The sequence below is a fragment of the Aristolochia californica genome, unplaced genomic scaffold (assembly GCF_029961685.1).
Source record: "Aristolochia californica isolate CCGP_79_NKW_82.1479 unplaced genomic scaffold, dmAriCali1.0.hap1 SCAF_7, whole genome shotgun sequence".
NCBI classification, from domain to species: domain Eukaryota; kingdom Viridiplantae; phylum Streptophyta; class Magnoliopsida; order Piperales; family Aristolochiaceae; genus Aristolochia; species Aristolochia californica.
Window position 1 is genome coordinate 29,428,089 of NW_027182268.1, and position 72,089 is coordinate 29,500,177.

A 72,089-nucleotide genomic window follows, 5' to 3' on the forward strand; every position below is an offset into this window, starting at 1 on the left:
AAATTGACAAGTGCTGAGATGGTGGAACGACAGGCTAAGAATCTGTGTTACAACTGTGATGAACCATATTGGGCTGGGCATCAGTGCAAAAGATTGTTTTTGATCGATAAGGTTGAAGATGAGGATATCGAGGTGACAAAGGATATGATAGAGGAAGAACCACCGGTCATCTCCCTGCATGCCATTATTGGGCAGCAATCGGCCACAACTATGCAGCATGGGAGCAGCTCAACAACTTCCACCAGGTCTACCCAGCTTCCGAGCTTGAGGCGAAGCTCGATCTCCAAGGGGGGGCAGATGTTATGGACTCAATAACACTGAATCATCTACTTTACTTCTATTATTTATGTTGCTGTTAATTTTGAATTTTATTAATTTGGAATAAGACTTAAAGGTAGGGGTAGAATAGGGTTTTATAACCCTAACCTATGTTGATGTTACTTACCCTATTTAAAGGGTAAGGATGGAGAAATAAAGGAAGTTCGGAATTAGCATAAATTAGGGTAATTTAGGTTCTTGCTAGGCTCCCTATTCTAGGGTTCTTGGTGTGAACTCTCTTGGTGGTTTGCTGCATCCATTGGGGAGTCTTTGAGGAGATCTTGGAAGGAAAAGGAAGAGGAATTACCTTTCTCTTCCGAGCGGCAAGAGAAGACCTTCTCTTTTACAGAAATTCTAGAAAGGGAGAAGGGTTGGCGTGAGCTAACCAGGAAGGAGGACGAATTCTGATTGCTGGATTGGTGTTGATGTCAAGAGGTAATTCTTAATCTTGTTCCAAGTATTGAAGATTAGAATTCTGTTTCTTTTTACGTAAGGTACCAGTATTGCATGGTAGAGGAAACCCTACTTTGATGTGAGTCATAAGAAAGGGGGTTCCACGTTGGGCATCAAGGAGCTCCATTGATTCTCTGGTTTCATCCATAATTAAGAAAAGTGTAGAATTTAGGATCTCATGAAAGAAACTTTAGATCAACGGAGAAGAAGAAGAGAAAAGGAGAAGAGAAGAAGAAGAACATGGAAGAAGAGAGTTTGGATTAAGGGAGAAGAGGGTTGCGTCAAAAATAAAAATGAGGGCTGGACGAATTTGTGGAAAGAGAGGAGAGTGCTTCAATGTTCTACCTCTTAGCTAATGCCTTTATTTATAGTTTTACAATACCCTTAGGGCTACAACTTGATAAAACAAAAGACATAAAAGGAACACATATTTACACTTCTATGCCATCTTTATGGAAAGTACCATATTTTACACATATGCCACTCCTTTGACGTGTGGGCTTCTTGTCTTGAGCTCATGGGCTTGAGCCCATCTTCTAACACTCCCCCTCAAGCTGGAGGAGAAAATACATCATAAACACCCAGCTTGCCACATATAAACGATAGGATTTTAGATGTAACGGGTTTAGTGAAAATATCAGCTACTTGCTCTTGAGATGACACATGTTTGAGAGAGATTATTCCTGCTTGAAACTTCTCCCGTATAAAATGACAATCCACCTCAATATGTTTAGTTCTTTCATGAAAAACTGGATTTGAAGTGATATGAATGGCTGCTTGATTATCACAATGCAGATTCATGGACCCCTTTTTATAAAAACCTAGTTCGGTAAGAAAGGTCCCAATTCATAAAAGTTCACTAACGGTATGGGCCATAGCTCTGTATTCTGCTTTGGCGCTAGATCTTGCAACCACATTTTGCTTCTTACTTTTTCATGTAACCAAGTTTTCCCCAACCAGAGTACAATATCCTGATGTAGATTTCTATCATTAGGAGATCCAGCCCAATCTGCATCTGAGAAGTCTTCTATGTTGAAGTGCCCATGTTTTTTATATGACAATCCTCTTCCTGGAGCTCCTTTTAGATAACGTAATATTCTCTCTATAGCCTGCCAGTGGGTAATTTGTAGTTTGTGCATGAATTGACTCACCACACGAACACCATTTGATATGTCTGGCCTAGTTACCGTGAGATAAATCAGTTTTCCCACAAGTTTTTGATATTTGCCAATATCAAGATCTTCTTCATTTGTGGCACATAATTTTACATTTGTATCCATAGGTGTGTCAACTGGTCTACAACCCTTCATTCCTATTTCTTCAAGGAGATCCAAGACATATTTCCTTTGAGACAATATTATCCCATGTTTGGATTGAAGAACTTCTATACCCAAAAATATTTAAGCATACCAAGGTCTTTAGTCTTGAATTCCTGACATATCATCTATTTCACCTCTTGTATGCTCAAAGCATCATCACCGGTTAAGATAATATCATGCACGTATACGGCCAATAATATTTTCCCTTCGATCGTATCTTTATAATATACGGAATGATCAACTGAGCACCGATGAAAACCAAACCGTAAGAGTATTTGACTAAATTTATCAAACCAAGCCCGAGGGGACTGCTTCAGCCCATATAAAGACTTTTTTGACCGGCATACTGACTCCCCCTCAACCACATAACCAGGTGGTTGAACCATATAAATTTCCTCACTGATATCACCATTTAAAAAAGCATTTTTAACATCCAACTGATAGATGGGCCATGAGGAGTTAGCAGCAATAGATAAGATGATGTGTACCGAATTCAATTTTGCAACAGGAGAGGTCTCCTCATAATCTATCCCATAGCACTGCGTATAGCCCTTAGCAACCAGTCGAGCTTTAAGATGAGCAATCGATTCATCCGGATTATGTTTCACCAAAAAAACCCATCAACAACCAACTGGTCTTTTACCTTTCGGGAGTGATGTTCAGTACCAGGTTTGGTTTTCATATAAGGTGTGCATTTCTTCATCCATAGTCGCCTTCCATCCTGGATGTCTCAGGGCCTCCTAATACGACTGCGGAACGGAAGTAGAAGAAAGGGACGCAAGAAACTGAAAAACACTCGGAAGACAAGCGATGGTGAGACATAAAATTTGAGATAGGATGCATAGTACTAGAGCGACATTCTTTTCTTAAAGCAATAGGCCGAGTATCAAATTCAGGCCCATACATAGGAGGAGAAGGACTTACCTCGGGTGGATCCGACAACTCCACAGATGAAGGTACGGCTGGTGCATCAGGGGATGGATCCACTTCAAGATTGAATGACACAAGTGGACAAGGAGTAGTAGAAGGACAAGTCCATCCTGGAGGAGCATCATGGGAGGAGTAGAAGGGAGTGTCCTCAAAGAAAGTCAACTACAGAGGGTAAATGGTTGTTGGCATTTCATCAAACATATAATGGGCATCCAACAACATAACACAAACCCATGAGCAACCTAAAGTAGGAGAAGATACAACAACATGTGCTGGAATTCTACCTTAAATGAGATGGATCCAAATTACATAAAGGTAATTGAATTTCACCCATCAATCTTAATAAGATGCAAACAGCAAATGATCTTGATCACTCTTGTAATTGATTTACAAGGAGCCAAGATTATAACATCAATTTAGTCATAGAAATAAATCTTTACAACATATAAAGATTTATCTTGACTTGATGTGACTCAAAATTCAAGAAGTAAAAAACAGTAAAAAGGAGTATGTAAATAAGAAAAGGAAACAAAAAAAAAAACGTAAATAAGAAGACGATGAACTTATCTCTTTATGACTGAACTCCTTTTACAACTTCTTGAACAGATTTCATAATAATTCCATGAAGAGATCCTGAACTCCTTGCTCTGATACCATGTAGAATTTAGGATCTCATGAAAGGAACTTTAAATCAACAAGAAAGAAGAAGAAGAAGAAGAGAAAAGGAGAAGACAAGAAGAAGAACGTGGAAGAAGAGAGTTTGGATTAAGGGAGAAGAGGGTTGTGTCAAAAATAAAAATGAGGGCTGGACGAATTTGTGGAAAGAGAGGAGAGTGCTTCAATGCTCTACCTCTTAGCCAATGTCTTTATTTATAGTTTTACAATACCCTTAGGGATACAACTTGATAAAACAAAAGACATAAAAGGAACACGTATTTACACTTCTATGCCATCTTTATGGAAAGTACCATATTTTATACATATGCCACTCCTTTGACGTGTGGGCTTCTTGTCTTGAGCTCATGGGCTTGAGCCCATCTTCCAACAAAAAGGAAACTCCTTTTCAAGGGAAACAAATTCAGCAAAGAGAACAGGTTGTTCTTGGATCATTACAGTGAGTCAAACCCTCTTAACGTGCTGGATTCATCTATACCTCATCGAGCTACTAGATCCATGGCTAGGGACCATAACATCCTTCCACCTCTTCCTTGTCTTCCTCTATAATTTCTGCCTCGGCCTCGCCCACGGTCGGATGATGTTCCCTTAAGTCCAGAGTACACAACGAATGTTACTTTAGTAGTAGAGGCAGAAGCATCTGGAATACAGAGTAATGTGGCACATACATCATCAAAGGTGGGAACATAAAAGGTGCTAAGAAGTTGACTCTTAGCAACATTGAGATATGATTTAATATTTGCAAGGCAAATGGCAGTGACTAATGCTTCTTTCTACTTATCTTGGATAGAGACATCCGTGGTGGTAGGCTGAGCTAATTTACACTCTTGAAGAGGCCTCTAAAGCGGGCCAAATATTCATTGATATTTTCTCCTTGTTTAGTGTTCAACATTCTTTGGAGGATATCATATGGCTTATGTAAGTTGTTGGGGCTAGAATACAGCTTAGCACATATCTCCCAAATTTGTTTGGCAGTATCAAGATGAATAACATTATTGGAGACATGTTCTTCCAAGCTGTTGATTAGCCAACTAATCACCAAAGTATCATTTTTTAGCCACTTGTTATAAAAAATATCCTCTTCATCAACAGATGGTCCATGGTTGGTGAGGTGACCAAGTAGGTCATTTGTTATAAGAAACCTTCTAACCGTTGTGGACCAGCTCTTGAAATTTGATACCCCTCACAAGGGTATAGTAGTAATTCTGAGTATATCTCTTTTGTTACTCATGTTTTCTTCAGCCATAATAGGAAAATCAATTTAAATAATTCTCCAATAAATAATAAAAAAACAAGTAGAATTCTTCAATCAACTCGATTAATGGAGAGGCTTAGCATAGAACCTAAGTAATCATATTTCTGAAATTCAATAAATAAATAACCACTCATAATAGGCTCAATATCAATCTTCTTTGTCAAGGAATATTTTTCCCACATAATTATAACTTTTTATGTATCAATCTCATCATAAACTGGTCTCGGTAAAAAAAAATCCAAACGGATAAAACTGCCTTGGTAACTTCTTCTAATCCGAGATGCATATATCTTCACAAACTCATAAGATGAAGATTTCCATAAACTCATCTCTAAATCATCTTCTAAACTTGAAAACTAGAAGCATGAATTAATAATAAGAACAATAAGGAAACTTATCTCAAGAGCTTCAATCTTCCTTTACAAAGAGCCTTCTTTGAGTAACTTTGATCATGCCTTCTTAGAGCATTCTTTTTTATGTCGGGATCCTAAATTTGATGTTTTGATACCATGTTGAATTAAAGATCCCTTTATTGACATCTCGAGCAAGGTGAGAGAGGGAAAAAAGAAAAAAGGAAAAAGAAAGCTCTCGGGTAGAGAAAAGAGAAGAAGAAAAAGGGAAGAAAGACTTTAAGCAAAAAGAGAAACTCTACATGAGAGAGAAATGGAGAACTAATTCACTTCAATGATTTAATTCCGAGTACAAGGTCCTCTATTTATAGGAGAGGAAAGTGGTAGAGTCCTTGTACAATTATACTTCATTCTCCTAATTACATTCCAACTCTAACTCTTAAAGATAAGCCTATCATGATAACACAACTCAACATAATAAGAAGTATAACATAACTCAAACTCTAACTCTTCTATAAGAACGTGACCATAGGCTGAAGATGACAGCTCGTGGTTTATCTTTGTGGGTCCCACTTGATCTTCTAGCTCATGTGATAAGGATACCAGCTCGTGGTATCTTTGTGGGTCCCTCTTGATCTTCAAATCTTCCAACTCATGCCAGCTTGTGTGATAACTCCTCTTGGCTTCTCATGTCCTCGTGGTGGGTCCCACCATCTTGTGCAACCATGGTGTGTCTCACATTATAACAAATCTATAAATTGAGCTTCAGGGGGAGGGTTATGACACAAGTCTATAACCCTTTCTCCCTCCTATTTTTTTCCCAATGAGTCCCTCTCTATTTTTCTCCATGAGCTAAATCCATGGAGTCCTGAAAATCAACAAGTAAACATAAGGCCACTTCTCAACTAAACTATGTATGAGCTGTCCACTTCTCAACTAAACTATGTATGAGTTGTATACTCAGAACCTTTGGATGCAAAATATTCATATTGAAAGATCCAAAGAAAAAATTAGGAAAATTTGACTCTAGAGTGGATATAAGAATATTCTTGGATTATTCCCCTCATAAAAAAAGCCTATAGACTTTATAACAAAATAACTATGAGAATAGAGGAGTCGGTTCATGTTGAGTTTGACAAATCCGATTCACCAAATCCAACTCCAACTCTAATTTTCTATGATGAAGAGGGAAAGTCCTTCAATTCATCTCCGGGATCTCAACCACAAGACCAAAATCTTGAAGAGAACCCAATTGACCTGAATAACCAAGAAGAGCCACCTATGGAGCCAAAGAACTATAAGTTCATGGCTGATCATCCTCTAGAACAAGTTGTTGGTGACCCTCACGACAGGATTGAAACTAGAAGAGCAATTCATGAAAGTATGGCAATAGTGCCTTCATTTCTCAAATAGTCCAAATGCTTTGCCGAGGATGAAAAAGATGACTTTTTCATTATGGCAATGTAAAAAGAATTGAATAAATTTGAAAGAAACAAAGTTTTAACTCTAGTACCTAGACCCAAAAATCAAGAAGTCATTGGATGAAATGGGTTTTTAGGAACGAAGCAAATGAAAAAAAGAAGTGAGAAACAATGCTAGGTTAGTTACAAAAGGATTTAACCAAGAAGAAGGTATAGATTTTGAAGAAACTTATGCACCTATGGCAAGCCTAGAGGCAATTTGAGTCCTCCTAACCTAGGCTTGTCACATGAAATTCAAGTTTTACCAAATGGATGTAAATAGTGCTTTCTTAAATGGGTACATCTAAGAAGAGGTGTATGTTGAACAACCCGAAGGATTTGAAGAAGTGAGTAAGCTTGACCATGTATAAAAATTTCATAAGGCTTTACATGGGTTAAATAAAGCTCCAAGAGCGTGGTATGAAATATTGAGCGAATTCTTAGAAAAGAATGGCTACAAGAGAGAAAGCGTAGATAAGACTTTATTTACTAAGAACCATGATCAAGACTTGATTATCGTTAAAATTTATGAGGATGGTATCATATTTGGTTCTAAAAATCCCTCTCAATATAAAGAATTTTCTAGTGTAATGAAGAATGAGGGAGAAATGAGTTTAATGGGTGAACTCACATTCTTCCTTGGGCTTCAAGTAACTCAAACCAAAAATGGCATATTCATAAATCAGTTCAAATACACTGAAAGACTGCTTAAGAGATTCAACATCGAAAATCCTAAGACAATTAGAAAACCCATGAGTTCCTCCTTGAAATTTGACTTATACAACAAAGGTAGGGCCATAGATAAAAAACTCTATAGAAACATGATTGAATCCCTACTTTACCTTTCAGCAAGTATAATGTTATTGTTTGGCCTATTTTCTAGATATCAATCCGACCACAGAGAAACTCACTTAGTGGCAGTAAAAAGAATTTTCCCTTATTTATTTTGGACACCCAACTTAGGTCTTTGGTAATCAAACTCTTCAACCATTGATCTAGTCAGTTACTCGGATGATGATTTTTCTGGTTGCAAAATTGATAGAAAGAGTACAAGTGGTAGTTGACAATTACTTGAAAATATACTTGTCTCTTGGTTTTCCAAGAAAAACATTCAATAGCACTATCCACTACAGAAACTAAATACATAGCATTTGGAAGTTGTTGTGCTCAACTTCCCTAGCTGAAGCAACAACTAGATGACTACGACTTAGAGAAAAATAAATTCTAGTCTATTGCGACAACATGAGCGCCATAACTCTTAGTAAGAACCCAATTCACAACTCTTAATCAAAACACATAGAAATAAGACATCATTTCATTAGAGAGTTGGTTCAAAAAGGTTATTAAAATTGAGATTGTCCCTACCAAAATTCAATTAGTGGACATTTTTACAAAGCCATTAGGGTTTGACCAATTGAAACATAATGATCAATCATTCATGACGTAAATAGAGAAGATGAAGAGTCAAATTCCAATTTTTAACCTACCTCTTCATCCCAAATCATTTTAAAACCCATTCCAATGATTTTCCAGAGCTCTACTGACCCCAAATCTCTATTTCATCTTCTTTTTTGTGATTTTTTATCATCCGAACATAGAAAATTGGTTAGGACAAAGGTCATTGGCAAGAACAAGACTCCGAGGAAGGAGAATGATGCTTGCAAGAAAATGCCTAATTGGAGGGAATAATTCCGTATTAGATCTCAAAGAGAAAGATATTTCTCAACTTTTTACCCTAAGAGCATCAATGAACCTACAAAAGTAGATATTCCCTTTTGTGAAAGGGAAATTGAAGGCTTTGCAGAGCTCTTCCAGCCTTATAAAGTCTTATCGGAGAGAGAGGAGCCAATATATCCCCTTCTAGTGAAGGTGTTTTACACTACTTTATAAATTGAGGAGCTTCAGCCTCATTGTCTCGAGATTTCTTCCTATGTGAAGAAAACACCCATCTCCATTCAGACCCCCACTTTGAATGATTTTCTCAGCTCCACCATCATGGGCATGACAAGATCTGTAAAAGAAAAATGGCCAACGGATCTCCATGAGGACATCCCTTAGAATATACAAGATGCTATCTTCATTGTCTTTGGATAGACAATTGGGAGCTCCTATGAGGTGAGGATACGTGACCTCACCATGCCACAATGAGTCATCATGGAGATAGTGACTCACATTCTGAATCCAAGGAAGGGAACCTTCTCACGGCTCACAATAATTGATATTTTCTGGTTGATGGCAACCTTCCAAAAGGTCCCTTTGAATTATGGGTACTTCATGGAAAATAGGATGGCCGATATTACTGTTAACTCAAGGGTGGACAGTCTATCATTCGTAGAATAAATCACCGCCATCCTCATTCACAATGGTGTAGACCTATCAGATGAGGTATTCATGGACATGTCAAAGAAAATGTCTATCAAAGAAATCAAAGTTGGAAATTTTGGGTTCATAAAATGGCGAGGACAATTGATACAAAAAGAAAAGATATTGTGGGAGTCTGTCTAGAACCTAACCACTTTAGGAGATGAGCTTACCCAAGAGCTTTTGGTTCATCATCCATAGATCGACTCTCTATTGTAGATGATGTTCAGATTGCTCAAGTAGTAGTCATATCCTCATTGGACTAGTAGAAGTCACACCAACAGAAGATCAAGTACCACCTCGAGACTATCCTCAGCCAACTCCTGCCTCCAGATTGGTTAACCTTGTGCTGATATCCAGAAACTGCTGGGAAAGGCAGCAAGGAGGTGCCAATTCCGGTTCTGCTGGGAGAGACAGCAGCAAGGCGCCCGATCCTGTGCTGATTTCCAGAAACTGCTGGGAAAGGCAGCAAGGAGGTGCCAATTCCGGTGCTGCTGGGAGAGACAGCAGCAAGGCGCCCGATCCTGTGCTGATTTCCAGAAACTTCTGGGAAAGGCAGCAAGGAGGTACCAGTTCCGGAGCTGCTGGGAGAGACAGCAGCAAGGCGCCCGATCCTGTGCTGATTTCCAGAAACTGTTGGGAAAGGCAGCAAGGAGGTGCCAGTTCCGGTGCTGCTGGGAGAGACAGCAGCAAGGCGCCCGATCCAGTGCTGTTTTCCAGAAATTGCTGGGATAGGCAGCAGGGAGGCGCCAGATACGGTGCTGCTAGGAGAGACAGCAGCAAGGCGCCAGATCCGGTGCTGATTTCCAGAAACTCTGGGAAAGGCAGCAAGGAGGTGCTAGTTCCTGTGCTGCTGGGAGAGATTGCAGCAAAGCACCAGATCCGGTGCTGATTTCTAGAAACTGCTGGGAAGGGCAGCAAGGAGGTGCTAGTTCCTGTACTGCTGGGAGAGACAGCGGAAAGTGGCCATATCCAGTGCTGCATTCCAGAAACTTCTGGCGGAAGCAGCAAGCCAACTATGAGTGGGTGGCATATGGTGATAGCGCGCAGATGAGGACGTCTGCATTATGGCGGTGGGAGTATGAGACGAGAACATTCTGGCTCGACGACGGATACTTCCATGCTAGCAAGCTCACCCAAAGCAAGCTCGGTGGCAAGTTTTCTTTGCCAAGTTTAACTTTGAGATGAGGTACAAGTTGGGGAAAGCCTATGGTGTTGGAGATACCTTAAGCAGAAAAACGAATTCTGCTATGCCTTTTGATGGAGAAAAGGGCACAAGGGTATTGGCGCATATACAACGCACATCACCAGATTGCACTGCTGGAACACGATCAGAAACGGAAATTGGGCGTGCAGTAGAGGTAGAAGTGCATGTGGCACTATGCGAACAGCAGTCAGTAACCTCAACGGGTGATGCGGCAAGTGGCAGACCCTTCACGCGCATCACGAGCGATGCGGTAGCGACTGCGCGAGACGGATATACACGCAGCACATGCGTCAGCACTTGTTTCACACGCACCACGTGCGGTGTGGTAGCAGCAGAACCTGATGTGGCGCACGACGCACACATAGGCACAGGAGACATGCGCTTTGTGCAAGGCGTGCCTGCGCACATGCAGGACCATTTTGTCGCAGAAACGGAAAATGCGACTTGGCGATTACGAGTCTTAGCAGCAATTACACATGTTAGTACTTCGTTGCTAGACCGGATTCGTAATAGACTTCACCAAGACGCCCAGACCTTCAAAATTGTGCAAGCTGCAACCATGGGTGAGAGGAGAAGACTATGGCTTGACGACGGATTGTTCAAGACCAAAGGTAGTCGACTTTATGTGCCTAAGTACGATTACCAACGGCATGACCGCTTGAGGGAATGCCATGATTCATTGTGGGGAGGACAACCAGGCCAAAGATGGACGTTGGCCTTGCTCTCTGGCCAGTATTATTGGCTGGACATGGAGAGCGATGTGGAGGAGTTTGTGTACACATGTTTTATCTATCAACAAGATAGGATGAAACAAAGAAAGCCCGGAGGCTTGTTACAGCCTTTGCCCATTCCAAAACGGCCGTGGGAGTCTCCTTCAATGGACTTCCTTTCTGGTTTGCGCAAGAAAGAAGGGCTTGAGTCTATCATGGTAGTGGTGGACCAGGTTACGAAGCACGAAACATTCGTAACAGTGCCAAGTGATTGTACAACAAAAGAGGTTGCTCGAGCTTTCATGGCACAAGTGGTGAAGCACTGGGGTGTGCCCACAACGATCATTGGTGATCGTAACCCCAGATTCACAAGAAAATTCTGGACCGAGTTAACTAAACTATTGGAAAATATTGAAAATTTTTCCACTAGTTTACATCCTCATACTGACGGCCAAACGGAGCTTATAAAGACCGAGAGGAGCGCAAAAGGGGCAAGCCCCAGAGGACGCAATACTTGGCAAAGCGACGGGGTCAACCGGAAAGTTAGGCAACATGGCAAGACACTGCCGAGTTGTAGCAATCCGAGAAGGAGGTGGCCCACTATCGCCAGGGGATGCAGACGAGGGCGTCTGCCTTATGGCGGTGGGAGTATGAGATGGGGGGAAGAAGCCATGGTGTAGCCAAACACCAAGGCCAAAGACTGTGCAAGTCCAGTGCACAGCAATAGCAGCGGCGGCCAAGGCCAAGTGCAAAGGCACGACCCAGAGGGGCGCACGCATATGGCCGGCCCGAAACCAGCTGCAATGGAAAAAGACACACTTGAGCTTGCCAAATGGATGGCCAAGCAACAAGGTGCACAACAATCCCAACAGCCAGCTCAGACACAAGGTAGCACACCAGCAGACACTTCTGGCGGGGCGAAATGGGGATGGGCGCAACCAAGAATCCTGGCGGGGTGAAATGGGGTTGCTGGCGCACAACCAGGACTCCAGGCAGGGCGAAATGGGGTTTCCTCAGGACGCCAGGTGCAGGCACGCGCGCGGCAGGACTCCAGGCACAGGCGCCAGGTGCCAGGCAACCGCACGCGCAGGACTCCAGGCGCAGGCGGCCGCGGGCAAAATGGGCTTTCCGCCAGGCGCCAGGTGCCCCGCGCGAAATGGGGTTTCCTGAGGTGCCAGGCGCCAGGCGCCCGCGGGCGAAATGGGGTTTCTGCCAGGTGCCAGGCGCCCCGCGCAAAATGGGGTTTCCTGGCGACCAGGTCGCCAGGCGCCCTGGTCTGGCGGGCGCCAGCCTGACCAGGGCGCCCTTTGACGCCAGAAACCGAATTTTTGGGATCTGACGGGTTTTTGAGCGTTTTTAGAGATTTCAAAAGGCCTAGGGAGAGACTATAAATAGAGAGGCCTCTCCCATGGTAAAGGGGTCGAAAAATCCTTAGCCTTCTTTACTCTTTTGGTGTATAGAGAGAGTTTTTAGCCTTGGCCTTCAAGAGTGTTTGGCCACCCTTTGTAATCTTGTATTCTCAATACAAAGTAGGCTTTTCTCTTCTATACCTTGGTGTTTTCGTTGTCCCATTTGGCTTGTAACTTCTTGTGTGAAGTATTGGTTGGAAGATCCGAAGCTCAAGGAGGCTGACTAGTTCTTGGGAAGAGCTAGGCCGCACGGGGTAGATATTTCGCTTGGCTAGACGGACCTAGCCCAAATCTAACCACGTGACAACTGGTATCAGAGCAGCATTCCATCCATGACGTCCACAAGTGGAGAAGTAGTAGCAAGAGGTCTGGAAACACTCTCTGAAAATGATTTACGTTTGGGTGATTTCAAGTCCAGGCTTGTTAGCTTGAAAAATCAACTTTCAAGACTGGAGGAGTTCGTACGTGACATTGCGCATGGCCTACACCCTGTCCCTAACTTTTCCCAAAAGTTTTTGGACAACGTAGATAGTGCCATGGCAGTGATGCGAACTAAAATACAGAGAGTGGACGGAGATGTCAAGACTATCGCAAAAGGAGTGGGGGCAAGACTCACCCTATGCAAGAGAGCCCTTGCGAATGGAGAAGGTTCGCAAGGAGGTGCCAAGACCGGTTCTGCTGGGCGAGACAGCAGAGAGGCGCCAGATCTGGTGCTGCTTTCCAGGAACTCCTGGGAAAGGCAGTAGGGAGGCGCCAGTTCCGGTACTGCTGGGAGAGACAACAGAAAGGCGCCCGATCCTGTGCTGATTTCCAGAAACTGCTGGGAAAGGCTACAAGGAGGTGCCAATTCCGGTGCGCCGGTGCCAATTTTATCGGTTTGGAAATTCTATTTGCCTAGACCGGTCCATACTCAGATTATTGAAATTATTTTTTGTGGGATAAGATTTCCCTGGTAATAGAAGATTGCCATTGAGCCTCTTATGAGTGGTTTTCTGAAGAAAAAAAATTATTTAGCATTGATGCTATATTTACATATACCAAGTTGATTGAAGAAGACTTGGTGATATTATTTGAAGTTTTTTTTTAAGAAGAGCCTATCATGGCTGATGAGAATATGAATATCAAAGGTGATATACGGAAAATCACCACTATACCCTTATGTGGGGTATCAAATTTTATGAGTTGTGTTAAGTACCTAGTCAATACATCTTAAAAGACCGGCCTGTTATGAGACGAAGGCATAGATACTTAACCCCAGGACCATAATAGTACACCCCCGCTCTCCCGAGCCGACGACCACGGCAGCAATAACACAGCGACGAGTGCCGGGTCAGGATCCCATAATATCTTACGGCTGTCGCATCAGGGGAGTGCGGTTGCCCTTGCACGCGGGAAGTTGAACTCAGGACGTAGCGCCTGCCTTGATAAATGTTAAGCACCTAGCCAATACATCCCAAAAGACCGGCCTGTTAGGAATGTAAGGCATAGGTACTTAACCCTAGGACCATAACAAGTTGGTCCACCTCAGTTAGGAGGCTTCTCATAACCAAAGACCTACTTGGTCACCTCACTACCCGAGGACCACCTATTGATGAAGATGAAATTTTTATATGAAATGGTTGAAGAATGATACTTTGGTAATTGGTTGGTTGATAAATAGCATGGAAGAACATGTCTCTAGTAAAACTTATTCATCTAGACACTGCTAAACATATTTGGGAGACATGTACTAAAATATATTCATGCCCTGATACACTGCATAGACCCTATAGTGCTGGCAAATCAAATGATATTAAATGCACTCATTGTAAATTTTTGGGCCACACTATAGACCAGTGCTGTTATAGGAGATGCACTTACTGTGGTAGATATGGCCACTATAAATAAATATGCTATAAGGCTAATGACAAGTTAGAATCAACAAGGGCTAATCAAGCCCTCATAAGTGATGCACAAGCGGACCTTCCCCCAACACCAGCTGGACAGAAAATTATTACTGATGAAGAGTATGAATTATTTCAGAAAATGAAGACCATGCTAGGGTCTTCTCCTAGCCCCTGTGTCACTACTTCTTCAGGTATGCTATTTGCCTCCTCTTCATCTTGGATAATTGATTTAGGAGCCTCTGAGCATCTTACAGGTAACAAAACTTTATTACATTCTTTATCTCCGAGTCTTTCACACAAGTTTGTTACCATAGCTGATGATTCTCAAACCAAAGTCCAAGGAAAAGGTTCCACTTTTGTCACCCCATCACTTCCACTCAATGATATTCTTTTTGTTCCTTCCTTTCCTTTAAGCTTGCTCTCTATGAGTCAGCTTACAAAATATTTTAATTGCTCAGTTACCTTCTCACCTACTTCATGTGTTTTTCAGGATCTTATAACGAAGCAGGTGATTGGTGGAGGCCATGAACAAAGGGGGCTCTACTACTTGGACGTGCCAAAGGTCAATATGGTGTCTACTACTGAGAATGAGACACGATTATGTACAATCAGTTGGGACATCCTTCCATACAATCTCTTCATCACATGTTTCCATCTCTTATTATAAGGTCAGAATTCAGTTGTGAGGTGTGTCAGTTAAGTAAACATCAAAGGAGTACATACTCTCCTCGTCCAAAAGTCAAAAGTAACATTTCTTTTTCATTGATTCATACTGATGTTTGGGGGCCTTTGAGTATCTCTAATATTTCTCAAGCCAAATATTTTATCACTTTTATTGATGAATTCACTCGCACAACTTGGTTGTTTATTTTTAAAGAGCGTTCTGAGATACCATCTATTTTTAAATCTTTTTATGCGATGGTACTCACACAATTTGGTCAGAAGATAAAAATCTTCTGGTCTAATAATGCTAAAGAGTATATTTCAAAAGACCTTGACTCCTTTTGTCAAGAGGATGGCATTATCCATCAACCATCATGTGCCTACACTCCTCAACAAAATGGTGTAGCCGAACGGAAAAATCGTTATATTCTTGAGGTAGCTCGAGGTCTATTATATGCCATGAAAGTTCCTTATTTTTATTGGCCCCATGCTGTCCTTACTGCGTGTTTTCTTATAAATCATCTACCGTCTACTGTTCTTGGGAATAAATCCCCCTAGTCTAAACTATTACCACATGATGATCCATTTGCATTACCATTGAAAGTCTTCGGTTGTCAATGTTTTGTTCATAATACTTTACCTAGACACAACAAACTTGGCCCTAAATCTATAAAGTGTATCTTTTTGGGATACTCTCACACACAAAAGGGTTATGTTTGTTATAGTCCCTCTTTGCAACATTTATTTGTGTCCAGGGATGTAACATTATTTGAAGAATCCTCATATTATTCTGATACCGCTCCACCTGGTATGTCATCAGTACCAAGTTCTCCTCGACCGGTTGTGCCTCGTGATATAGAGATTGTTCAACTCCAAAAGACAATGGCCGATACCACACCTGCCAAGTTGTCAGATCCACAAGAGGTAAGTCCTTCATCACTAGTCATTTTTGGTCCTGAATTTGATACTCGTCCTATTGCTATAAGAAAAGAACCTTGTTCATGAACTCAACCTTCTACTTCTCATCCTATCTCAAATTTTGTGTCTCATCATTGTCTCTCACCTTTATGTTGTTAGTTTCTTTCTTTTATTTCCTCCATATCTATTCCATAGTCATATCAGGAGGCTCTCCAACATCCAGGGTGGAAGGCAGCAATGGATGAAAGAAATGAAGGCGCTCAATGATAATCATACATGCTCACTAGTTCCTCTACCTACAGATAAAACACCCGTTGGTTTCAAGTGAGTTTATACAGTAAAACATAATCCAGCTGGGACTATTGCGCGGCTGAAGGCTCAACTAGTTGCAAAAGGATACACTCAATGCTATGGCATTGATTATGATGAGACATGCTCTCCAGTGGCAAAAATGACTTCGATACGCATATTATTATCCTTGACAGCTAATTCATCATGGACAATATATCAACCGGATGTAAAAAATGCATTTCTCAACGGTGATATCAAAGAAGAGATTTATAGGCAACAACCACCTGGATATGTGGTTGAGGGGGAGTCAGTATGTCATCTTAAAAAATCTCTTTATGGACTGAAGCAATCCCCATGGGCATGGTTTGAGAATTTTAGTCAAGCCATCATACGGGCAGGTTTTTACAGATGCTTTGCAGGCCACTCAGTATTTATTGAGAACATAGCAAGGGGTAAGGTGATTCTAGCTGTTTATCTTGATGATATTATTTTAACTGGGAGTGATTCTGAGGGCATTTAGAAAATAAAAGAGAGAATATGTGCTGAATTCAAGACAAAGGATCTTGGATTACTGAAATACTTTTTGGGTATTGAGGTCTTACAAAGAAAAGATGCCCTTGATCTACTAGAAGAAATAGGTATGATGGGATGCAACCTGGTAGACACTCCTATGGATGCAAATACAAAATTATGTGGAGGCACAGGAGAAAATGTCGATATTGGCAAATATCAAAGGTTAGTGGGACAACTTATTTACCTATGTGCAACGAGGCCAGAAATTTCATATGCAGTAAGTGTGGTAAGTCAGTATATGCACAAGCCACAACTTAGTCATTGGCAAACACTTGAGAGGATACTACGTTATCTGAAAGGGGTTCCTCTATAAAAAACATGGTCACTTCAACATCGAGGGATTTGTGGATGATGACTAGGCTAGATCCCTAGATGATAGAAAATCTACTTCTAGTTTTTGCACGATGGTTGGAGGAAATCAGGTTACATGGAAAAGAAAAAAACAAAATGTAGTAGCATGGTCAAGTGCAGAAGTAGAATACAAAGCCATGGTACACACTATAAGTGAACTCTTATGGATAAGGTCTCTTCTCACTGAATTGGGATTTTATAAAGAAGCTCCAATGGATCTATACTGTGATAATCAAGCAGCAATACATATTGCATCTAATCCAGTCTTCCATGAGAGGACAAAGTACATTGAGGTAGATTGCCACTTTATACGAGAAAAATTCCAAGCTGGTCTCTTATCCTTGAAGCACATCTCATCACAAAATCAAGTTGCAGACATCCTCACCAAACCAGCCACTCACAAGATTATGTCTACCATATGTAGCAAGTTGGGCATTTATGATGTCTTCTCACCCCCACCTTAAGGGGGAGTGTTACAATGTGGGACACCAAGAAGAGTCCTCTCCCAAAGCAAGCACGAGTTAAGGAAGCAAGAAGTACAAATTGAATTGATTTAGAAGACTTGAAGATCAAGTGGGATGTACAAAGATCTCACGAGTTGGTACTCTTATCAAGGTGCGCTGGGAGATCATGAGGGACCCACAAGGATAAGGCTATGAGGTGGATTATCCATTCCCCTCACGTGAATAATAAAGAACTCCTAGTTCTACTCAAGTTGGTGTTTAGTTGTTTAGTTTAAATAGACTTACTTATATTGAAGAGTTAGAGTTTGAATGTAATTAGGATTGAATGATAAGTTATATAAGGACTCTACCTCCTCCTTTACTAAAAATAGAGGTCTTGTAAGTCAAAATTAATCAAATCACATGTTCAATCCCGAGTTGGTTCTCTCTCTCCCTCTCCTTACTTGGCGCAACCCATTCTTCTCCTTTTATTTTTTTTCTTCTCTACCGAGAGCTTTCCTCCCCTTTTCTCGGTTTTCATTCTTCTTTCTCTTGTTCATGATCATGGAAAAGGCATCCTAAATTTAACAACAACATATAGAATAAGATACCTCTTTCTTGTACTTCATCTTCTCCCCATCAAGCTGGGAGGTAATGGCAATGATCCCAGCTTGAACCAAATATCATAGATGCAACAATAAGCCAAAATAACATAGATATAGTAATAAACCCTTAAAACAGGGAGAAGAGACATTTTCCTGATATAGCAACTCAAACAGTGGCCCAAAACAAATGGCATAAATTCGGAATTTTCAATACAACATAATACCACCATGACCTTTGATTCTTCCCATGTGAATATATCTTTAAATATAGATCAGATTGAAATAAAATTTTATCCTTATGAAACTAGACTGAAATACATTTCATCCAAGTATAAATTATCTTCATAAGATATAATTATCAGAAGATAAATAATCTGATAGATTTTGGTCTCTCTCATCTGGCCGCACTAAGCATTGTTTCTCCTTTTTTTCCAGCATGACCATTGACTCTTCGAAGATCGATATATCCTTATAGGAACCTTAGATCGAGAATTGGTTGAATAGGTAAGAAAATAAACTTACACAAATTTCTTTTGATATATAATTCTCCATATAAATTCTCTATCTTGATAGCATAAAATACATCGGAAGTTGAAGCTTTCTTCTGTTGGTCGAACCATTTTTTTTCAATCTGACCTTCTTTACTTCAAATATCGATTTCTATTTTTAGAGAAATCCGATTGAAAATTGGTTGAATATGTAAGAGAATAGACTTACAGATATTTCATTTGATATATATATATATATATATATATATATATATATAAGTCTAGTTCTTGATAGCATAAAATACCTCGGAAGTGGAAGCTTTCTGCTGCTGCTCAAACCTCTTTTGCAATCTGACCTTTTGCTCATTCAAATATCTATATCTCACTCTAGATAACTCCGATTGGAAAAAATAGTTTTTCCTTGGAAATTATACTTGAATATATTTTTATCAATATAAAATTTTCAATATAAAATGCTCATTATAGAAGGAAGAAAGATAAAAAACCTAACGGGTGTAGGGACTGAAAAAAAAAACTACGAACCCTAATGGCTAAAGATGATAAATCAGAAAAAAGAATCTCATTACCTCTGTGGGTTGACCACGTCAACTCACAGAACCTGGTCTGATACCATGTTGAATTTATGGAAAATAGAAATACTTCATTGACTTCAATAACTCATTATAATCAGAGTACATGAACCTTTATTTATAATAGAGGAAGGTAGTACAATCCAATTACAATAAAACTATCTTTGTCCCAATTACACCCAAACTCTAACACTTAAAGATAAGTCCAAGCATAATTAAATAACTTAATATAGATAAAAGTAAACATAACTCAAATAAGAACTCTTCTAGGATGTGACCATAAGATAAAGATGCCTTTGTGAGTCTTTCTTGATCTTCAAAGAAAGATAAGGATGCCAGCTCGTGGTAATCATGGTGGGTCCTACTTCTTATACGCTTGGGCCCATCTTGTGGGCTTTCCTTGGTCATGTGGCCCATCTTATAATATTCTTAGATATGTAGGATTTCCTTAGTCGTGTGGGCTAGAACCCATCTTAAAACAGTTCAGTTATAGTGATATCACATTCTTAGAGGACCAAGCATTTTACCCATTCACTGGTGTCCCACCTGGTTGTTTTACAGTTAATGAGCTTCCAAAACCTATTGTGCCCATTGATGACTCTACAATCCACGTTCGTCTTGATGTACCTGACATGCCTCCTGATGCACTGGCCAAAACTATACCCGTGGAGTCTCCAAAATCTTGTAAGGTGAACTCTCTTTCTCCACTGTTGAATTTAGGATCCCTTTTCTGAAATCATGAGCAAGAACAAAGAGGGAGAAAAAATAAAGAGGAGAAAGAGTACTCTCAGGTAAGGAGGAGAACAAATAAAATGGAAAAAGAAAAGATAGAGGTTAAGCACGAGAAGAGTTCTTCACGTGAAAGAGAAAAACTTAAACTCCCTTTCTTAATTATAAATTTGGTACAAGGTCCTCTATTTATAGTAGAGAATGTGGTAGAGTCCATGTATAATTACACTTTATTATCCTAATTACATTCAATCTCTAACTCTTAAAGATAAGCTTATCATATAAGATAACTCAAAGTAAACTAGAAGTCTAACATAACTCAAATACTAACTCCTTATGTGGACGTGACCTTTAGGATAAGAGGCCAGCTTGTGGCTATCTTGTGGGTCCCACTAGACCTTCTAACCAGTTCGTGACTCTCCTTAGGAGTCCTTGATCTTCCAACCAGCTTGTGTGAGTCCAACTTAATCTTCCAAATTATGAGATAAGACAGCCAGCTTGTGGTAGTCCTACTTGATCTTAAACTCTTCCAATTCATGCCAGCTCATGTGATGATTCATCAAGTCATCCATTGTCCTCATGGTGGGTTCCACTAGTTCGTGCAAGCTTGGTGGAACCTCCCTTGTAAAACTCCCCCTCAAGCTCGGGGTGAGAAAACATCGTAAATGCCCAACTTGCTACAGATGGTGGACAAAATTTTATGAGTGATTGGTTTGGTCAGAATGTTTGCAACTTGACTTTGGGAAGAAATATGTTTAAGAGATAATATGCCTGGTTGAATTTTTTCTTATATGAAGTGGCAATCTATTTCAATGTGCTTTGTTCTCTAATGGAAGACCGGATATTATGTGATATGTATAGTCGCTTGATTATCGCTGTATAGATCCATAGGAGCTTCTATATAAAAACCAAATTTAGTCAGAAGAGATCTAATCCATAGAAGTTCACTAATTGTGCGTGTCATGGCTCTGTATCCTACTTCTGCACTAGACTATGCAACTACATTCTATTTCTTGCTTCTCCATGTAACCAAGTGTTACGGTCCCGGATCTCACATGGTGATTCGTAGGGAAGAAGAAGAAGAGAGAAGAATCAAGCCAAAAGGAAGCTTGAAAAACCTAGTTTCATTTAGGAGAACGCACACCCCTGAGCTCATTGAGGATAACTCAAAACCCTTGTTTACTCTAAATTAATCCTTACCCTTTCTCATTTCTTTCACCCCTTAAGTAGGGTTGACGTTAACAAGGTTCAAGATAAAATATTGCAATAATGCCCATGTGGCATATTAACTCTTCAACTGAAATAAATTGAAGTAAAAGTAAATTAAAGAAAAAAAATTAACTTAATATTAATTGACTCAACCCTGTGCCTCTGCATGACTCGGCTAGCTATTGAGGTCATAACATTACACCTCCTGGAGAAAGAGCTTGTCCTCAAGCTAGAAGGTAGGGATGCTTGCCAAAACATCGCCACGTCTCCCCAAGTAGCATTTGTGGCTCAACCCACTGGACGACACAAGCTATGTAAGCATTGCCATGTAACAGCCTGGACGGAGAGATTGTGGTACTCGAAACCCTCCTTTGGTTCTCCCCCATTGGCCGAATGTTCTGCCTAAAAAGTAATTTTTTTTCAGCACGGCTAGCATTACTCGTAAGCACGACCCACCACACAGTCAAGCAACCAAACAACAGTTTGAACTATCACCTACTCCCTTTTGGCAAGACCATGACTATCTAAGAAGACTTTCCACCAGAATTTGTTGGACCCCATGTGAGAATAAACCCCCCATTTCTACAAGACATTCATGAAAACAGTGTCCCCCCATCATTGCATGGCACCAAATTAAATTTCTCTGTGAGATTTGGTCTCAAATTCTGCTAGTATCATTCACCTGAAGTGCCTTCAAAGGCATGTCAAGAAACTGGGTGGCATCATCATACACCATACATACCAATGTATGGGCAGTTTCAATTTGAGACACAACTCTAAGTTTTGAAATCCCAACATTCATAAGTACTGTTGTCTGCCCAATTTCTTCCCGTGTACCGTCACTTTTCTGTGTAGAAACTACTGCTCTTGGAGCATTCAACATATCCTTTTGAACTCCACAAGCAGCCATGATAGTACTGGGTATGACCCTGTCTAATTCTGTGGATATAAATAAAATTTTTGGGACATGAGCAACTCCTAGACTTGGACCGATATCAGTTAGCCAGTTCCTGTAGACCCTATTGTGTAAATCGAACTCAAACTCTTTCATGGATCAATAGTGCCATGTCAGCGTAACTACCATGAGAACAACCACCAAAAAGTTGAGAAACCCTGCACCTGCATAAATATTTAGTACACAAGTTGAAAAATACATAACTGCTATGGCTCCACAAAAATTGCAACACAAGAATAAGATGAATATTTTCTTCTTGTCCCTTTGATAAAAGATGGAACAAGCACTAGTAAGGTTTCCCAATTTGAAGTAACCAGCAATGAGAGCATTCCATGATGGTAGAACTCACTGGTCCCTACTATCAAAAACAGAATACGGATCTTTGATGTCGCTATATTTGGCATACATGTCAACCAAGGTCACTATTAAATTGCTACTCATTGGAATATTGTTTATGTTGATTTTCAAGACTCCATGAATTTAGCTCATGGAGAAAAAGGGAAAGAAACCTATTGGGAGAAAACAGGAGGAAAAAGGGTTATGGAATTGATTATCCCTAACCCTCCCCCTGAAGCTCTATTTATAGATTTATGAAACTACAATATTACAATAATACCCATGAACTTAGGGTTTAAGGTTTTAACCCTGGAACTTTAACATAATTACATCAATGCCATCTCTATGAGATGACCCTTTATTTACCATCATTCCATCAATGTATGTGGGCCTATGGGCCTACTCGATATGTTGGCTTTGAGCCTGTCTTCTATTTATCTTGGTTGCAAGGGTCTTCATTGGTCTTATGGGCTTGGGCAAATCTTCTAATACACTTTGATATGTGAGTCTTCCTTCCTTGGTCATGTGGGCTTGGGCTCTGTCTTCCAACATTCCCCCTCAAGCTGGTGGGGGGGGGGGGGTGGAGGTGGGAGAGAGAACAACATGAACTCCCAGTTTGTTGCAAATGATGTATAAAATATTTTTTGTATAATATGCCTTCATCTTCCAACACTCCCCCTCACGCCGGTGCTCTCGTTCATGACGCCCAACTGGTATAGTATCAGTGAGAGTAAAGCACTCCTAGCCGCAAAGACATTGCTCTGAGGTGTTCACCTCCACCACCGTGTCCCTCCACAGAACAACGAGTCTCAAGTGGTTGAGTAATATAAGATATTAATGGAGGGAAGTAACATAAATACAACAATAAGTTCCCCCATCATGGACTTCCAACATAAAAAATGTGATATTTTTTATGGGGATGAAGTTCCTCCATCATGGACTTCCAACCACAAAAATTTTGATATTTTTTACGGGGATGGAGTTCCTCCGTCATGGACTCCCAACCACAAAAATTTGATATTTTTCACGGGAATGAAGTTCCTCCGTCATAGACTCCAAAAGAAAAAAAATTGATATTTTTAACTTGGTTTACAATAAATAATGGTATGAGGCTACCTCTTCTTCAATAATAATGTCTCATAAAAAGAGACACATTAGCAGTAGCTGAAATGGGTTTGGCTTGGGCCCATTTAACACGACCCAAAATAATCCTTGAAAAATGACCCATGAAATAATCTGATGCACACATCTGTTCAAAATAATGTGCTGACCAAGTAATAATCTCTCAATTCTTAAAAAATAATAATCCATCAAGAGAAAACAATTACCAAGGAATAATCTATCAATTCTTCAAAAATAATAATCTAGCCAGAGAAAAAATTAATCGAGTTGTACTAAATATTTTGGCACATATACCGAGGTAAATATTAAGTGGCCCGAGTCAGATTGAGTTCGAGTTGGTTTGGGTTGACTTGGTCTGGCTGGTGCAGAAGTTGTACCCTCGGGTCGGTTGGGAAGGCTGGCTTGCTGGTCTGAGTTGACTCGGGTGATTCGAGTCCGGGTCTTGGCACGAGCTGAACAGCGCTGATTAAATTACCTAACTTAGGAAATATTTAATCCAGCTAATCATCTTCTTCCTCCCACGAATGGCTCAAAACAAGGAAACTTTCCTTTCCAAATAGCACCAACGTTCGGATAGAGGATCATGCAGAGAAATCTTGAAGACGAAACCGAAACAAAAACTTTCTAAAATAAGAGACATCACCGGGACAACGGCAACTTCCGAAAAATAGCAAGCCATAGCTGGTGCTCGGGAAACTCGGCGGCACTAGCAGAGTGTATAATTCATAGAGAGACAGCGAAGGAGTCTACGTCTTCGACTCGGCTTCCCTTTGCGCTGCCTAGTACTTCATCTTCTTCGGCAATGGCAACAGTGCCTTCTTCCCTGAAGAACGGTGGACTCTCGATGGAAACTTCTTCCTCACAGCCGAACAGAGCGGCAATTTTCTAGACAATGTTTCTGAAATGGTAGCAGGTTGGTGGCGCCAGCAAAGAGACGGGTTTTGGTTCAAACTCATGATGGAGAAAAACTCTCACTAGTTGAACGAGCACAAGCTCCTCAACAAGCACTTTATCATCAAGTTCCCGACGGTCTACCTCTAGACACTGTCGAAACATTCCCATGAGTTGCTAATCAAGATAGGAAACTTTCCAGGTAAGCAACAAGGTGATAACAATAGAAACATATGTGCTGGAAAACTTCCTTTCTTACAGCAACATGCAAGCTTTGTTAAGCTCCCTTGCCATGGATCGAGTCACCCGACGATCTCCTCTTGGTTCCAGATTGGAATGCGTCCTTGAGGGAGGCTTGGGAATTTTTGGAACACCCTATGGCTGAGAACAATCAAACTTTTGAGGGAAGCTTGCACCTTGGACCTCCTTGGGAGAGAGAATCCGATCTCAGAATTAAACTAATGATCAATGCTTAATTTTCATTCAAGCTAATGTCCCCCTTATAGGAGAAGGCTAGGGTTCGAGTACAAAGAAAAGGCCAGTAACAAGGCACTAAAAAGAAAGGAAATTACATGTAAACCAACCAAGTTTTCAAACCAGAAAATTAAATAAGTTACCCACGACATCTACTAATCACTCGACAGGCTATGGAGTCCATAATAGGCTTCTTCAAACAACATTCTCCGAGTAGAATCATCTTCTCATTTCTTGCTTCTCTTACTACAGCATCTAAACTGATAATTTTGAATTCAAGAAAAGCAACAACGATTTATTACTGCTTTCTCTGCCAACTTTCTTTAGAATAAAAACCACCTTCAAATTTTTCAATGCAGTATCTCAATCAATCAGTTCGATAAGAGAAAGACCCAGCAATATGTATGAGATTGTATTGTAGCTTAATCGTTCATATATGAAACAAACAACTCAAGCTTCTAAATCAAAATTTAAAACAGAATTCCAGCAAATACGAAAAAAAACTAAGGAGAATGAATCTAAAAACAAAAAAACCATAATCGTATTCTTGAAAATCAAAGCTCTGATACCATGTTGATTTTCAGGACTCCATGAATTTAGTTCAAGGAGAAAAAGGGAAAGAAACCCACTGGGAAAAAATAGGTGGAAGAAGGGTTATGGAATTGCTTATCCCTAACCCTCCCCCTGAAGCTCTATTTATAGATTTATGAAACTTCTATATTATAATAATACCCCTGAACTTAGGGTTTTAACGTTGGAACTTTAACATAATTACATCAATACCATCTCTATGAGATGACCCTTTATTTACCATCCTTCCATCAATGTATGTGGGCCTATGGGTCTACTCCTTGATATGTGGGCCTTGAGCCTGTCTTCTATTTCTCTTGGTTGCATGGGTCTTCCTTGATCTTATAGGCTTGGGCCCATCTTCTAATACACTTTGATATATGAGCCTTCCTTGGTCGTGTGAGCTTGGACCCTGTCTTCCAACAGTTTTTATGAACCAAGTCATGAATCCACATACCACTATCTAAGTCCTTCAACTGGGCACAAGTGGAGAGGACTGAAATAACAGCAACACCCTCTAGCTTAACACCTGCACACCTCATATTTTGGAAGAATCCAATAGTTTCTTTAGTTGGCATATGCTAGGACTGACCTGCTCGACTGAGAACCATCACCCAGTAGGATCATAACACTAAGTTTTCTCCAATCATAGTACAATATCCCGAATTGGATTTTCTGTCATTCAGGGATCTGACCCAATCTGCATATGAGAATCCTTCTATGTTGACATGTCCATGGTTCTTGTAGAGAAGCCCTCTTCCTGGAGCTCCTTTCAAATATTGCAATATTTTTTCTAAAGCTTGCCAGTGGCTGATTTGTCGTTTGTGCATGTGTTGACTCACCACACTTACTGCATGATGGAAGATGGGCTCAAGCCTACAAGCTCAAGGCTAGAAGCCCACACGTCAAAGGAGTGGCAAAGTGGTAATTTATGATAAGTTCCATAAGGATGGCAAAAAGATGTAAATACGTTGTCTGATTACGTCTTTTAATCTATTGAGTTGTAGTCTAAGGGTATTGTAACACTATAAATAAGAGTTTTGGCTAAGAGGTAAGGCATTCAAGCCTTCTCCTCTCTTTCAGAAATCGTCCAGCCACTCTCTCCTCCCTTGGCGCATTCTCTCCTTCCCTTAATCCAAATTATCCTCTCACACGTCCTACTCCTTCCTCTCTCCTCTCTCTCTTCTCTCCTTCTTCTTCCACATTAACCTAGTGTACTTCTCATGGGATCCAAACTTCTACATGTACTTATGTCATCCATTGAAGAAGTAGTTTACAAGAGTTTTGCCATGAAGAGATAGGTAAAGTTTGCTTTTTTTCATATTCCTTCTTTACAGTTTCTATTTTTTTCTATTCTTGAATTCTTGACTCACATCAAGTTAGGATAATCTTCATAAACATTGTGAAGATCTATCTGTTATGACTAAAAGGATGTTATAGTCTTGATCATCTTGTAGCAAGTAAAATTACATTATTGATTAAAAGTTGTTTTTAATGATTTGGATTCAGTTAGCTTTATGTAACTTGGATCAAACATCGTTGATATGGGATTCCAACACATGTTGTTGTCAATTCTATAATCTAACGTTACTCATGGGATTGGGTTATGTTGTTGGATGACCGTCATTTGGTAAGAATTCTGGCATTTACTTTTCCATATTTTTTTTTCTACTTTTGAACTTCAGCAATTGAATTTTTTGTTGAAGTATTCCCATGATTTGAAAATTATTTTGCCAAGAAATTGCTCTTGGTTTACCAAGAAAGGCCTTGTCAAAATTTTCTCTCGGTTTTGTGGTTGAGTTTTGATTAAGGATGAGAGTTGCATCTATTCTCTTTTCTCTATTTGTTAGATAAATATAAGAGAAGTTGTGTAGTGGCTGGTTCTTGTTATCACTTGACAAAATCACAAATTGTTTTCATGATTTGGTGCTTATTCTCATGAAAATATTCTCTACTTAATTTCTGTTGGTGGCTAATTTTGTCTATGGGTGCTTCAAATTACGTTGTGTAATTGTTATTTGAAGAAACCCTTTGAAAATTGACCTCAACAGTTGATTTACGTCAACATGGAGAGTGGCCATATGAGTAATAATAGTGACATACTCTGAATTACTATAATTCCACTAAGAGGTCTTTCCTATTACCTTAGCTGGTCATAATCGGTATGGAGGGTTCTCATTATTCGTGACCTTCTCAATCATGTTATCAAAATCTCTCCTCCGGTTGATGAAGAAGATGAAGCCTACCACAAGTGGGTTAAAAATGATAATATGGTTATCGGTTGGCTTATTAACAGCATGAAAGAGCATGTAGCTAACAATGTGGTCCACTTGGAAACATCCAAGTATATTTGGGACACAAATGCTAAGTTCAATTCAAGTACCCTCTTTGAAAAGAGTAAATGATGTTTTCAAAAGTATGCTGGCTACCAAACAAGGACATAATATTCATGAGTTTTTGGCCCGGTTTCGTGGCTTTCTCCAAGAATGGAAAATCGCTCAACCATACTCTGCCGACATTGTTGTTCAAGAAAAAAAATGAGAGGCCCTGGCAGCAGCTATTTGCCTTACCAATATTAAGCCTTATCTAGAGGTGGATAAGGCTTAGCTTCTTAGTTCCTCTAATTTTCCCTCATTTGATGACATCAGTGCTACATTTTTACGGATTCCTGATCCATCTCTTCCTTCTTCGATTGATGCTCTATCAGCTATGTTCTTTGGTAATCAGGGTACTATTAGGGTCTCGGATCTCACAAGGCGATTCACAAGAAAGAAGATAAAGGAGAAGAAAATCAAGCTCTAAGGGGGAACTTGTAATCCAAGGTTCATTAAGGGGAACACACATCCTTAGGTTTGTTGAGAAGAACTCAAAATCCCTAAGTCCAGACTTCCCTTTTCCATTCCACTTTACCCCCTACGTAGGGTTGGCGCCAATGCAAGTTCAATATAAAAGATTAAAACAATGCCCCTATGACATATTAACTCTTCAGTTGAAATAAAAATGAAGTAAAAGCAAATTGAAAGAAAAGCAACTAACTGAATAATTAAATGACTTAGCCACGATGCCTTTGAATGACACAACCTGCTATTGAGTTCATAACATCTCTTCCCCCTAGAGAAAGAGCTTGTCCTCAAGCTCGAAGCTAGGTATGCTTGCCGAAACATCTCCACATCATCCCAAGTGGCCTCCGCGGAAACTATGTCAGCTAACTAGATGACATAATAGGTGTAAGCACTCCATTGTAGCACCATAGACAGAGAGTTTACGGGATCCAAAACCCTCCTCTAGGTCTCCCCCGTTGGTAGTGTGTTCCACCAGAAAAAGAAAAAATAAAATTTTCAACACTGTTAGCATCCCTCGCTGCAACAAACAACCATACGGTGAAGCAACCAAACAACATTTTAAGCAATCTATATTTACTAAAATCTAAATGGGGAAAATTCATCAAATAAAAAATCTATAGTAGCTGGACTATTTCCTGAAAAATTTTGTGAGGTGGGATCTATCACTGCCCCAACAAAGGCACCCACAACTACAAGTACAGCTACCTTTTTCTCCCTTCCAAATCTCTCAACCCAATGTAGGGCAGTCCAGCCATTGATGTCACAAAAGTTTATACCAACTCTAGAACTTAAAATTTGACTTAAGGCCCACTCATAACCCAAAGCAGCTATCAAGTGTATCATGCTTTCCTCTTGCTTGGATAAGGAACTATCTCTTACCCCATCACAATCTTGGACTTTTGATAAAGCCCAGCTCTGCAACTTGTCCTTTAGTAGTTCTTCCACCATCCATTCCAATGTTTGGCTTGAGGTTGCATTGCCAACAATAAGTGCCTCTATGATATGGCCCCATGGATCATCAACAACTCTCCACTTTGTAAAAAGTCTAGTTCCTTATTAAATAGTCTTTCTTCTGAACAGTTACACTATCAAATTCCTGATATAAGACTTCCACAAATCTAAGTAAGAGAGCTAATTCTTCTTTAGTCTTATTAACTTCTCTTTGTTGGAAGGTGGACCCCAAAGATGAGGTCTGAGGTTAAGGTCAAAACTCAAACTCTCATACTTCACTATAGGCATCCCTATTTTCAGATGTTAAATTGAAACTTACCCTACCAGAAGAATGGTGAGGAGAAAGACATTGCAGCACCCCTTCGTGAATTACTTCCATAGAAAATTCAACATCCCCAAACATACAAGCCCATTAACACTCCAAAGGACTGAATAGAAAGTCTCCATTTAGAAGAACCTTAGTTTGTTCACCACTGTAAGCCCATTCAGGGGATACTTCTCGCATATAAAACCTTTGAACTTCTGCTTCTAAATTCATGATTGTATCATTAACAAAATCTTGTGGGGCCCATTCAACACATCTTTTAGGAACATGCAAAACATTAACATCTTGTGTGTGATCTGCCACAATTGTTTCCCCATAGGCATAATTGTTGTGAACTCAATAGCACACCGAGTCACACAACGAAGAAGACAACAACGACTCACTCAATAGGATTTAATTCTTATATTTCTTTGAGTAGGATTTATTTCTTATATTGTTTTAAGTAGGAGTTATTTCTAATTACTTTATGTGTAAAGGAATTATGGGGAATTATTGTAAATCTAACCCTAAAAATCCTTGATGTGACCTATTTAAAGGAAAGGTATGAATGAAATAGGTAGGCTTTGAGATTTTAGAATAACCTAGTCTAAACAGGTTGAGATCACCTCTTGATCTCGAGTTTAGGGTTTACTCCAAAAATCCAACCTATCCTTCACCCCCCATTGCCATCCATATTCACCCAAATTCATCCTTCATCATCCATACTAAGAAGAGGAGCTTTCTGTGCCTTTTCCAAGCCCAAAGAGAGGGTTCTTCCTCTTTATCAATGTCAGCCACCATCAAGGGGTCTAACCCTCTTGACAAGCAGCAATTGGGGGAGTTTTCTGGTCATTCACGTAAGGAGATTCATTGCTATTCCTAAGCTTGGAGCCAGCAAGGAAAGAGAGGCTAATCATTCATGCACGTGGGCCAAGGCTTGCTACAAGCCAGGTGTACATAGCTTGACTTGCTACAACCAAATCAGGTTTGGAAACCTGATTTCCGTGAGAAGAAAAGGGTAATCTCCTTACTTTATTTTGGTCAATATTGATGGCTTAATTTCATATATTTAGCAATCAAGGTATTGTATCCATCAAGTCTTGTCCACGTGAGAGAAAACCAGCATGGAAGGTTTTTGTTTACCCTCATACCGAGTCCAGCAACTCAGTACCAGTGCAGGATCCACAAATCCCACGCCGTGTTACACGATCCATGACTCGGGACTGTAACAACTTGGTATCAGAGCAGGGTAACATGGGGGATAATATCAGCAATGAAGAAATCCAAATGAGGATACAAAAGATAGAAGATAGCCTTGAAATAGCATAACCAGTGTTGGGAAAGGTTTGTGGTTTGGAAGAAGAGATGAGCCGAGTCATCAGCATGCTACAAGAGTTGAAGACAGAGAGACATCAGAGTCCAGATGTGAGAGAGGTTGCTCAACCATATCACAGAAGAGGGGAGCAGTGGCCTGGGCGCACTGCTGTCCAAGGACCTCCGCATGAAGGCACAATCCCAAGGTACACCAAGTTGGAGTTTCCTTCTTTCAATGGTTCTGTGGATCCCTTAATTTGGTTGCATAGATGTGAAATTTTTTTTGAATCAAGGGACTACTGAATGGGATAAGGTGCAACTAGCCTCTTTCCATATGACAGATGAAGCCATGTTATGGGTTACTCAGTCAAGAAAGAGAGGCCGGAAATGACTTGGGGAGAATTTAAAAATCTATGCACAGTTAGATTTGGGCCTCCTGCCAACAGCAAGCCCCTGGGAGAGTTAGTCCTATTGCGACAAACGGGTTCTGTGGAACAATATAAAAAACTATTCTAGGAAAAGTTGGCTCGTGCTGGTGAGAGGGTATTGGTTGACCAACAGGCCTCCTTATTCACAGCAGGTCTCAATGAGTATTTACGGCTAGAGGTAGAACTCTTTAGGCCCACGAATTTAGCTCATGCCATGAATATGGCCCGAGCAATGGAACAACGACAACAACTGCAGCAATGTAAGTCGGGTTGGTCGAGAGAGAGGAACACTTCCTCCACGTGGCAAGGGCACCGCTATAATTCTTCTCAAGGAGAAGCTACAATAGCACCATCCAGAGACACTCCGACTACGACTCGGGTAGCCGATCCCTGCCCTGATAATTCCCTACCGAGCTTTATAAAAAAATTGACGAGTGCGGAGATGGCAGAAAGGCTGTCCAAAAATCTCTGTTATAATTGCGATGAGCAGTACTAGGTCGGACACCAATGTAAATGATTGTTTTGGCTCGTGGTGGAGGATTCAGAGGATCCAGAGGAACCAGAGGATATTATCGAGAAGGAACTACCAGAGATATCCTTGCATGCTATTACTGGGCAAAAATCGCCTACTACAATGCAAGTCCGAGCTCATGTCATCGATCGAGAACTGGTGGGACTAGTCGACTCAGGAAGTACACACAATTTTTTGAGTTTGACAGCCGCACAACATCTCTAGCTCCAGATACACACTCATCCGACAGCTACCGTCTCCGTGGCCAATGGCGAAAAGGTCCCTAGCTGTGGAATTAGTAAGGCGGTAAATTTTTCCATTGGATTTACTTCATTTAATGCGGAATTTTTTGTTATTCCCCTGGCGGGATTTGATATGGTTTTAGGTATTAAATGGTTACAAACGTTGGGGCCCATTCTGTGGGACTTTTCAGCTTTAACCATGAGCTTTGATTTGGCCGGAAGTCGGGTGCTCCTACTGGGCTGTCAGGTGGACAGGGCCCACAGCATACACACTTTGCAGACACAGGATCAGCCTGACAGTACTAGTGATGGTCTAGTTGAGGAGTTCTCTGACCTCTTCCAGGAGCCTTCGGGGTTGCCTCCCATGAGGCACTGTGACCACAGGATCTGTCTGAAACCAGGTTCTGAGGTAGTGTTTGTGTGACCATACTGTTACCCACACCTTCAGAAGGACGAGATAGAGTGTCAGTGCCATGAGATGTTGAAACAGGGTCTTATTCGTCCCAGCCGCTCCCCGTTCTCTTCACCCATCTTACTTGTGAAGAAACATGATGGGACATGGAGGTTCTGCATGGATTATCGGGAGTTGAACGTGCAGACAGTAAAACACAAGTTCCCGATTTTGGTAGTGGATGAACTTCTGGATGAGTTACATGGGTCGTGGTTATTCACTAAACTCGACCTCCGTTTGGGATACCATTAGGTCTGGATGCATCACTCTGATATTTAGAAGACGACGTTCCGCACGCACCATGGCCACTTTGAGTTCGTCGTCATGCCGTTTGGGTTATCCAATGCACCCTCCACTTTTCAAGCTTTGATGAACGAGGTATTTAGCGCCTATCTTTGAAAATTTGTTCTTGTATTTTTTGATGATATTTTGATATATAGCAAGTCGGTTGAGGAGCACTTAGCACACTTGAGGATTGTTTTCGACTTGTTAAGAGCACATCAGCTCTATTTGAAACATTCCAACTGTTCTTTTGTGGCTTTACATGTGGGGTATCTGGGACACATTATCTTACATGAGGGGGTTATGGTGGATCCTGAGAAGATCCGAGCTATTCAAGAGTGGCCGCAACCACAGTCATGTTCTGCATTACGGGGTTTTCTGGGTCTTGCGGGCTACTACCGTAAATTTATTCAGAACTATGGGCCAGTGGCAGCACCATTGACGAGTTTACTCAAGAAAAATTCCTTTATTTGGAATGAGGGGGCCGCCACATCGTTTGTGGCATTCAAAGCTGCCCTCGCATCCGTGCCAATATTACAACTTCCAAACTTCGACGAATTGTTCGTGGTAGAGTGCGACACTTCGGGTGTGGGCATGGGGGCCGTTTTACAGCAGTTGAGCCATCCTATTGCGTATTTTAGCGGACAGTTGGCAGTCCGTCATCACAAGCTGGCAGCCTATGAGCGCGAATTGATTGGGTTGGCCAAAGCGGTCCAACATTGGAGGCCTTATCTCTGGGGCCGGGCTTTTCTCATTCCCATGGATTACTATAGCCTTAAATTCCTACTAGAACAGTGTTTGACGACGTCACCACAGCAGCACTGGATCAGTAAGTTGTTGGGGTTTGACTTCTCGGTGGAGTATCATGTGGGGAGATTAAATAAGGCGGCAGATGCCTTGTCACGGTGTTTTGAAGATCAACAGTCGGTCTATTCTATTAGCCAACCAAGATTTCTCATTATGGACTTGGTGCGAGAGGCACATGCCACTAACCCTGCACTGCAGGAACTGCATCAGAAGATCTCGGAAGGGACAATGAATGTGAAGTGGTCCATCCAGGATTCACTTATTTATATCAAGTAACGGATTTTCCTTCCACCTAAGTCCGAGTTGATTCCAGCTATTCTCTCAGCCTACCATGATAGTACATACAAGGGGATCCAGAAGACCTTGCACAGAATTCGAGCTGACTTTTATTGGCAAGCCATGAAACCCTCTATTACGACTTATGTGGCCGACTGTCAGGTATGCTAGCGCAACAAAGCCGAGCACTTGAGTCCAGCCGGTCTTCTCCAGCCTCTGGCCCTTCCTACGCAGGTTTGGGCCGACATTTCAATGGATTTTGTGGAAGGCCTACCCCTATCAGTCGGCAAATCCGTACTTTTTGTAGTGGTTGATAGATTCTCCAAGTATGGGCATTTTATACCGATGGCTCATCCGTATACAGCAACACGGGTTGCTCAGACTTTCCTGGATCAGATAGTCCGCTTACATGGCATTCTAGAATCCATTGTGAGTGACAGAGATGCAGTTTTCACTAGCACCTTTTGGCAGGAACTGTTTTGCTTGAGTGGGATGAAATTGAAGTTCTCCTCCGCCTATCATCCACAGACAGACGGGCAGACTGAGGTGGTGAACCGCACCATCGAGATGTATCTACGTTGCTTGGTGGGGGATCGTTCGCAGCAATGGGTTCAATGGGTTCAATGGCTTCCATGGGCCCAATACTGTTACAACACTTCGTTCCACTATGCATTGCAATCCACTCCTTTTCGGGTTATATATGGTCGGGATCCACCTTGCCTTCTCTCGTACAACCCAAGGTCCACCCGCGTTGACACGATTGATTAGGCACTCATAGACAGGGATATACTGCTACAAAATATCACAGAATGGCTACGACGCGCCCAAGCTCGGATGAAGGATGTATATGACAGAGGCCACCGCGCGGTCTCTTTTGAGGTTGGGACGTATGTGTGGCTACGACTCCAGCCCTACCGACAACAGTCTCTTGTGGGACCTCCATGTCATAAGCTCTCACCCAGATTTTTTGGGCCGTTTCCCATTCTTCGACACGTGGGACCAATCGCCTATCAACTCAAATTATTGGACACAGCTAGTATTCAAGATGTGTTTCATGTATCTCTTTTGAAATCGCATTCCAGAGCACAGCCTACACCCACTCCATTCCTACCACCGGTTGATCATGGCGAGGTTATTCTTAATCCAGCTGCGGTGTTACACGCACGACTGACCAATGACCATTGGGAGATTCTCGTTCAGTGGACGGACACTAACCCCGACACTGCAACATGGGAACGTGTGCACATCTTCAAACAAGTCTACCTAGCTTTTGAGATTGAGGACAAGCTCTTTCTCCATGGGGAGGCAGATGTTGTGGACTCAACAGCACATCGAGTCACACAACGAAGAAGACAACAACAACTCACTCAATAGGATTTAATTCTTATATTTCTTTGAGTAGGATTTATTTCTTATATTGTTTTAAGTAGGAGTTATTTCTAATTACTTTATATGTGAGGGCATTATGGGGAATTATTTTAACCCTAACCCTAAAACTCCTTGACGTGACCTATTTAAAGGAAAGGTATGAATGAAATAGGTAAGCTTTGAGATTTTAGAATAACCTAGTCTAAACAGGTTGAGATCACCTCTTGATCTCGAGTTTAGGGTTTACTCCAAAAATCCAACCTATCCTTCACCCCCCATTGCCATCCATATTCACCCAAACTCATCCTTCATCATCCATACTAAGAAGAGGAGCTTCCTGCGCCTTTTTCAAGCCCAAAGAGAGGGTTCTCCCTCTTTATTAACGTCAGCTACCATCAAGGGGTCTAACCCTCTTGACGAGCAGCAATTGGGGGAGTTTTCTAGTCATTCACGTAAGGAGATTCATTGTTGTTCCTAAGCTTGGAGCCAGCAAGGAAAGAGAGGGTAATCATTCATGCACGTGGGCCAAGGCTTGCTACAAGCCAGGTGTACATAGCTTGACTTGCTACAACCAAATTAGGTTTGAAACCCTGATTTCCGTGAGAAGAAAAAGGTATTCTCCTTACTTTATTTTGGTCAACATTGATGGCTTAATTTCATATATTTATCAATCAAGATATTGTATCCATCAAGTCTTGTCCACGTGAGAAAAAACCAGCAAGGAAGGCTTTTGTTTAGCCTCATACTGAGTCCAGCAACTCAGTACCAGTGCTGGATTCACAAATCCCACGCTGTGTTACACGATCCATGACTCGGGACCGTAACAATAATGCATCACTGCCTTTGTAACATCAGAAGCCTTGGGAGATTGGCAAAATGCACATTCAATAGCTAGATTTGCATCCATAAGATACAGTTTGGTTGATGACAAAACTTGCCATTCAAGGTTTAATTTTGTCTCTTTGCTTCATGATCAAAGTGCTCTTTAGCTAGAGGCAAAGATCTTTTGTTGACATTAGCTTTTGAGCTTTCCAACTTTGCAGTATCACGAGTTGACATATCACTGTATGGGGATGAAGGTATTACAACAGATGCTTCCAAATTCATCCTAGGATGATTCTCTATACTGCACAAAATCCTGTTTTCCAATTCCTCAGTTCCATGTATAATTCCATGATTATGGTTGCTGTCATCAGAATCCTTAGTGTCACATAATGGAGGAGGATTGCCAAGAGATGTTTGTTTTTGATGGCTCACGTTTCTTTGGAGAGTTGAACAATCTTTTCCCTGAAGGTTCTCTGACCAAAATTTTAGTGACACAATGGGATCTTTGTCACTTGTGGAAGTACCCTTAGTGTCATAACAAACAAAAGATTGAAAACCCAATCTCCCAGATCTATCAATTTCTATATCATTTATAAGCTCACAAAATCTTGGAGGCCTTTCTAGCAACTTCCCATCTTGTTGGCTTGGGAAAATAGGAACATCAACTTTATTTTTGCATAAGAAAGATAGCTCAGACGAGTTCAAACATACTGCATCTTCCTTAGGACTACTTTGTGGCCCATCTCGCAGACCTTTGAATGGAAGCCTGACGTATCTCATCATGTATTGCTTTGCACATTGCTACAAAATGATCCTGGATTATGGAACATATTTCATCTACGATCAAAGAATCGCTCATTGTGTTCCCACTATGATACCAAGTTGTTATGGTTCTGGATCTCACATGATGATATATAGGGAAGAAGATGAAGAAGAAGAAAATCAAGCTCTAAGGGGGAACTTGTAACCCTAGGTTCATTGAGGAGAACGCACATCAATAGGTTTGTTGAGGAGAATGCATACCCTAGAGCTCATTGAGGAGAATTCGAAATTCCTAAATCCAGACTTCCCTTTTCCATTCCACTTTCCCCCCTACGTAGGGTTGGCGCCAACACGAGTTCAAGATAAAAGATTACAATAATGCCCCTATAGAATATTAACTCTTCAATTGAAATAAAATGAAGTAAAAGCAATTTGAAAGAAAAGAAACTAACTAAATAATTAAATGACTCAGCCACGGTGCCTTTGAGTGACTCGGCCTGCTATTGAGTTCATAACATGTACATCATCCCAATCTCGAGAAAACAACAAAAATACAAGAGGAGGCCACAATAGGGGTGGTCGAACGGGTCCGACTTATTCCCCACTGAGGCTCGATTGTGCACTTACAGTGGTGGTCAAAACCACCTTGTGGATTCATTCTAGAAACTCCATGGCAAGCCTGATTGGGCCATAGCAAATCCAGCCTCGATTAATGTTGAGAAAAAAGGAGGAAAGGGTTGATTCTCCTTCTAGGAATGTGACTATTACTATAGAACACTATGCTGCAATTCAGAATTTGAAATCCTTATTGAAGTCCTCTACTATATCAGGACCATTGCCTCATGTATGCTTTCTTCCTCTTCAACCCCTTCCTCTTGGATCATTTACTCCGGGGCTTCCAAACACTTGTCAGGTAACAAACACATGCTTCATTCATTGTTTCCATGTCTTCCTCATAAATTTGTCACTATTGCTAATGGTTCCTAAACCAAGGTGTTTGGCAAGTGTTGAATTTAGGATCCCTTTTCCATGATCACGAACAAGAGAAAGAGCAAAGGAAAAGGAGAAAAGGGAAGGAAAGCTTCCGGGTAGAGAGATGAAAAAATAAAAAGAGAAGAGGTTGTTCCAAGAAAGGAGAGAGATAGAGAGAAACCAACTTGGGATTGAATGTATTGCCTTGATTGATTTCGACTTACAATTCTTCTGTTTATAGTAGATGAGGAGGTAGAGTCCTTATACAACTTGTTCTTCAATGCTAACTACATTCCAACTCTAACTCTTCAATATAAGTAAGTCTATTCAAACTAAACTACTAAAAGCCTAACTTGAGTAGAACTAGGAGTCCTTCATTATTAATGTGAATATAATGGATAAGACAGCTTCTAGCCTTATCCTTGTAGGCCCATCAGGATCTCCCAGTGCACCTTGATAAGAGTGCCAGCTCGTGTGATATTTGTGGGTCCTACTTGATCTTCAAGTCTTCTAAATCAATTCAGCTTGTGCTTCTTGCTTCCTTAACTCGTGCTTGCTTTGGGTGAGGACTCTTCTTGGTGTCCCACGTCCTCTAGGACTCTTCTTGATGACCTACGTCCTCATGGTGGGTCCCACCAGCTCAAGCACCATGGTGGGCCCCACATTGTAACACTCCCCCTCAAGCTGGAGGTGAGAAGACATCATAAACGCCCAGTTTGCTGAATATGTTAGACATAATCTTGTGAGTGTTTGGTTTGGTGAGAATGTCTGCAACTTGATTTTGTGATGATATGTGCTTAAGGGATAAGAGACCAGCTTGGAATTTTTCTCGTATAAAGTGGCAATCTACCTCAATGTGCTTTGTCCTCTCATGGAAGACTGGATTCGATGCAATTTGTATTGCTGCTTGATTATCAAATTATAGATCCATTGGAGCTTCTTTATAGAATCCCAATTCAGTGAGAAGAGATCTTATCCATAAGAGTTCACTTACAGTGTGTTCCATGGCTCTGTATTTTGCTTCAGCACTTAACCGTGCAACTACATTTTGTTTTTTGCTTTTCCATGTAACCAGATTTCCTCCAACCATCGTGCAAAATCCAGAAGTAGATTTTCTATCATCTAGGGATCCAGCCCAGTCTACATCTACGAATCCCTCAATGTTGAAGTGTCCATGATTTTTATAGAGGAGCCCCCTTCCTGAAGCTCCTTTCAGATAACGTAGTATCCTCTCAAGTGCTTGCCAATGACTAAGTTGTGGCTTGTGCATATACTGACTTACCACACTTACTGCATATGAAATGTCTAGCCTTGTTACACAGGTAAATAAGTCATCCCACTAACCTTTGATATTTTCCAATATCTACATCTTCTGTAGTGCCTCAACATAATTTTGTATTTGCATCCATAGGAGTGTGTACTGGTTTGCATCCCATCATACCTGTGTAAACAACCTTCCACTTGGCTTGATTTCATTTTTCTCTTCTTCCTCCCTACAAATCCATGTGTCAAATCCCGGACCATAACATATGAAGTGAGCATATTTGGAGAATAGATCCACCACCACAAATAATATCGACTTGCCGGAAGATAGTGGAAGACCTTCAACAAAGTCCATAAAATAACAGCCCACACCTGTGTAGGAAGTGCCAAAGGTTGCAGCAGACCCACTGGACTTAATTGTTCTACCTTGTTACGTTGACACACCTGACATGATGATACATATGCTGTAAAGGAGGTCTTCATACCCTGCCAATAAAAATCCACTGGAATGCGATGCAAGGTTTTCTGGATGCCTTCATGAGTACTGTCATGGTATGCTAAGATGAAGGCTGAAACCAAATCTGAAGTGTGTAGGATATATAAGCACAAGCGATAATAAATAAGAGAGTCCATGGACCCCTCTATGATTTTCTTATACACATTGAGAAGAACCGGATTGCTAGCATTTTTCTCCTTCACCAAGTCTAAAAGAAGAAAACAAGGATGGCTGAAAGCATATAGAAGTGGTGAGGTCTCCAAACGTCGGGACAAGGCATCGACCACCTTGTTTAATCTATCGGTGCGGTATTCCACCATAAAGTGGAATCCCAACAATTTACTTATCTAGTTTTGTTGAGGAGAAGTCATGAGGTGATGCTCCAACAAATATTTGAGGCTGTAATGATTAGTCCGAATAAGAAATGCATGACCCCATAAATACAGACGCCAATGTTGTACAACTTTGGCCAACCCGATTAACTCCCGTTCATATGTTGGCAATTTTTGATGTCGTACTGCCAACTGTCGAATGAAATATGAAATAGGGTGAAAGTGTTGTTGTAGAAGGGCCCCCAATGCCCCCACCTGATGTGTTACACTCGATCTCAAATAACTCTTCAAAATTAGGAAGTTGCCGAATTGGTGCGGATGCAAGAGCTAATTTGAGATCTGAAAAGGACTGGGTAGCCTGCTCATTCAAAATAAAGAATTTTTCTTGAGGTGATTTTTCAATGGTGAAGCAATCGGTCTATAGTTTCTGATAAATTTCCTGTAATAACCTAGCAATCCTAAAAACCCACTCAAAGTTGAGGTATTCATAGGTTGTGGCCTATCTGTAATAGCCTGAATTTTCTCGGAATCCACTGTGACTCCATCATGTGAAATAATATGGCCGAGATAGGCCACATGTGATGTCGCAAATGAGCATTTCGATTTCTTTATATATAATTGATGGGCACATAACTATTCAAATACTAATCGTAAATGCTCTAAATGATGATGTCTAGACTGGTTGTAAATGAGTATGTCATCATAGAAAACAAGTACAAATTTGCGATAGTTGCGGAATACCTCGTCATTAATGCTTGGATTGTGGATGGGGCGTTGGATAATCCAAATGGCATGACCACAAATTCAAAGTGGCCATGATGAGTGTGAAAAACCATTTTCTCAATGTCGTCTGGGTGCATACAATCCTGATGATATCCCGGGAGCAGGTCCAATTTGGTGAATATATGAGAACCATGCAATTCATCTAAAAGTTGCTCCACCACCATAATAGGGAACTTATCTTTCATAGTTTGGGTATTCAATTCCATTTGAATCAACACAAAAATGCCATGTGCCATCATGTTTTTTATGAGTACTGGTGATAAGAATGGGGACGGTGTTAAGCACCTAGCCAATATTACCCAAAAGATCAGCCTGTTAGGAGCGGAAGACATAGGTACTTAACCCCAGGACCATAACAGTACCCCACCCTTCCCCAAGCCGACGATCGCGGAGGCTACCACAATAGAGCAACTGGAGCCGGGTCGAACCCAGGTCAGTCCAGGTGTGTGACCACCCGCATCCGCCTTGGGGGTGTCGGGATTCGAAGTTGGGACGCAACGTTAGCTCTGATACCAAATGTTAAGCACCTAGCCAATACTACCCAAAAGACCGGCCTGTTAGGAGTGGAAGACATAGGTACTTAACCCCAGGACCATAACAAATGGCTACTGCAAATAAGGCCTTGTTCTAGCTTTGCTTGGCACTGTCGTTCAATTTCGTCTTTCTGGAGATGTGGGTACTGATAAGGTCGAATGACCACCATTTTTTATCCCTGTTTTAAACATATCCGATGATCACAGTGCCTCAAGGGAGGCGGCCCCGATGGTTCTTGGAATAAGTCTAGGAATTCATCCAGAAGATTATCTATATTGCTGCCCGGATTGTCCTGTGAGTGAATCGTATGATGTGGCTTGTTCACATGACTGCCCTGTAATAATACTTGTTGTCCGCCCATTGCAAAACTCAAAGTTAAAGCAGTAAAATCCCATAAAATAGGGCCGAGTGTTTGCAGCCATTTAATACCCAAAACCATATCGAACCCAGCTAGAGGTGCGACAAAAAATTAAGAATAAAAGAAAGTCGCACCGATTGAGAACTTAACTTTTTTGCTAATGCCTTAGCTAGGAACTTTTTCTGCATTGGTAACTGAAACAGTTGTTGTTGAGTGTGGAAGTATCTATAGTTGAAGGTATTGAGCAGCGGTCCAACTAAGAAAATTATGTTTACTTCCCGAATCCACAAGGCTTACAAGGTCCTAGTCCAGCACTAAAGGGTGGACTTGCATCGTTGTGGCAGATTTCTGTCCTATAATGGCATGCAGAGAGATTTCTAGTGGATCCTCCTCAGTAGTATCATCAATCTATAGTGGTGCTGTGATTTCATCGACCTCTAACCAGAACAACCATTTACAATGATGGCTTGCCCTGTATGTTTCATCACAATTGTAACATAAGTTCTTTGCTAAGCACTCAACCATCTCCCCACTCATTAATTTCTAAATATACTGGGAGGTGGGTTGCTGGGCCGTGTATCTGATGTAGGAGTAATACTGGGATAATGTTTGACTTGTTGCCCTGCCTGAGAAGCTAGATGAGTATTAGTGTTGTGTTATGGTCCTGGGGTTAAGTACCTATGTCTTCTTGTTATGGACTCCATAGCATCACGAGTTATCCATAGGCATAGGAATTAAATTATGTCAATTTACTTTTCATGTAATTTCAATTCGGTTTGGTTTAATTTGGGTTGGTTCAGTGTAATGTGGCGTGAACCACTTGACCTAATGGGTCAACTTTGTATTTTCGTCCTCAACCCTATTTAGGGGGACGTGAAGGAAAAGAGAGGCAAGTATTGAGAAAATTATATTTTACAGGTCTGATTCTCCCTCAGAGGTCAAGGTCGGATTCTCCCTTTTAGGTCCAAGGTTGAGCTTCCTCCAAAGCTCCTTCATTCTAAATTGAATTCCACCATTACTCGTTCAAGAAACAAGGTTTCTCTTCCAACGTCAAGATCCACCATGGAGGGAAGAGAGGAAAGAATGGTGACTCAATCCATGGCAAGGGAAGAACCTAACATCTTGGTATCAGACAGGTCCACCCTTGGGGATTCCTCTTCCCCTGACGATTTGAGACAGTTAGTGGAAGATAATAGGCAAAGGACAGATAACCAGGCTCATGCCTTAGAAGAGGTGCGTCAAACAACCTCTAATTTATGTGAGGCAATAAAATCAATGGATGCTGCCATCCAAGCTCTCCTCCGGTGACAAGAGGACCATGATACACGAGCCCAAACTCTAGCTGCCTACTCTCCACTGGCCGAACACCATCCATTCCACCCACCACCTCCCCCATAACCACCAATGCGTCAACACCATTCCCATCTGGGGCCTGCCGTTCAAGAAGCAAACACTGTGCCCAGGTATTTAAAACTTGACTTTCCTACATATGATGGGTCTATGGACCCTTTGATTTGGTTAGCCGAGTGTGATCAGTTCTTTTACCATCAAAAAACACCTGCTGATGAGAAAGTGTATTTGGCCGCCTACCACATGCTCGATGAAGCGCTTCTATGGTACCACCAATTCCGAAATGACCAAGTGGTTCAGGATTGGGCAACTTTTAGACAGTCTTGCATGATGAGATTTGGTCCTCCTGCTAGTAGCAATCCATTGGGCGAATTAATCAATTACAAACAAACTGGAACACTAGAGGTGTACCAAAAGACCTTCCAGGAAAGGTTAGCCCGAGCAAACCAGTTTGTTAGCCACACATAATATGTTCATATTTTTACTGCTGGTTTGATAGAAGCTCTGTGTTTAGAAGTTGAAATACATGCTCTGACAGATTTAGACCACGCTATGAATTTAGCCAGAGCAATTGAGCACAAGCAACGTGTTCTAAAGGAGTCACTGGTTAGAAAACCAGCTTGGCCAGGAAGGCACAATGCCTCTGCGCCAAACCATTCCTATGGACCTCCAAGATTTAGAGACAGTACAGCCCCACGCCCAGACATCTCTAATTCAGCTCCACCTGCTCCTTACTTCAAAAAACTTACTAGACAGGAAATGGAGCAGAGAAAGGCCAAGGGCCTCTATTTTAACTGTGATGAACAGTATGTTTTTGGTCACCACTGCAAACGATTATTCAGTATATGTCTGTGGGAGGATGGAGATGAAATACCACAAGAGGAAGAAATTGTGGAAACTAGCCAAGAAGATCCAGAGATTTCCCTTCATGCTATGACTGGTCTACGCAGTGCAAGCACAATGCAGATTAAAGCCCAATTACATCATTTAAAGTTACTGGCTTTAGTTGACTCGGGTAGTACACTGTTATGGACTCCATAGCATCAAGAGTGGCTAACCGGAGAAGAGAATAGATGGAGTAAACTTGTATTTCAGTACCTTAGGGGTTTAATTGTAATTTAAAGTTCCATAAGGGTCTAATTGTAATTATAGAACCTTTGATGTTTTCCTTGACCTATTTAGGGCGTCAAGTGAAGGAATGAAGACAAGCATTGATCATTAGTCTAAATGAGATCAGGTTCTCTCTCAAAAGAGGCCTAACGTGGGAGCTCCTTTTCAAGGCTCACGTCCTTCACCATTGGACGTTCCAAGAACCCCAAATCCTTCCCTTCCTCATCCTTCAATCTGGAAGCTAGAGGAGATCGCCGGGTGACTCGATCCATGGCTAGAGAGTCTAACAATGTGGTATCAGACAGGACCACCCTTGGTGATTCCTCTTCACCTGCAGAAATTCGAAATTTTGTGGAAGAAAACCATGCTGGTCTTCAATCTCAAATCAATGGATTGGAGGGAAAATTCCAGATGTTGCTGTCACGCATGGAAGAAGGATTCACCCAGCTTTCAGTCCAGATGGCATCCTCATCACATCCAGCAGATCCTCTCAACCCTCTGCCAACGCCTCCACCTCCTCCCCTGTGCCAAACACCTCAACCTCGTGGGGGCCTCAATCCAGCCCCTCCTACCGTGCCAAGGTACACAAAGCTTGATTTTCCAACGTATGATGGGTCCTCCGACCCTTTAATGTGGTTGCACAGGTGTGATCATTTCTTTTCCAATCAAGGAACTCTGTCCGAAGGGGTTCAATTAGCCGCCTTCCACATGCTCGATGAAGCGCTTATGTGGTTTCATCAATTCAAAAACGAATTTGTGGTCTATGATTGGGAATTTTTCAAAGAAAATTGTATGCTACGGTTTGGTCCTCTGCTTCGCAGCAACCCAGTTGGGGATTTGGTCAATCTAAAACAGCTTGGCACTATAGAACAATATCAGAAATTGTTCCAAGAAAAACTTGCTCGTGCAAGTCATTTGGTCCGACCTGAACTTTATGTCAATTTGTTCACGGCTGGCCTGGTAGAACCCCTTCGCCTAGAAGTGGAATTGGAAGCCCCCACCTCCCTAGCCCACGCCATGAATTTGGCAAGAGCATTGGACACCAAACAGCGCCTCTTCCGTGAGTCCTTAAACAAACGTCCTCCTTGGCAACCTCGCCCACAGCCCCATGGCCCTTATCCCACTCCCCCCAGGCCTCCTCCCAACCAACCATCACCACCACCACCACCACCAGCCTTTACACCCCCACCAGGATTTATCAAACGTCTGACAAAAGCAGAAATTGATCAGAGGAGGGCTCAGGGCCTATGTTTCAATTGTGATGAGAAATTCGTCAAGGGCCATCTATGCAAAAGACTATTTTGGGTAGAAATAGAAGACCCTTCAGAGGATGACTTTCAGGAGGCTGCAATGATCAGTGCGAATAAAAAAACAACGTCCCCAAAGATAAGGGTGCCAATGCTGTATAGCTTTCGCCAATCCAATCAATTCCCTCTCATAAGGTGCTAACTTGTGGTGGTGTTGGCCCAGTTGACGGCTAAAATAAGCAATCAGGTGGCCCTGTTGGTGCAACACTACGCCAATACCGCCCCCTGAAGCATCACATTCCACTACAAAGGACTCCTCAAAGTCGGGGAGCTACAAAACTGGGGCTGATGATAAGGCGACTTTCAATTGCTGAAAGGAATGAGCTGCTGTCTCTGACCAGGTAAAACATTTTTCTTGAGGAGATTGTTGAGCTGAGCTGGAAGCTGGCCATAGCTACGAATAAATTTTCTATAATATCCAGCTAGGCCCAAAAATCCTCTTAAGGCTGTACTAGATGTAGGAATAGGCCAATCTGTGACCGCTTGTATCTTACTCTGGTCTACCTTCACCCCTGATGCTGAAATAACGTGACCCAAATATGTCACTTCTGATGTGCCCATAGAACATTTTGACCGATTTAAAACCAAATGATGTGAACGTATAAGAGAAAATACCTGGTGAAGGTGCTGAAGATGTTCTTCCCAGCTGTAGCTATAGACCAAAATATCGTCGAAAAAGACCAATACATATTTTCGCAAGAGGGGAAAATACCTCATTCATGAGGGCTTGGAAGGTGGAAGGCGCATTTGATAGACCAAATGGCATTACGAGGAATTCAAAATGGTCGTGATGCATGCGGAACGCTGTTTTCTCCACATCTGATGGATGAACTCGGATTTGATGATAGCCAGATTTCAAATCGAGTTTAGTAAATATAGTAGCTCCATGTAGCTCATCTAACAGTTCGTCCACCACTAGAATAGGAAATTTATCTTTAATTGTATGGGCATTGAGTTTTCAGTAATCCACATAGAACCTCCATGACTTATCAAGCTTGCGGACTAGTAATACCGGTGAAGAAAAAGGAGACCTGCTGGGCTGAATAATACCCTATGCTAACATCTGCTGACACTGCCTTTCAATCTCATCCTTCTATAAGTGAGGGTAACGATACAGACGTACCACTACCGGCTCGGTCCCCGTTTTCAAACGGATACGGTGATCACAGTGCCTAAGTGGCGGTAAGGCAGTAGGGTCTTAAAAGATATCCTCAAATTCTGTAAGTAAGTGAGATAACTGGCATGTATTTGTGGACTGGACCTGGGCAACCTGTAGTGCACAGGTGAGTGGTGCTTGTGTGCCATGCAATATAATCTGATGTTGGTCCTCTATAAAAGACATGGTCAGAGCTTGGAAATCCCATAGTATTGGTCCCAATAATTGTAGACATTTAATTCCTAGCACCAAATCGAATCCTGATAGTGGAATCACCAGAAAATCTGCAACAAATTTATATCCCTCAATATCAAAGTGTGTGGCTGGTGATATGCCTACACTAGTAATTTTAGCCCCATTGGCTACTGATACAGAAAGACCATTCTGTTGTTGTACTACTAACCCAAGTTGTTCTGCCGCCTGCTGAATGATGAAATTATGTGTACTACCCGAGTCAACTAAAGCCAGTAACTTTAAATGATGTAATTGGGCTTTAACCTGCATTGTGCTTGCACTACGTAGACCAGTCACATAGCATGAAGGGAAATCTCTGGATCTTCGTGGTCAGTTTCCACAATTTCTTCCTCTTGTGGTATTTCGTCTCCATCCTCCCACAGACATATATTGAATAATCGTTTACAGTGGTGACCGAAAACATATTGTTCATCACAATTAAAACAGAGGCCCTTGGCCTTTCTCTGCTCCATTTCTTGTCTAGTATGTTTTTTGAAGTAAGGAGCAGGTGGAGCTGAATTAGAGATGTCTGGGCATGAGGCTGCACTGTCTCTAAATCTTGGAGGTCCATAGGAATGGTTTGGCGTAGAGGCATTGTGCCTTCCTGGCCAAGCTGGTTTTCTGACCAGTGACTCCTTTAGAACACGCTGCTTGTGCTCAATTGCTTTGGCTAAATTCATAGTGTGGTCTAAATCTGTAGGAGCATGTAATTCAAATTCTAAACGCAGAGCTTCTATCAAACCAGTAGTAAAAATATGAACATACTGTGTGTGGCTAACAAACTGGTTTGCTCGGGCTAACCTTTCCTGGAAGGTCTTTTGGTACACCTCTAGTGTTCCAGTTTGTTTGTAATTGATTAATTCACCCAATGGATTGCTACTAGCAGGAGGACCAAATCTCATCATCCAAAACTGTCTAAAAGTTGCCCAATCCTGAACCACTTGGTCATTTCGGAATTGGTGGTACCATAGAAGCGCTTCATCGAGCATGTGGTAGGCGGCCAAATACACTTTCTCATCCGCAGGTGTTTTTTGATGGTAAAATAACTGATCACACTTGACTAACCAAATCAAAGGGTCCTTAGACCTATCATACGTAGGAAAGTCAAGTTTTAAATACCTGGGCGCAGTGTTTGGTCCTTGAACGGCAGGCCCCAGATGGGAATGGTGTTGACGCATTGGTGGTTGTGGGGGAGGTGGTGGGTGGAATGGATGGTGTTCGGCCGGTGTAGAGTAGGCAGCTGGAGGTTGGGCTCGTGTATCATGGTCCTCTTGTCGCCAGAGGAGAGCTTGGATGGCAGCATCCATTGATTTTATTGCCTCACGCAAATCAGAGGTTGTTTGACGCACCTCTTCCAGGGCATGAGCCTGGTTATCTGTCATTTGCCTATTATCTTCCACTACCTGTCTCAAATCTTCAGGGGAAGAGGAATCCCCAAGGGTGGACCTGTCTGATACCAAGATGTTAGGTTCTTCCCTTGCCATGGATCGAGTCACCCTTCTTTCCTCTCTTCCCTCCATGGTTGATCTAGACGTTGGAAGAGAAACCTTGTTTCTTGAACGAGTAATGGTGGAACTCAATTTAAAATGAAGGAGCTTTGGAGGAAGATCAACCTTGGACCTCAAAGGGAGAATCCGACCTTGACCTCTGAGGGAGAATTAGACCTGTAAAATATAATTTTCTCAATACTTGCCTCTCTTTTCCTTCACGTCCCCCTAAATAGGGTTGAGGACGAAAATACAAAGATGATCCATTAGGTCAAGTGGTTCACGCGACATTACACTAAACCAACCCAAATTAAACCAAACCGAATTGAAATTACATGAAAAGTAAATTGACATAATTTAATTCCTATGCCTATGGATAACTCGTGATGCTATGGAGTCCATAACAATAGCAAACACTGGGACAAGCACTTTCAGCACCTTCACTGGGTATTTCACTTCTCTGCTCCCATCATTTGGTTTTAAACAAGTCCAAATGTTTTAAGGTACCTCTGAGGTGGCATACTTGGGCCACGTTATTTCAGTAGTTGGGGTGAAGGTTGACTAGAGAAAGATTCAGGCCATCATAGACCGGCCTCCTCCCACCTCCATCACTACGTTAAGGGGATTTTTTGGCCTCACTGGGTATTACAGAAAATTATCCGCAGCTATGGCCAGATTGCAGTGCTGCTCCACAATCTCCTCAAGAAAAATGCTTTCACCTGGTCCGAGATAGCAGAGCATTGCTTTCAGCAGTTGAAGGAAGCATTATCTTCAGTGCCGGTTTTGCAGCTCCTGGATTTTGATGAGTTGTTTTTAGTGGAATATGATGCTTCGGGCAGAGGTATAGGTGTAGGTATGGTTAGATATTTCCATGGACTTCATTGATGGCCTTCCCCCCTCTTCCGCTAAATCCATTATATTTGTTGTGGTTGACCACTTCTCCAAGTATGGTCATTTCCTCCCTTTGGCGCATCCCTACACAGTCGCTCACATGGCTCAGATCTTCATGGATAACATTGTTCGATTACATGGGATGCCTGTGTCCATTACCAGTGATAGGGACTCCATCTTTACTAGTACGTTCTAGAAAGAACTATTCAAGCTGCAAGGCACGAAATTGGCATTCTCTTCCGCCTACCATCCACAGACTGATGGGCAGACCGAGGTAGTTAATAGGACGATTGAGATGTATCTCCATTGTTTTTTGGGGGACTCACCTAAAAGGTGGGTTAAGTGGCTGGCATGGGCAGAGTTTTGTTATAATACATCATACCATAGCACCCTCGGCACTACTTCGTTCAAGGCAGTATATGGCAGAGATCCGCCTTGGCTTTTGTCGTATGAACCAGGTACATCCAAGGTAGCCACCTTGGACCAGGCTTTAGCAGAAAGGGACGCCATGCTCAGTGAGGTGCACACTTATCTCCACGAGGCCCAACATGCTATGAAACTATATTATGATAAGAAGCACCAGGAAGTGTTCTTCTCTCCCGAGGATTATGTGTGGCTATGTCTCCAACATTACAAGCAGCTTTCACTGACTGCCTCCAAATGTCACAAACTCTCCCCAAAATATTATGGTCCCTTTCAGGTGCTGGACCGTATTGGCATAGTCACCTACTGCTTGCAGCTTCCATCAGAAGCCAAGATCCACAATGTGTTTCACGTGTCCCAATTGAAGGCCTTCCAGGGAGACTCCCCATTGCTACACACCCCTCTACCACTGCTACATGAACGTCGGGTCCTTTCTACTCCAGCGTAGGTGTTGCAGGCTCACCGCATTCAGGGCGATTGGGAGGTTCTAGTGCAGTGGGCTGATGCTAACCCCAGTGACACTACCTGGGAGCCCTTAGCCGCTTTTAGGGCTCTCTACCCCTCTTTTGAGCTTGATGGCAAGCTCTTTCTCCAGGAGGGGGGTGATGTTATGGACTCCATAGCATCCCGAGTTATCAACAGGCGTAGGAATTAAATTATTTCACTTTCCATTTATGTTAAATTTGGTTTGGTTTGGTTTGGATGTAATTTGGCGTGAACCAATTGAGCCATGGGTCTAAGTTGTATTTTCGTCCATAAACATATTTATTGGGACGGAAAGCTGAATAAAGGAAAACATTGAGTAAATTAATTTTAGCCACGTCAAATTCTCCCTCAGAGGTCCAGGTCGAGCTTCCTTCAAAGCTCAATCCATTCCATTCTGATTCCACCATTACACGTTCAAAGAATAGGAGTTCTCTTCCAACGTCAACAGTCAATCTGGAGGGAAGAGAGGGAAGAAGGGTAATGAGATCCATGGCCCAGGAAGATACCAACAAGAAAACTGGAGGATGAAGGGTTATGGAATTGATGTTCCTTACCCTCCCCCTGAAGCTCTATTTATAGATTTATGAAACTAGTATATTACAATAATACCCCTGTACTTAGGGTTTAGGGTTTAGGGTTTTAACCCTGGAACTTTAGCTTAATTACATCAATGTCATCTCTATGAGATGACCCTTTATTTACCTTCCTACCATCATTGTATGTGGGCCTATGGGCCTTCTCCTTGATCTATGGGCATTGAGCCCGTCTTCAATCTCTTGGATCCATGGGTCTTCCTTGGTCTTATGGGCTTGGGCCCATCTTCTAATACACTTTGATATGTGAGCCTTCCTTGGTCATGTGGGCTTGGGCCCTATCTTCCAGCACTCCCCATTAAGTTGGGGGTGAGAGAATAGCATGAACTCCCAACTTCCTGCAAATGATGTATAAAATATTTCTTGTATAATATACCTTCATCTTCCAACACTCCCCCTCACGTTGGTGCTCTCATTCATGAGGCCCAATTGGTAAAATATTAGTGAGAGTAAATCACTTCTAGCAGCTCAAACATTGCTCTGAAGTGTCCACCTCCACCACTGTGTCCCTCCACAAGACAACAACTCTCAAATGGTAGCGTAATATATGATATTAATGGGGGGGTAGTAACATAAATATAATAATAATTCCTTCGTCAGGGACTCCCAACCACAAAAAAAATTTGATATTTTTGACAGGGATGAAGTTCCTCCATCAAGGACTCCCAACCACAAATAAATTTTATATTTTTGACGGGGATGAAGTTCCTCCGTCATGGACTCCCAACCACAAATAAATTTGATATTTTTTACGGGGTTGACAATAAATATAATAATAAATTACTCTGCCATGGACTCTCAACCACAAATAATTTTGATTTTTTTACGAGAACAAATAAATAATATTATGAGGCTACCTCTTCTTCAATAATAATGTTTCTTGAAAAGAGACACAATAGCAGCATCTGAAATGGGCACGGGCCCATTTAACACTACCCAAAATAATCCTTGTAAAATAACTCATGAAATAGTCAAATGAACGTATCTAGACCAAATAATATGCTGACCAAGGAATAATCTGTCAATTCTGCAAAAATAATAATCCAACCAAAGAAAAATATTTTAACTAGTCGCGCCAAAATCTTGGGCATGCATAACGAGGAAGAAATTAAGAGGCAGTGTCAAGTTGACCTAAACCCGAATTGACCCGGTCCAGGTTGGTCCGACTTGACTCGGTCAGGAATAGAAGAGTGGTTGGCTAGGTTAACTCGACACTGGCTTGACTCGGGCGCTGAGTTGACTCAGGCGCTGACTTGACTCGGGCGAGTCAGGATTGCGCTCAATTAACCTTTCTGAACTTAGGCGTTGAAATAATATTTCTTAACTTAGGAAATATTTAATCATCTTCTTCCTCCCTCAGAACGGCTCGAAATAAGTAAACTTTACTTTCCGAATAGCAGCAACATTCGGAGGGAGGATCCCGCAGAGAAATCTCGACGACGAATCAAAATGGAACCTTTCCAAAATAAGAGACATCAGTGGGACTTAAGCCAAACATCGACAATGACAACTTCCAAAAACAGCAACGTATAGCTAGCGCTTGGGAAGCTCGGTGGCAACAGAGGTTGGCTCGGGAGGAAACTTTCTGACAGCAATTCCGCACAGAGTGGACTTTCCGAAAAAATACTTCACTCTAGAATAGACCTTCCAAAAATATCATCTTCCCCGTAGTACGCTCTAGAACAGCACGAGATCACAGTGATAGTAGAGGGAGCAGGATAGGTTCCTTCTGATGGCTAACATTCATCGAGGGAGCAGGATAGGTTCCTTCTGATGGCTAACATTAGTCGGATCACGAAGAAGGCGCTGTCGACGAATGTGAAGATATCCAAGGACACCAAGGAGATGGTGCATGAGTGCGTCTCATATATCCGCCAGTGTTTCTTCTAATAATACGACAACGCTGAAGTCTCTGGCCGAAAGCAGAAGCAGAGAGAACACACAGATGAAAATGGCTGAAGGAGAAGACTTCTTTCGAGACATCGTTTTTGGGCCATTCGAGAAATTTATGAGAGTGACAATGATCCTGCTTATGACCGGTCAATAGTACTCCAAAAAAGTCACAAAGAATTGTGTGGCATACTGGAAAGCCACCACCATCTACACCAAGGCGGAAGCCATGGCCGTAGAACAATTAAACCAAGTTCTCAAGGATGGAAGATAGCAATAATAATGAGCAGGAAAGAAAAAAAATTAAGGAACTAGCACTTGTTCACAGAGAGAATAGTAGCAGAAAAATAAAAAAAATCAAACATAAAAAACAAATATCAACTAAAAAATGGAACACAATGGAGAATGAACCTGAGAAACCATAGTCAGAGCCTAAAAATCAAAGATCTGATACCATGTTGATTTTCAAGACTCCATGAATTTAGCTCAAGGAGAAAAAGGAGAGAAACCCATTGGGAGAAAACTGGAGAAAGAAGGGTTATGGAATTCATTTTCCTTACCCTCACCTTGAAGCTCTATTTATAGATTTATGAAACTACTATATTACAATAATACCTTTGAACTTAGGTTTTAGTGTTTAGGGTTTGCAGCAATTAATTGCCTCAGTACCATTTTCTCATACCATAATTTATTTGACTCTAAAAAATATCACGGTTGGGACACTATGAGAGTCAGTGCCCGGATTAGGACACCATCATTTATTTAACTCTAAAAAATATCATGGTTGGGACACCATGAGAGTCGTTGTCCGGATTGGGACACCATGATAAATAAGCCCACTACACCCCCTGTAATGTCTTTTATTACTCTTTCCACTTGAGAGTCGTTGTCCTGTGGAGTGACACGATGGTGGAGAAGTTTTACACTTCAGAGCAATGCCGATAGACACATTACCTACAGAAGGAGTGCGCCCTACATCCAACAATAGTTAAGACTGGAGTATGGAGCAATGTCTTAGTGGCTAGGAGTGTTTTTTACTCACACTTATCTTATGCAAGTAGGGCCTCATGGAAGGATGCACCAACGCGAGGGAGAGTGAAGATGAGGCATATTGGAAGATGTACCATTTTATTCAAAAAGATTCTATACATAATTTGTAGTAAGTTGGGAGTTCATGTTATTCTCTCACCCCCAGCTTGAGGGGGAGTGTTGGAAGATAGGGGCAAGCCCACATGACCAAGGAAGGCCCACATATCCAAGTGTGTTGGAAGATGGGCCCAAGCCCATAAGACCAAGGAAGACATGCATCCAAGAGATATAGAAGACGGGTTTAAGGCCCACATATCAAAGAGAAGGCCCATAGGCCCACATATAATGATGACAAGATGGTAAAAAAAGATTCATCTCATAGAGATGGCATTGATGTAATTAGATTAAAGTTCTAGGGTTAAAACCCCAAACCCTAAACCCTAAGTATAGGGGTATTATTGTAATACTGTAGTTTCATTAATCTATAAATAGAGCTTCAGGGAGAGGGTTAGGAGATCAAGTTCTTATGGACTCCATAGCATCACGAGTTATCAAAAGGCATAGGAATTAAATTATGTCAATTTTCTTTTAATGTAATTCCCTTTGGTTTGGTTTGGTTTAGATGTAATATAGCATAAACCAATTGATGTTACGGTCCCGGATTTGACACGTGGATTCTTTGGAAGGATCTGGGGTCTGCCACGGATTACCGTACGGATAGTAAGGATTGAAGGAAGACATGGAGAACGAAAATGAAAGATCAAGCCAAAGGGAAGCTTGAAAACCCTAGAGCTCGTTGAGGAGAACTCTAAGCCTCTTTACGCTAAATTTAACCTAATTTTTAATACTTCAATGCTTCCTTTTCTCATTACTCTTACCCCTTAATTAGGGTTCACCCTATTAGGGTTTAATAAAATATTACAGAAATATCCCTATGAATAAAATATTCTAAAAATACCCCTATAAATAAAATATTCCAAAAATACCCCTATGACCTAAAACTGAAATAAAATAAAGTAAATTAAAGAAAACACTAAAATAATAATGTTACTGCGTGCATAACATTACACCCCCCTTGGAAGACGAGCTTGTCCTCAAGCTCGAAAGTAGTGTCTGCGCAAGTGTCTACAGCAGTATTTGGAGAGCCTCAAGCCAGCTAAAGTTTTTTTTTTTTTTTTTTTTGTTTTTTTTTCCCGGTTTGGCCATGTCCGAGTTGGCCCGAGTTGACCCGGTTCTTGAAGCCTGGTCCCGTGCACGAGTCAGCTTTCTGCGTTGATCAAATTTTCCTAACTTCGAAAAATTCAAATCGGGAGTCATTTTCCTCCTTCGTCGGAAATTTTGCCGACGGTTCTTCTGGGGAAATCGGAAATCTTCCTCATTGGTAAAGTTGCACGGCCTACCCATTTCGCCGCCTGTAATGTGCTTGTAAACTCCAGTTTTGTAGTGTGCGAAGTCCTCATATACAGTAAAAATGACTTCCATCTCCCTTGCTGAATTCATTGTCTGATGGTACCAAGGGAGTGAATGGTTATTCTGGAGCAAGACAATTCCTTCCCTAGGAGCCTGAGCAGCAAGCTTGATATGATCTATGGGGCAAACATCCGCTTTCCCAAGTGAATCATAACCATCAGGGCTTAGGGATTTCTCAAGGCCTTGTCCACTTCTGTTTCCCGGACTCTGCCATTCTGGACAGCAGGGAAGGCGTAGTTGGTGTAATAAACTCCACAAACCAGATCCAAACTAGCTTCAAAGGTTTGTGTTACTGCATCTTCTGGTTCAGCATTCAGCCAGTTGTGACCATGGTGCATGACTTCAAGTGAATCACAATCAGCAACAATGTATCCATGAAGAGCCCATTCTCCTCTAACGGTTGCAGATAAGAGCCTGTTATCAGCACAAGAGGGAACACCATTGATGTGATTATAAGAACACATAACACTGCTATTATCTCCATCCTTCACACATATTTCCAATGAATCCTTGAATTCCTTTTTACTAGCAGTAATTTTAGCCTCAGTAGTCTGCATATCCCCAGATTTAGGTCCCTCATTTTGGGTCATAAGATCCTTTCCAGATTTTTTAACCTCAAGCGCCTGCTTGTCAGTTTTTGTACTACTGCCTATCTCACCATCTTGCGTTTTATCACTGTTCTCAACCCTGAATTCTTCTGTTTCAGCGTGAATGTGTTTCACAACCGCTGACAACTTTTCTACAGTCTTAATGCATTTTGATGGCTCTTCTGGTACATTATCACCACCTCTTGCCCCCAAGTCCACAAAATCCAGACCTGCACTGGAGTTCGACACAGTCTGCAGTTTGAGGATAGAATTACAGCGTGCAGCATATAGAACATCTACCGTAGTTTGGAGCAGTGTTATCGTATGGTCTTGGTCATGGTTACTTGCTTCCAAGTTTTTCATGTTAAGCTTCAGCAACTTCATGAGTTCAAACAGATGAACAACTTCATTTCGTGTTATTTGTAAAGCCTGTGACAATACTCCAACACACTCATCCATATAAGAAGAGAAACATTCAAACTTGTCAGTAATACGGTTATTTAGCACACTGAATCCTGCCAAAAATTTTGGGATGTAAAATGAGATACTTCCAGAAATATCTCCAGCACTTCTCTCACTGTTCTCCACTGGATGATTTAGATTGTCTCCATTTTCTGGGCCCAAATATAGTTTGGCCATGTGAGGATAATTCTCAATGTCAGGGCAATTTTGAAGCCAATCAGAACCTTTCTCCACAAATTGTGTTCTTATTTCTTCCATGGTGAAATGGGTATCATCACAATCAAATGCAAGATTGCGTGCAAGATCAATTGCTGCTTTACTGTAAGTAGTTCCCAGCATGTCACAAAACCCTTCTTTTCCAAGTTCCTGGAGAAGGACACCATGTCCAGTGCCAATGTGAAGGCCACTCCAGCTAGACAACCAGTCGTTGACCTCTTCAACTGACTCACATTTGGAGCTGGCTTCATCAGCAAGATTTTGTGCATAATTGTTGGATATGTTGATGCACAAAATTTTGGTCCAATTGACAACAATCTCCATAACTTCAGATCCAACCCAAATTTCACCTACATGACCATGCTCATGAAAATTTTCCAGGTCATCTGCATACGCAACTTCCCAATAGCTTTTCAAGACTAACATAGAGGGCTCAACTCCATCAACTGCCTCATCCTTGGCAGATCTGTAATTAGACGCAGCAGGGAAGGTTCCAACGGAAAGCACTTGAATGGTCTGAATTGCCAATGAATCAAAGAAGAACCTGCGCTCCTCTAGAAGGCTGATTCTACCACCTAAACCAGTTGTAATTAACAAGGAAATAAAATGCCATCCAACATCCATTTGGAAGAATCCCAAATTTCCAATTTGACAATGCTCTCCCAAAAAAATAAACCCAATTTGAAGGCAGCGTTGCTGCTGCTCCGGGCCTGGGAACCTCATCCCTTGCATGGAAGAATCGAATTGAGTGGAAAACAGAGGACGATGTAAAGGCTTACCCGCGATTGCGTGGACGAGGGTTCCCCACTGTCTAGCCGAGAAGGAGATTGAGACTAATTGCAGTTGGCCGGAAGCCAACTCCCCCTAAAAAAAATTTCGGAGCCACGCCCACCCAAATAGGAAGTTGGGTTCCCTTGGTTCTGCCTAGAGGGGGACGACGAGTGGGAGGGAGTGGTTGGAAGTCACATCCCACCGGACATGTTTCCGACGGCTCCTCTTCCTCCGTTTCCGGTGATGAGTAGCAGCCCTTGGTGGCTTCGCTGCTTGTATATTTTCTGCGGCGAGTGGGAGGGAGTGGTTGGAAGTCACATCCCACCGGACATGTTTCCGACGGCGCCTCTTCCTCCGTTTCCGGTGATGAGTAGCAGCCCTTGGTGGCTTCGTTGCTTGTATATTTTCTGTGATAGTGGAGGGTCGAACCAACTGATTCGCCGAGATAGAGGCAGAGCGGGATTTTTTCGCCTGTTGTTTTGGAAGACATTCAGTTGGCCGGGAGGAGTGATTTTTTGAGGTTGAACCCAAATCAACCCTTACCGACGGGGTTTTGGCAGCATTCCCTTCCGTCACCGATTTCCCCAAATCTTCTGTAGGGATTTCGACTGGTAAACATAAAAAAAAATTTAATTTCTCTAACGAGACAACTTCTGCCGCTTTCCCTTGTGTGCGTACGCCTTGCTCGGATATTTTAGGTCGTATGACCTTTTCTGCGGGAGCACGTGGCTCCCTTGCCGAACATTCAAAGGAATATTCATACCATGCTCGAATTTCTCCCAGTTCTTTGCATGCCTTTTCCATTGAATAGCATACCTCGTCCAGAATAATAATTTCTTTTTGGGATAGAGAATAACCCATTGTGTTCCCGCTCTGATACCAGTTGTTACGGTCCCGGATCTGACACGTGGATTCTTTGGAAGGATCTGGGGTCTGCCACGGATTACCGTACGGATAGTAAGGATTGAAGGAAGACATGGAGAACGAAAATGAAAGATCAAGCCAAAGGGAAGCTTGAAAACCCTAGAGCTCGTTGAGGAGAACTCTAAGCCTCTTTACGCTAAATTTAACCTAATTCTTAATACTTCAATGCTTCCATTTCTCATTACTCTTACCCCTTAAATAGGGTTCACCTTGTTAGGGTTTAATAAAATATTACAGAAATATCCATATGAATAAAATATTCTAAAAATACCCCTATAAATAAAATATTTCAAAAATACCCCTATGACCTAAAATTGAAATAAAATAAAGTAAATTAAAGAAAACACTAAAATAATAATGTTATTGCGTGCATAACAATTGACCCATAGGTCTTTTTTGTATTTCCGTCCTCAACCCTATTTATGGGGACATCAAGGTGAAGGAAAGTAAGTATTGAGAAAATTAGAATTAAACAGGTCAAATTCTCCCTCAGAGGTCTAGGTCGGATTCTCCCTATGAGGTCCAGGTCGAGCTTCCTTCAAAGCTCAATCATTCCATTCCGAATTCCACCATTCCATGTTCTAGAAACAAGAATCCTCTTCCAGCGTCAAGATTCAATATGGAGAGAAGAGAGGAAAGAAGGGTGACTCGATCCATGGCTCGGGAAGAACCTAACATCTTGGTATAAGACAGACCCACCCTTGGGGATTCCTCTTCCCCTGAGGATTTGTAGCAATTAATTGAGGACAATTGTCAGAGGATAGATGTTCAGGCTAGATCCTTGGAAGAAGTGCGTCATACCACATCTAACCCACATGAGGCAATCAAATCCATGGACGCAGCAATCCAAGCCCTCCTCCGGTGACAAGACAATAGTGGTCTTCGAGCGCCGCCGCCGTCAGCCTACCCTCCACCAGCCGACCACCATTAGTACCAGCCACCACCACAAATGCACCATAACAATCCCCATCTAGGGCCTGCCATACAGGGACCAAATACGGTTCCCAAATATTTCAAACTTTATTTTCCTACATATGATGGGTCTAAGGACCCCTTGATTTGGTTAACCAAGTGGGACCAATTCTTTTATAATCAAAAAACACTGGCGGATGAGAAGGTTTACTTGGCCGCATACCATATACTCGATGAAGCGCTCCTATGGTACCACCAATTCCGAAATGACCAATTGGTTCAGGATTGGGCAAGCTTTAGACAATCATGCATGATGAGGTTTGGTCCTCTAGCTAGTAGCAATCCATTGGGAGAATTAATCAATTATAAATAGAATGGATCACTAGAGGTATACCAAAAGACTTTCCAAGAACATTTGGCCCGCGCTAGTGAGTTTGTCAATCACTCCCAGTATGTTCACATCTTTACTGCTGGTTTGACAGATGCTCTGCGGCTGGAAGTTGAATTACATGGTCCTACAGATTTGGACCACGCTATGAATTTAGCCAGGTCAATTGAGCATCAGTAGCGAGTTCTGAAGGATTCATTGGTCAGAAAACCAGCTTGGCCAGGAAGGCACACTGGCACTGCACCAGCACCATATTTTGGCCTCCACGTTCTCGAGCCAGTGCAGTACCGCAACCAGAAAATTGTAACTCTATGCCACCAGCTCCTTACTTCAAAAAACTTAATAGACAGGAGATGGAACTGAGAAAGGCCAAGGGCCTTTGTTTTAACTGTGATGACCAGTATGTCCAGGGTCATATATGCAAACGATTATTCAGTGTGTGTTTGTGGGAGGGTTGTGAGGACATACTACCAAAGGAAGAGATTGTGGAGACAGACCAGGAGGGTCTAGAGATTTCACTTCATGCCATGACTAGCTTGCACAGTTCTAACACCATCCAAGTTAAAGCCCAGTTACATCATCTACAATTACTTGCTTCAGTTGACTCTGGCAGCATGCATAATTTCATCAGTTAGCCAGCGGCCGAACAACTTGGGTTAGTCATCCAGTAGCAGATAGGCCTTTCTGTCTCAGTAGCCAATGGGGCTAAAATTACCAGTGTGGGCATATCTCTAGACACCCACTTTGATATTGAGGAACACTCCTTTATTGTAGATTTCCTGGTGATTCCACTGTCGGGATTTGATTTGGTCCTTGGAGTTAAATGGCTACAACTGTTGGGGCCTAATTTATGGGATTTTCAGGCTCTAACCATGATCTTCACAGAGGACCACCGTCAGATCACATTGCATGGCACCTAGGCACCAGTGCCCTGCGCACTTAAGATTGTTCAGGTCCATAGCACTGACAACTGTAAGTTATCTCAATTACTTACAGACTTTGAGGATATATTTCACGAACCTACTACTTTTCTGGCTATTTGGCACTGTGATCACTGCATCCAATTGAAAACGGGCATTGAACCTGTAGTGGTGCGGCCTTATCGTTACCCTCACTTACAGAAGGATGAAATTGAAAGGTAGTGCCAAAATATGCTCGCCCAGGGAATTATTCAGCCCAGTAGGTCTCCTATCTCCTCCCCGGTATTACTAGTCCGCAAGCATGATAAGTCATCGAGGTTTTGTGAGGATTACCGGAAACTCAACACGCACACCATTAAAGACAAATTTCCCATCCCAATGGTGGACGAGTTGCTAGATGAGTTACACGGTGCTACTATATTTACCAAACTGGATTTGAAGTTTGGCTATCATCAAATCCGCGTTCATCCATGAGATGTAGAGAAAATAGCGTTCCGCATGCACCACGGTCATTTCGAGTTCCTCGTGATGTCATTTGGTCTATCAAATGCACCTTCCACATTCCAGGCCTTCATGAATGAGGTATTTTCCTCTCTCTTGAGGAAATATGTTTTGGTATTTTTTGTGACATTTTGGTGTATAGCAACAATTTGGAAGAGCATCTTCAGCACTTTCACCAAGTATTTATCCTTTTCTGCTCATATCATTTGGTTTTAAATCAGTCCAAATGTTCTGTGGGTACTTCAGAAGTGGCATGCTTGGGCCACATATTTCAGCAGTAAGGGTGAAGATTGACCAGAGTAAGATTCAGGCTGTCACAGATTGGCCTCCTCCCACCTCCATTACAGCATTCAGGGGATTTTTGGGCCTCGCTGGGTATTGCAGGAAATTTATCCGCAGCTATGGCCAGATTGCAGCACCACTCAACAACCTACTCAAGAAAAATGCCTTTACATTGTCTGAGATAGCTGCTCATTCCTTTCAGCAATTGAAAGAGGCATTATCATCCGGACCGGTTTTGCAGTTACTGGACTTTGATGAGTCCTTTGTGGTGGAATGTGATGCTTCGTGGGGGGGGGATGTGTATTGGTGCAGTGTTACACCAACAAGGACACCCAATCACTTAATTCCATTTGGTTTGGTTTGATTTGGTTTAGATGTAATATGGCATGAACCAATTGACCCATGGGTCTATTTTGCATTTCCGTCCTCAACCCTATTTATGGGGATGTGAAGGTGAAGGAAAGTCAGTATTGAGAAAATTAGAATTAAACAAGTCAGATTCTCCCTCAGTGGTCTAGGTCGAATTCTCCCTCTGAGGTCCAGGTCGAGCTTCCTTAAAAGCTCAATCATTCCATTCTGAATTCCACCATTCCACATTCCAAAAACAAGAATCCTCTTCCAACGTCAAGATTCAATATGGAGGAAAGAGAGGAAAGAAGGGTGACTCGATCCATGGCTCAGGAAGAACCTAACACAAGTCCATAACCCTTATTCCTTTGGTTTTCTCCCAATGGATCTCTCTCTCTCTTTCTCCATGAGCTAAATCCATGGAGTCCTAAAAATCAACAACCTTTCTTGGCAAACCGAGATCAATTTCTTGGCAAAATAATTTCCAACTCATGGGAATACTTCAACGAAAAAATTTGATTGTTGAAGTTCAAAAGTAGAAAGAAACAATAGGAATAAGTAAATGCTAGAATTATAACCAACTAACATAACCCAATAAATTATAGACTTGAAAGCAACATATGCTGGAATCCCATATCAACCAAGGTTGATCCAAGTTACATAAAGGTATTTGAATCCAAATCATAAAAAACAGAAAAAAAATAACTTATGATCAATCATGTAATTTTGCTACAAGATGATTAAGACTATAACATCCTTTTAGTCATAATAGATAGATCTTCACAATGTTTATGAAGATTACCCTGATTTGATGTGACTCAATAATTCAAGAATAAAAAAAATAGAAACCGCAAAGAAGGAATATGAAAAAAAAAAAAACTAACTTTACCTATCTCTTCATGGCAAAACTCCTTCTATAAAAAACTTCTTGAATGGATGACATAACTACTTGAATAGGGATCCTAAAATCCAAGCTCTGATACCATGTAGAAGTTAGGATCCCATGAGAAGGACTATAGGTTAACATGGAAGGAGAGAAGAGCGTGAGGAGAGAGGAAGGAGAAGGACATGATAGGGGAGAGTTTGGATTAAGGGAAGGAAAAATGCATCAAGGGAGAAGAGAGGGTGGGTGGACAATTTATGCAAGAGAGGAGAAGGCTTGAATGCCTTACCTCTTAGCCAAAGCTCTTATTTATAGTGTTACAATGCCCTTAGGGCTACAACTCAATAGATTAAAAGACATAATCAAACAACGTATTTACATGTTTATGCATCCTTATTGAACTTATCATAAATTACCACTTTGCCACTCCCTTGACGTGTGGGCTTCTAGCCTTGAGCTTGTGGGCTTGAGCCTATCTTCCAACATGTAAGACTCATAATGCCATCTCACATCATCATGGTGGGTCTCACCAGCTCATGTGATCATGGTGGGTCCTTATCTTATGGGCTTGGGCCCATCTTCCAACACTCTTGAATATGTGGGCCTTCCTTGGTCTTATGGGCTTGGCCCATCTTCCAGCACACTTGGATATGTGGGCCTTCCTTGGTCGTGTGGGCTTGGGTCTATCTTCCAAGACTCCCCCTCAAGCTAGGGGTGAGAGAACATCATGAACTTCCATCTTCGTAAAAATAATGTATAGGATCTTCTCGAACAAAATGGCAGTCCACCATATCTTCCAACAGTCTCCCTCAAGCTTGTGGTCTCTTCCATGAAGCCCAACTGACATAAGATAAGTGAGATTAAAATCACTCCAAGCCGTATGAAATTGTCTATACACAATACTCAAAAGTGTAATAAAACTCTTCCATCACCATGTCCCTCCACAAGACAACGACTCTCAAGTGGTTGGAGTAATAAATGCCAATTAAGGGGGGTAACATATATGTAGTAATAAGCTCCTCCATCACAGTGTCCCAACCCGAGCACCGACTCTCACAGGTAGAAATGTGTGATAAATGCCAGTCATTCACAAGACGGCAATAAAAAAAAGTGATAAGTGGGTAATGTTTGTCATTCACAAGATGGCGATAAAAGATCCACTGGTATATATATATATATATAAGTCTCAATGGAGTTAAAACACCCAACCATGATGGACTTAAACTACCAACAAAAGCAACACGCAAAAGGTTGGCCCAAAGATGTATGTGAGAGTCAAATAAAGGATGGCAGGAGTAAGGTTGTCAAACAACCAATAGGTAATGGGTAAATAGGAAGATAGGATACTGAGGTGCCCACTTCTTCAATAATAATTTCTCATCCAAAGAGACAATAATTGCAACTGAAATGGGCATGGGCCCATATAACACAAACCAAAATAATAAAATCCTTGTAAAAGGACCCATGAAATAATTCGATGCAAGTATCAACACCAAATAATATGTTGACAAAGGAATATGTTATGAATACCTCAAAATAATAATCCAGTCGGAGAAATAGAATTGAGTCAAGTCGAGTCAAGTATCACCAATAATTACCACAATTATTAGTGTGAGTCAGGATTCTTGATCTTCAATTTTCTTTGGGATCTTTCTTTTGATATATAATTCTTCATATAAAGTCTCATTCTTGATAGCATAAAATAGCTCAGAAGTTGAAGCTTTCTACTATTGCACAAACCTCTTTTGCAATCTGACCTTTGCTGCTTCAAATATTGATTTCTCTTTGTAGAAAACTCTGATTGCAAAAAAATATTTTTTCCTTGGAAAGTATACTCGAATATCTAAACTACTAGAGATAATAGATCAGAAAAAGATCACATTATCTCTATGGGTTGATCGAGTCAACTCACAAAACCTACTCTAATACCATGTTGAATTTATGAAAAAGAGAAATACCTCATTGACTTATTTTTTTGTAATCAGAGTACATGAACCTCTATTTATAATAGAGGAAGGTAGTCGAGTCCAACTAAAACTAAACTACCCTTGATCAATTTACACAATAATTGTAAATAGAAGACTAACATGACTAAAACACCTTTAAATTGAAACTTTTCTATGAGATCTCCTTCCATAATAATTGTGGCTTTGTAAGATTTCTTCTTGTGTAAGACTCATAATGCCACTTCATCTGATCATGGTGGGTCCATATCTTATGGGCTTGGACCCATCTTCCAGCAATATTTAATATGTGGGCCTTCCTTGGTCTTATGGGCTTGGGCCCATCTTCCAATACACTTGGATATGTGGGTCTTCTGTTATGGTCCCTAGCAATGGATCTAGTAACTCAGCGAGGTAGTGATGAATCCAGCACGTTAAGAGGGTTTTAATCACTATAATGAACCAAGAACAATCTTTTCTTTTTGCTGAATTCGTTTCCCTTGAAAAGGAGTTTCCTTTTTCAATTATAGGTGCAACCAAAGAAGCAATAGACTGTTTGAGAGCCTCCTTGTGAAATCCCTCTCTTATGATTCATGTCAAGAGGTAGGGTTTCTCTACCATGCAACTAATTGTCTCTTACTTAAAAGAAATAGAAATATAATCTTTCTATACCCGGAAAAGGTTTAGAATTACCTCTTGAAGGACCTCCAACCCAGAAATCTGAATTCCTTCTCCTTGTTGAAAGGGGTTCACGCAAATCCTCCTCCTCTTCCTGATTTCCGTGAAAGAGGTAGGATTCTCCTTCTTCTTGCTCGAGGAAGAGATTAACTCTTTTCTTCTTCTCTCACGATCACTCTAGGTTTCCCTCAAAGTCACCATGAATAATGCACGTTGTAGAATTTAGGATCTCATGAAAGGAACTTTAGATCAACAAGAAAGAAGAAGAAGAAGAAGAGAGAAGGAGAAGAGAAGAAGAAGAACGTGGAAGGAGAGAGTTTGGATTAAGGGCGAAGAGGGTTGCGTCAACAAGAAAAATGAGGGCTGGACGAATTTGTGGAAAGAGAGGAGAGTGCTTCAATGCCCTACCTCTTAGCCAATGCCTTTATTTGTAGTTTTACAATGCCCTTAGGGCTACAACTAGATAAAACAAAAGACATAAAAGGAACACATATTTACACTTCTATGCCATCTTTATGGAAAGTACCATATTTTACACATATGCCACCCCTTTGACGTGTGGGCTTCTTGTCTTGATCTCGTGGGCTTGAGCCTATCTTCCAACACTCCCCGTCAAATTGGAAGAGAAAAGACATCATAAATACCCAACTTGTGACATATAAACGATAGGATTTTAGATGTAACAGGTTTAGTGAGAATATCAGGTACTTGCTTTTGAGATGATACATGTTTGAGAGAGATTATTCCTGCTTGAAACTTCTCCCATACAAAATGACAATCCACCTCAATATATTTAGTTCTTTTATGAAAAACTGGATTTGAAGTGATATGAATGGCTGTTTGATTATCACAATGCAGATTCATGGACCCCTCTTTATAAAAACCTAGTTCGGTAAGAAGGGTCCTGACCCATAAAACTTCACAAACGGTATGGGCCATAGCTCTGTATTTTGCTTCGGCGCTAGATCTTGCAACCACATTTTGCTTCTTACTTTTTCATGTAACCAAGTTTCCCCCAACCAGAGTACAATATCCTGGTGTAGACTTTCTATCATTAGGAGATCCAGCCCAATCTGCATCTAAGAAGCCTTCTATGTTGAAGTGCCCATGTTTTTTATACAGCAATCCTCTTCCTAGATCTCCTTTTAGATAACGTAATATTCTCTCTAAAGCCTGCCAGTGGGTAATTTGTGGTTTGTGCATGAATTGACTCACCACACTTACAACATATGATATGTCTTGCCTAGTTACCGTGAGATAAATTAGTTTTCCCATGAGTCTTTGATATTTGCCAATATCAATATCTTCTTCATTTGTGGCACATAATTTTACACTTGTATCCATAGGTGTCTCAACTAGTCTACAACCCTTCATTCCTATTTCTTCAAGAAGATCCAAGACAGATTTCCTTTGAAACAATATTATCCCATGTTTGGATTGAAGAACTTCTATACCCAAAAAATATTTAAGTATACCAAGGTCTTTAGTCTTGAATTCCTGACATATCATCTACTGCACATCTGGTATGCTCAAAGCATCATCACCAGTTAGGATAATATCATCCATGTATATGGCCAATAATAATTTCCCTTTGACCGTATCTTTATAATATACGGAATTATCAACTGAGCACCAATGAAAACCAAGCCCGAGAGAACTGCTTAAGCCCATATAAAGACTTTTTTAACCGGCATACTGACTCCCCCTCAACCACATAACCATGTGGTTGAACCATATAAATTTCCTCACTGATATCACCATTTAAAAAAGCATTTTTAACATCCAACTCATAGACGGGCCATGAGGAGTTAGCAGCAATAGATAAGATGATACGTACTGAATTCAATTTTGCAACAAGAGAGAAGTTCTCCTCATAATCTATCTCATAGCACTGTGTATAGCCCTTAGCAACCAATCGAGATTTAAGACGAGCAACCGATCCATCCAGATTATGTTTTACCAAAAAAACCCATCGACAACCAACCGGTCTTTTACCTTTCAGGAGTGATGTTAAGTACCAGGTTTGGTTTTCGTATAAGGCGTGCATTTCTTCATCCATAGCCGCCTTCCATCTTGGATGTCTCAGGACCACCTGATACGACTGCGGAACGGAAGTAGAAGAAAGGGACGCAAGAAACTGAAAAACACTTGGAAGACAAGAGATGGTGAGACATAAAATTTGAGATAGGATGCGAAGTAGTATAGGAGCGACATTCTTTTCTTAAAGCAATAGGCCGAGTATCAAATTCAGGCCCATACATAGGAGGAGAAGGACTTACCTCGGGTGGATCTGACAACTCCACAGGTGAAGGTACGGCCGGTGCATCAGGGGATGGTTCCACTTCAAGATTGAACGGTACATGCGGACAAGGAGTAGTAGAAGGACAAGTCCATCCTGGAGGAGCATCATGGGAGGAGTAGAAGGGGTGTCCTCAAAGAAAGTCACATCCCTAGAGATAAACATCCTTTGAAGGGTAGGATTGTAACAGACATCACATTTCTGGGTGCGAGAGTACCCCAAAAAAATGCACCTCATAGACCGAGGATCAAGTTTGTTTTTATGTGGGAATGTAACATGAGCAAAACACGTACATCCAAACACTTTCAAAGGAAGAGAAAAAGGATCATCACCATTAAATAACACATAGTAAGGAGTTTTATGATGAAGGACTGATGAAGGTAACCTATTAATTAGAAAGCATGCTATAGTTGTAGCATGAGGCGAATTGAAATAGGGTACCTTCATGGAGTACAGGAGGCCCCGAGCAACTTCAACAAGATGACGATTCTTTCTTTCAGCAACACCATTTTTTTGAGGAGTATAGGCACATGATGTTTGACGAATAAGCCCATTACCCTCACAAAATGATTTGAAGTCATGAGACATGTATTCCTTAGCATTATCAGATCTAAGGGTTTGAATTTTCTTCCCAAATTGTGTCAAGACCATAGCATGAAAATTTTTAAACAAAGGAAGAATTTTGAAACGCTCTTTAAATAGATATAACCAAGTCACTCGAGTAAAATCATAAAAAAAATGGCAAAATATTTAACTTGGGAAATATTTGAGACACATAAAGGGCCCCATACATCAAAATGTATTAGCTCAAATAGAGCAGTACTTGTAGTTGTAAGACGAGGAGAATATGTACTCCTGATATGTTTACTTAATTGACAAACCTCACAACTGAAATTAGAAAGTCCTTTTAAAGATGGAACCAAAGAACGAAGTGAAGGGGTAGACAAATGACCAAGTTGGTTGTGCCAAAGTTGGACCTCAGATGTGGTGGACGATAATGCAGCTAATGGTGGAAGAGTGAAGTAGTACAAACTCCCATTTTCATGGCCGCCACCAATCACCCGCTTTGTAGTGAGATCCTGAAAGACACAAGAAGACGATGAGAAGGTGATAGAGCAATTTAATTGTTTGGTCAATTGACTAACCAAGAGCAAATTTAAAGGAAATTAAGGAACAAACAAAACATCTTGAAGGGGAATAGATGACGTAAGAGAGGATGAACCTTTGCCAAGGACCTTGGTTTGGGTACCATTAGCAATAGTAACGAATTTATGAGGATAACAAGGAGATAAGGACTGCAACAAGTGTTGGTTACCTGATAGATGTTCGGAGGCCCCAGAGTCGATGATCCAAGAGGAAGAGGAAGAAGAGGAAGAAAGCATACCTGAGGCAATAGTGGCAGCAGTAGATGATGAGGGAATAGATGATTCCATGAAGGACTTCATTTTCTGAAATGCAGCATAGTCCTCGGCCGTAAGAGTTACATTTTCAGATGATGATTCAGCCTTATCTTCATTTTTCTCAACATTAACCAAGACTGGGTTAGCTATGGCCCAATCAGGCTTGCCATGAAGTTTCCAGCATGATGCAACAAGGTGGTTCTGACGGCCACAATAAGTGCAAAGTTGAGGCTTAGTACGGAAAGAATTCTGACCCGTTCTACCACCTCTATTTTCAGCCCCTTTTGTAGTAATACGGAGTATATCACTCTTATTACTATTGTATCCAATCTCCACGATGAGGCAAGTAAAATATGGAGGTCAAGGGAAAAGACCTTCTTCAAAGAACAAATACTCAATATAATTTGAAGAACCTGTAGACCAAATCAGTCACCAACAAAAGATAACAAGAACCAATTCCTTTCACAAGGGCAAGCAACAAATTATCAACAAATTTGTGCCTTTAGCAAGTGATAATAACATCCAGCCATCACTCAACTTCTCTTGTATTCATAAGAACAAAGAGAAGAAAGTATATGCAACCGATTAGGCCTTAATCCAAACTCCAACACAAACAAGCAATAAACAAAAATTTAGAGAAGATTTAATGGCAAACCAAGACACTTGGAAGAGATTTATCTTCAGCTCATGGGAGACTTCAATGTAAACAAAAATTCAATTGTTGAAGTAAAAAAAAAAGGGAACTACAAAGGGTAAATGACTGCTGGAATTTCATCAAACATATAATGGGCATCCAACAACATAACACAAACCCATGAGCAACCTTAAGTAGGAGAAGATACAGCAACATGTGCTAGAATTCTACCTCAAATGAGATGGATCCAAATTACATAAAGGTAATTGAATTCCACCCATCAATCTTAATAAGATGCAAACAACAAGTGATCTTGATCACCCTTGTAAATTACAAGGAGTCAAGATTTTAACATCAATTTAGTCATAGAAATAAATCTTTACAACATATAAAGATTTATCTTGACTTGATGTGACTCAAAATTCAAGAAGTAAAGAAAAATAGTAAAAAGGAGTATGTAAATAAGAAAAGGAAACAAAAAAACGTAAATAAGAAGAGCATGAACTTATCTCTTCATGACTGAACTCCTTTTACAACTTCTTGAACATATTTCATAATAACTCCATGAAGAGAAATCCTAAACTCATAGCTCTGATACCATGTAGAATTTAGGATCTCATGAAAGGAACTTTAGATCAACAAGAAAGAAGAAGAAGAAGAAGAGATAAGGAGAAGAGAAGAAGAAGAAAGTGGAAGGAGAGAGTTTGGATTAAGGGAGAAGAGGGCTGCGTCAAAAAGAAAAATGAGGGCTGGACAAATTTGTGGAAAGAGAGGAGAGTGCTTCAATGCCCTACCTCTTAGCCAATGCCTTTATTTATAGTTTTACAATGCCCTTAGGGCTACAACTTGATAAAACAAAAGATATAAAAGGAACACATATTTACACTTCTATGCCATCTTTATGGAAAGTACCATATTTTACACATATGCCACTCCTTTGATGTGTGGGCTTCTTGTCTTGATCTCGTGGGCTTGAGCCCATCTTCGAACACACGTCAAGAACTCCAAAGATAGGAACTCGACAAAGAACCTTCTTACCCTAAATTAACTTAATTCCAAACTTACTTTATTTCTCTTTCTTTAACCCTTAAATAGGATATTTCACGCCATGATAGTTTAGGGCTATAAATCCCCACTATACCCCTACATCCAATTTTATTACATAATGAATGAAAATTTAACTAAAGGCAACATAAAGAATGAAAGTTAAATTAGATGACTCTATGAGTCATTGTCTCCTCCTTTGAGTGACTTGGTGTGCTATTGCCTCCATAACATCTTACACCCCTTGGAGAAAGAGCTTATCCTCAAGCTCATAAGCTGGATAGACCTGTTTGAAGGCTCTAACCGCTCCCATGTAGCTGCCTCCGGGCAGTCCATTGCATGAGAATGTCCCACTGATCATCAGTCAAATGCGACTGTAGCACCGCATGGGGTATTAGAATGACGTGGCCCTTGTCGACTGTAGGAAGGAATGGAGGGGAAGTAGGTGGTGACCCCTTGTGTGGTTTCAAGAGTGAGACATGAAAGACATCATGCAGCTTTGCTGTGTCAGGCAGTTGTAGTTGATAGGCCACCTGCCCTACACGCCGAATAATGGCGAAAGGCCCAAAGTACATGGGAGAGAGTTTATGGCGCGACGGCCTCGCAATGGACTGCTGCTGGTACTATCATAGGCACACCCAAACATAGTCCCCTACCGCGTAAGAGACATCCTAGTGTCCCTTGTTGTATGCACTCATCATCCCATCCTGAGCCCACTGTAGACTGTCTGTAATAGTCTTTAACACCTGATCATGATCCATGAGTGCCTCATCAATGGTGTCCACGCGGGTGGAGCCTCTGGTATAAGAGAGAAGTCACAGGGGATTCCTCCCATACAGAACCAAGAAAGGAGAAGACTGGAAATCCGAGTGGAATTAAGTATTGTAACAGTATTATGCCCATGGTAACCACTGAACCCATTATTTTGGTTGATCTCCAACAAAGCACTTGAGATACATTTCGATGGTTCGATTAACCACCTCAATTTGGCCATCCATCTGCAGATGATATGCAGATGAAAATTTCAATTTTGTGCCACTCAGACAAAAAAGTTCCATCCAAAAAGTACTCATGAATACCACGTCCCAATCACTGACAATAGATTCTGTGATGCCATGTAATCTGACAATGTGCTCCAAGAAAGTATGGGCCACTCGAGATGCCGTGTAGGGATGCGCCATCGGAATAAAATGACCATACTTGGAGAACCGATCCACCACCACGAACAAAACTGATTTCCCGGTTGAAAGGGGAAGACCCTTCACAAAGTCCATAGAAATATCGGCCCATACCTGAGTAGGGAGGGCGAGAGGCTGTAGAAGCCCCACAAAACTCAAATGCTTAGTTTTGTTTCATTGACACACCTGACATGCGGAGACATATGTGGCAATGGAGGTCTTCATACCTGCCCATAGAAATCTGCCCGAATACGCAGCAACGTTTTCTGTAACCCCTAATGGGTCGAATCATGATAAACCGAGAGAATGGCTGGAATCAACTCGGACATGGGAGGAAGGTAAATACGTTGTTTATAACAAATGAGTGAATCCTATATTGACCACTTAGAATCCAACTTCCCCTCTGTAATCTGTCTGTGCAGCTCCGTAGTGCTACAAGTGTGATATGTGCATCCCGCACCATGTCAAGGATGAGAAAAAGAAGCTGGTTGACTGCATATATGAGTTGTTGGTGTTCAAAATGCCTGGACAAAGCATCCGCTACTTTGTTTAATCTTCCCGCACGATACTCAACCGAGAAATCGAAGCCCATCAACTTACTGATCCAATGCTACTGAGGTAAAGTAGTGAGGCGCTGCTCAAGTAAGAAC